The sequence below is a fragment of the Myodes glareolus genome, chromosome 13 (genome assembly GCF_982192425.1).
Source record: "Myodes glareolus chromosome 13, mMyoGla1.1, whole genome shotgun sequence".
Lineage (NCBI taxonomy): Eukaryota > Metazoa > Chordata > Mammalia > Rodentia > Cricetidae > Myodes > Myodes glareolus.
In genome coordinates, this window is record NC_142038.1 from 19,902,995 (window position 1) to 19,975,083 (window position 72,089).

General features: G+C 39.4%; 1 protein-coding gene, 1 long non-coding RNA gene and 1 pseudogene across 4 annotated transcripts; 1 reads left to right on the forward strand and 2 right to left on the reverse strand.

Annotated features, from left to right (window-relative positions):
* Positions 1-16,343: 16,343 nt before the first annotated feature.
* On the reverse strand, positions 16,344-24,763 carry LOC148119968 (NEDD4-binding protein 1 pseudogene; annotated as a pseudogene). Its single transcript, XR_015734764.1, has 2 exons — positions 24,720-24,763; positions 16,344-17,823 (listed from the first exon to the last, which is right to left on the reverse strand). The product of XR_015734764.1 is annotated as an NEDD4-binding protein 1 pseudogene (transcript).
* Positions 24,764-37,095: 12,332 nt separating this feature from the next.
* LOC148119969 (uncharacterized) lies at positions 37,096-39,827 on the reverse strand. Its single transcript, XR_015734681.1, has 2 exons — positions 39,696-39,827; positions 37,096-39,165 (listed from the first exon to the last, which is right to left on the reverse strand). It is a non-coding gene; the product is annotated as an uncharacterized LOC148119969 (long non-coding RNA).
* Mc2r (melanocortin 2 receptor) lies at positions 38,954-54,272 on the forward strand. Of its 2 annotated transcripts, none has more exons than XM_087895931.1 (3): positions 38,954-39,104; positions 46,231-46,348; positions 50,440-54,272. In XM_087895931.1, the coding sequence occupies exon 3, from the start codon at positions 50,533-50,535 to the stop codon at positions 51,424-51,426; it is 894 nt and encodes a 297-aa protein (XP_087752057.1). In that variant the 5' UTR covers positions 38,954-39,104; positions 46,231-46,348; positions 50,440-50,532; the 3' UTR covers positions 51,427-54,272. The 2 variants fall into 2 exon arrangements, with proteins under 2 accessions (XP_087752057.1, XP_087752058.1); XM_087895932.1 differs by lacking the exon at positions 38,954-39,104 and adding an exon at positions 39,884-40,090.
* Positions 54,273-72,089: the final 17,817 nt, after the last annotated feature.

Here is a 72,089-nt window from a genome sequence, read left to right on the forward strand (position 1 = left end):
TATATTCACACTTTATACTGAAAGATTATTCCACAAAGCACACACAAACACACACAGCGACACACAATGCTTCAATGTGACATCCTGCATAATGTTCTCTTTCCTGAGGACTGAGTACAGTACTCAGATTCATTATTCCTTGTCTTTTAGTATCATTCACCTAACTCATAGCAACTTCTGCACTGTAACTGACTTGCAGGGTTTTCTCTCTGCACACTATCCTATCAACATATTCATTTACCAAAAAAAATTCTTTTGACAAGTATACTGCCCTCTGCTCAATATCAGGATTTCATATATGATCAAAGGAAATTCTCTGTGTGTTGTTCAGTTTTTTCTGTGTAGAATATCTTTGCATTCTAGTTCAGAGTCTGAAGATAGCAGGAGGTCAGTAGCAAAATGCAAACTACAAAAGCTTTCGATTATGTATGAATAAGCATCCCTGAGGCCACTCCAGTTAGAAAAACATGAAGGCTAACTGCAAATCTTCACTCTCCCTCCTTTCCTCCAAATCCAATCCCCAGTCCCATCTTCAACTCCATAACAAACCACCGGCTGTGGCCTTCTCTTCCTCTGTCCCATGTTTCCCTCTAACCTTCCTCCACACTCACCCTGTTACCCTGGCCCCCAAACCTAGCAGGTAGATGTTGGTAGGAGCCAGTCAAGTGCCAGAGAAGCAGGTAGGCCAGAAGAGCTGAAAGAAGAGCCCCACATCTTCACTCTCCCTCCTCACCTCCATATTCAATCCTAGTCTCCTCACAAGTTCAGTATCAACCAATTACTGTGGCCTCTCCTCACACTTTACCGCATTCCCAGGGACCTATACAGATCCAGGTGACACACCCTACTTTCTATTGAATCTTGGAGTACAATTACCAGGAGGAGTCGCCCCAAGAGACCATCTCTCACACCACAGCTGATTTAAAGCATGAGGGTATTATTAATTCTGTCATGACAGGAGCTTTCAGCATTTGAAAAGCCAGAAAGACATCAAACAGCTGGTACAGGCTACTTTTAAAGGAAAAAGACACAGAAGCAAGGGGGGTGTCTGGGAGTTGTTCTTTAACTGTTAGGATTGGCTTATTTAAAAGTGCTATTACAAATAATTGGCTGGAGAGCAGTTACCAGATCAGATTAGTTAAGAGGAAACATCTGAGGGTCATTTTGGGATAAATGCATGCACCACCATGATTAACGGAATGTAGCACCTGACTGATATCTATGCCAACTCATGTGGCTACTGTTATCTTGGATATAATGTGACTACTGGGATTAAAATTGGTGTCAATGTGAATTCTGGTTTTAAAAGTGTGTTTCATTGTGGCTACTGGGATTAAAGGTTTGTGTTCAACTGGCTACTGGATTTAAACAAGTGTGTGACAATAATAACCTGGTTTGTAAGCCTGACCAATGGGACTGATTTACTCTCAGATTTTTAGACAGTTTTTATTTCTTAAAATACAATTGAAATGCCACTTCAGAAAGGGATACTTTCCTCAACAGATATCACTTAATAAAATTAAATTGTGATAAGGTAAGCAATAGGCATAGGCCCACAACACCTTGGGAAATGGATAAATAAATAAATAGATAAATAAATAAAAGTCCCCCAATAAAAAAATAAGAAATAAAAAAGAAAACAAGGTCATTACAGAATTTTACCAGATTTTCAAGGAATAGTTAGCAATAATACTCCTCAAATTTGTTTGTATGTCCATAAGACATAGCTCAGTTTGTTTTATGATGTCACAGTTATTTAATACCCAAACCACATAAACACCCCACATAAGAGAATTATAGATATTTTCCCTACGTATATTGATGCAAAAATTCTCAATAATATTTTCAACCTGAATCTACGAACACATCAAAGGACCATTCACTATTATCAAATAGTCTTCATCCTAGAGACTCTAGTGATGTGGGTGAATTGTCTGTATCCTGTCAATCATATTTTAATAAAACGCTGATTGTCCAGGCAGGCAGTATAGGCAGGAAAGCCAGACAGGAAGTAGGGGTGGAGCAAAGAGACTGGGAGTATTCTGGAAGCAGAAGCTCCCTCAGCGAATCCTGCGCAGACCACCAAAGAGGCAGCATGTAACTTGCCCAGCTGAGAGGTACGGAGCCATTATGGTTAACATAGATGAGAATAATGGGTTAATATAAGTTATAAGAGTTAACAAGAAGCCTGACCTAATGGGCCAATCAGTTTATAACCTTATGGAGTCCTGTGTGTGATTTTCTCTTTGGGGTTTGCCGGTTGTGGGGTACCGGGCGGGACGGAAACCCCAACAAGCCGGCCCCATCATGTTACACTCTAGGATGACTCAATATAAGAAAATCAGCAAATACAATTCACCATCTTAAAAAAACTGAAAGAACAAAACCCACATGATCATCTCTCTTGATGCAGAAAAGTCCTTTAAGAAAATTCAACAAACTTTCATAATTAAAGTCCTGGAGAGATTAGAGATAAAAGGGATATGCCTCAACAAAATAAAGGCAGTGTATGGAAAACCCATAGCTACAATCAAATTAAATGGAGATAGCATTTAATAAAAGCAATTCCACTAAAATCAGAAAAAACGCAAGGTTGTCCTCTACTTACTTTTTCAATATAGTAATTGAAGTCGTTGGGCCCTAAAGCCCCACCAAGGAGGAGGTCGCCCAAAGAGACACTCTCAGCACGGTTGGTGCAATAGCAAGAGGAATTTTTATTCTGCTGCTACATCAGAGGTCCCTCAGCATTTAGAGGAGAAGGACCCCTGCTTTGTCTATTACAGGCTCTTTTAATAGGAAACAAAAAACCAAAATCACTGAGGGGGTAGTACAGAATCAAAAGGGAGAGTCCAGAAATCATTTGTCAACTATTTTGACTAGTTCACTTAATGGTTAGCTAACTCTAATTGATCAATGTTATGGTGGTTACAAGAAGGAACACTTCCAGGTTATCTGCAGGTCATCTCACCCCAATTTCAGAGTCTGGGTCTATTGAAGAAAGACTACAAAGGGGATGGAAAGTACTCAAGGCTCCAGCGCGTGCATGGTTGGTTACGAGGGTCCTGGTTCCCAGGAACGGGGGTGCAGTAATGCTAAGGTCCCCCAAAATCTTCAAAGTGTTAGCTGGAGGAATAAGACAAACAAGGAAGATAAAGGGTAAACAAATTGTAAAGGAAGGCGTCCTAACATCTTATAACTGACATTGACCCACAATTCTCTTCTGTGTTAGTCACATGGCTTGTGAGGCATTCTCATCTTGCTTCCTCTGTGTCTAGGTGATGAGTGCAAACTGAGCCTTTCCTCTTGACTGGTTCTCCTGTTCAAATCACCCCAACTATACTTCCTGCCTGTATTGGCCAATCAGTGTTTTATTAAAGCAGTAGGAGTTACAAATCTTTACAGGATACAATATATTGTCCCAAAAGTGATCCCACCGTTTTTTCAAAGAAAAACTCAGAATACAGGTTTTTTTGTTTAGTTTTCTTCCTAAACATTATTCATAACAGTGTGTAACCAATCCTCTTAACAAACAAATTAAGCATCTAAATCCATTTGGGTTAATGTGGGTATAGAATTCTGGGCTACTATCTGCTGATTGGGGGGCCATGATAATCTTATGGATACCTAAAAATACTAGAATACTAGAATGATGCTTAAATTCTCACTGGAATGTTTGTGAGGCTTGCCCATCTAAGCCAGCAGTGTTGAGGCTGTTCTGGATGTTGAACTCAGACATCTGGGCCATTAACTCTTATCAGAAATTTCTCAGGGGGGTCTTCCTTGGCCAAAACAATTTTTCTTAATCAAGAATGAATCCACACCCTCTCTTTTCCTGTAGGAGCAATAGCAAAACCTTGATTTCAAAGTTGCATATCTTTTGACTGAAAGTTTGAAATCAAGGTGTTTTCAAAATATATTTGTTGGATGAATCCAGCAACATTTATAATCAGATGTCTTTTAGCAGCTGTTGCTTTTTTTTCAACGACCAAGCATTCAAAGACAACAAATTAACATATAGTGTCCAGATTCTCTGTGTGTTTATCATCTTTATGTGGCTTTATTTTAAACTCTATTTCTTTTATTTTTAATATTTTGCTTTTTGAGACAGATTTTTGTTTCTGTGTATTTTTGGATGTTCTAAACTTCAATCTGTGGACCAGGTTTTCTTTGAACTTACAGAGATCCAACTGTCTCTGCCTTCCAAGTGCTAGGATTAAAGGTGTATGTCACAACACCTTGAACTCACAGAGATCTGTCTGCTTCTGCCTTCCAAGTGTTGGAATTAAAGGTTTGTGCCACAACACCCAATTACTCTTTTTTTCTTATTTTTTAATTACCTTTATCCTTTTTCTTTTATCGCCTAAGCCTAGATATATTTTTAAATACACTCTAAATATTGAGAAGTTTTCTTCATGTGAATCTGTATTTACTGTATATCTCTCTTTTTCTGACCACATGAGTCTTTAATTTGCTAAGTGATAAGGCTAGATTAAAGTCTTGGCTTTGATTGCTGGATCCAGCACATTCCTTAGCTTTCTGAGATTCTAGCCTCATGGTAGAGGCATCAGCCTGAGACATGTTTATTGCCACAACACTATTGCATTTCAAGGAGAATTAACGACTGAAGCAAAAAACAAAAAAAAAGAATTGACAATTAATTGTTGAAGAGAAATGACAGGAAACACATGTGGATAGGATAAATCAAAACGTAATGATATTCTAGTCATATTGACTTCCAGCATTTCTCTTATAGGAATTAGTGCAGAGGGAAAATATTGTCTCAGAATGGATAGCTTTACCACATACACCAAGTAAAAACTTAAAAACTTATGTGGAAAACATCTTTCAATTAAATATAAAAGGTAAACTGAACAAACAGAAAGGGATGGCAAATACCCTGGTATATAGATTTCACAATGCTTTATTAACCTTGAAAGTTCTCAATGCTAATGAGAAAGGAACAACAGCAGCAGAGAGGCATTAGATAATGGAAAAAACTTGTGAATTAAATCAACTGGTGTATTTCAAAGATGTGTTGACCTCACAGTGGAAACCAGTGTATGTGCTATATTGAAGACCGGGTTTTGCTCTTTTTTATACAGGAGAAAAAAAATATGGATACCATCAAAACTGATAAAGATTCACTTTGAAAAGGAGAAACATCTTGAAAAAGAGATATGACAGTTCATCCACAATGGTGACAAAAATACAGGTAGTAAGGAAAGCATATAGGTTTGCGGCAGGGTTCTGTTCCTATCTTTACAGGAAAATATGCATCATCAAAAAGTAAAAAGACCCTGAATATTTGAAGGCTGACAGAAGGTAAAATATCTACTCACTAAGAATCATCTAAGAAACGGAATATGGATTATGAATCCAGGAGCTGGATACACATACATTTACACAGGCACACACATACATACACATTAATATAGTCAGCTGTTTTGGAGGTTGGACAATGGCTCTGTACTTCTCTAAATCCAAGCTGGTTGTTAAAAGGTACATTCAGAGTTTCTGTCTCATAACAGGAGCCATCTGGTATAGAACAGAAGGAAGATTCTAGGAAAATTTTACTTTCTGTGTTTCTGTTTTGTCTATATTGTATTCTATATTAAATCATGCGTACATGAATGATGTTTAAGTTTTCTACAATGAACAACAGATTCTCCTGCAGATCATTTTTCTACTCTATTCGTTGAAGTTTCCAGGAAAAGATGGAGCCTCACAGCAACAACTCCACCTGGTTGACATGACTATGTGATGCTGATCGTGCTACTAAAAGATGAGTTTTTTGTGTACCAGCTTCGAAAATGGTGCACCTTCTCATAACGTTCTGGCTAGAACTCCAAATAAGAACTTTGGGAGGAAAAAACCCTATTGATTACTTGGAAATTGTTTGCAACTATACTAGACAGTAACTTTGAAACTTAACTGTCACTTTACTTTTGTGGATTCCATTAAGAAAACATGACAGCAGGAAGCAATTCTAGAGTATGATGTCCCCTAACTTCCAAAAAAATTTGTCCTGTGGGTTGGGAACACTGGTCAAGGGTGGTTGATAGTTAATTATACTAGATAGAGGGTTTGGATCAAAACTCTATTCATTCTTAAAAAAGGGAAAAAAATAGTGGGTAAAAGAGTGAATAGTTGGGAGCCATCAGATTTGGATACTTCATATTGGTATAGTTTTTATATACAGGTACTAAATATTATAGTTCAATAGTTGTTGATGTTTGTTGTACATACAGTCAGATCAATTAGGTCCTTTAGATACATAGAGATTAGATACATAGAGATTGTATTCTGTCTAGATTGGTGATCTTCAACCACTTCAGGGATCTGTAGAACATGGCATTTAAATACCTTAGGGTTCTGTTGACATGAGACATAATTGCTCCTGACAACACCAAATTATTCCTGAGAGAATGTTGAGACAAAAGACACTCCAAGTTTTCTTCTTGGCACTGATGACATATTGGCAAGAAACTGCCCATACCTCAGCTACTAACAAAGTACATGGTATCTGGAAATGGATAAAAAGGACACAAGGAAAAAGACTGTTAAATCTTGCCAAGTCATATTCTGCCTCGGAAAATGGTCTGCCAGAACCCTAGGACTTAGCCGAAGTTGGCTGCTTCAACATTGCAAATGAGACTTTGGGCGATTGCTCAAGTAGCTAATTGTCTCCATCCTATATTGCTTGCTTTGGAAGCTGCTTGATTGGTCTTCCTGCCTGCTCAAGTAATATTATCTCCATTCTCAGGCCTTCTATGGGGTTGAAGATTATATAGTTATATGAACTGTCCTCTTATGATCTAACTAAGACACATCCTATACAAGATTTAGACTTCTTAGGATGTAATATTCAGTAAAACATTTAGTATATGTTCCTTGCTTAATATTGTTTATGCTGGTTGTAATTCTAATTATACTTGATATCTGTTCCTAGAGTGTATCGTTTTGTATTGGGCGTGGAACTCTCCTATTTAAACAAAAAATGGAGAGACTATGTGAATACATTCTGCTCCTTCAGTTAATAGCCTTTAAGACCGCAGCCCACTTAAACATGGACTCTTATACTGAAAAAGCAGCTGTAAAGTATGTGCTCCCTCTCTATCTTCAGGCTCTCGTTTCCGACTGCTAGAACTATTGGTGTTCCCCATTCATTCAGAGGACTGTGGTCTAGGACATTTATCTGTAAATTACCCCAAAATAAATGACTCTTTATTATTCATGATTATGAACTAGTGTGGGATTACTTTGTGACTGTGTCCACCAAAGGATACTGAACATATCCTTAAGTGTCTTTCAGCCATTTCAGATTCTTCTGCTGTGAATTCTTTGTTTAGTTCTCTACCACACTTTTTAATTGGGTTATTTGGAATTTTGATGTCAAATTTCTTGAGTTTTTTCTATATTTTAGTGATCAGTCCTCTGTCTGATGTAGGGTTAGTGGAGATATTTTCCCACTCAGTAGACTGCCTTTTTGACTCATCTAATGTGTCCTTTGCTTCACAGAAGCTTCTCAGGTTCAGGAGGTCCCATGTATTTATCGTAGCTGTCACTGTCTGTGCTCCTGGTGTTTATTTAGGAAGTGGTCTCCTGTACACATGCATGGAAGGTTACTCAGCACTTTCTCGTCTATCAGCTTCAATGTTGTTGGATTTAACTTTAATCCATTTGGACTTGAGTTTTGTGCATGGGCTAGATATGAATATATTTCCATTCTTCTACATGTTGACATCCTGTTATGTCACCACCCTTTGTTGATGATGCGTTCTTTAATCCTTTCAATATTTTTAGCTTCTTTGTCCAAAACCAGGTTTCAAAGGTATGTGGATTAATCAGGTCTTTGATTTGATAATATTGGCCAACTTATCTGCTTTTATGCCAATACAAAGCTTTTGTCATAACTGTAGCTCTATAATAGAGTTTATGTCAGGGATAGTGATGGCTCCAGAAGTTCCTTTATTGTACAGGATTGTTTTGGCTCTCCTGGGTTTTTGTATTTTTTCTCCTACCCTGCTCTACCCACACCATTTAATGATTCTTGTTCCATTTTCTGGTTTTAACACTTTATACCACTGTGTTCTATCTTCCTTGCCTTGAAACTTTCCTTCTTAAAGTCTTCCTGACTTCTATGGGGATTCCCAACAGAATACATAGATTCTAACTATCATCAACAAATTATAGACAGCGTGTGACATTGTCTTTTTAATTCTCCGGTAATTCACTCAGAATGATTATTCCTAGCTTTATTCCAATTTTCATCATTTCATTTATAATACATGAATAATATTCCATTGGTTATATGTACAACATTTTCACTTTTCAGACATGAGTTGATAACCATCTGGCTTTGGAATGGAGCAACACTAAACAAGGAGGAGAAGTCATCTCTACAATAGGCTGTTGAGTCCTTTGGGTGGACTCCCAAGGGTTGTACAGGGAGGTCATGTGGTGAATCTGGTCTAGCTTTTTGAGGAAGCTCCACAGAGATTTCTATAGTGATTGTACAACATCAAATTCCCACTAGCAACAGACATGCCTTCACATCCACCAAATCCTTCTCAGGATTCTTGATCCTATTTTTATCTTGCCCATTCTTTTAGGTTGAAATCTCAAAGTAATTTGCATCAAGTTGATGGCTAAGGACAGTTAAAAACTGAACATTAAAAACAAAAAAAAAGAATTTCTCAGTCATTTGTAGTTCTTCTTTATAGAACTCCCTTTTTAGTGCATGTGTTCAGCTACTTTCTCTATATAAACATCTATATACATATATGTGACTGGCATCTAAATAGACCAGAAAAGTGTACCAGATCCATGCCTTATCTTTAACTGAATTGTTTTTGGTTTTTATTGGTTTTTTTTCTTTAGTTCTTGTATAATCTAGATACTAACTCTCTGTCACATGAACACCTAGAAAATACTTTTCCCATTCTTTACACAGCCTCTTCACTCAAATTATGATGTCTTTTAATGTACAGAGATTTCTAATTTTTTGTGGTTCCATTCACAATTGCTGCTCAGAATGTCTGGGCTACTGAACTCCTGTCCACAAAGCTGTTTTCCTGTAAATACCCAGAGACCCACAACTATTACGGATTATTGTCAGTGTTCTTGATTACCATACAGAATGTGACAATAAGACCCTGTTGCAGAAAAATTGCATGCTTGACACACAGAACCAGGAGAGATGAAGCCGGTCCTCTAATGGAGCCTCAATTCCATTAAATTAATGACGTCCTGACTTCAATGGTGATGCCAAACAGAATACATATGTCAGAAGGTACCAACTAACATCCACAAATTAAAGAGTGAGTGACTGTCTTTCTAGGTCTCAGGTACCTCACTTGAAATGGTAGTTCCCAAATTTGACTCCAAATTTATATTTCATTTCCAACACATAAATAATATTCCTTTATGTAATGTACACATTTTCACAACCCATTCATCAATTGATGGCCATCTGGCTTTGGGAATAGAGCACCAATGAACAAGGAGGAGCAATTATCTCTACAACATGATATCGAGTGCTTAGGTGGGTTAATAAGGAAGATAACCATAGGTCATGTGGTGAAACTGTTCTAGGTTTTTGAGGAATCTCCACAGTGATTTTTATAGTGATTGCACTAATTCACACTGCCAGCAATGGCCACACAGTCACCACCTCCACATCCTTGTCAACATTCTCAATAAAACTTTTATCTTACCAATTGTGTTAAGTGAAGGCTAAGGACAATTAAAAACTTAACATTTAAAAAACATGTATTTCTCAGTCATTTGTACTTCTTCTTTTTAGAACTCCCTTTTACAGCATGTGTTCAGGAATTTTTTCTTAATCATGTTCCGTTAATCAATTTGCATAATTCTATTATCCTTTGTGAAACCTGTACTCTCTCTGTTTTGAAAATCTTAAAGAAAGGTGAACCACAATTAATAAACACTCCCGGTCAAAAATTGGGGTACAACCTAAGATCCAGATGGCAAAGCATCAAGCCAGCCACTGACTCTTACATTGACCTCAGTCTGAAATGGCGATCCTGCCTTCAGGAACCTCAGCATAATATTGTGTGTTAGAGCTGTTTCCTCCTGTATTAGATTCCTCTCTAGAGCTGGGATTAAAATCTTGCACCACTTCGATTAAAGGCATGTACCACCTGATTTTTATGCCAACTACTGTGGCTACTTTCATTGTCTTGGTCATTATGATTACTGGGATTAAAGGTGTCATTGTGGCTACTGGATTTAAATGTATATGTTACCATAACCTGGTCTGTAAGGCTGGCCAGTGGGACTGCTTTACTCTCAGATTTTTAGACAGTCTTTATTTCTTAAAATATAATTCAAATGCCATTAGGCAAAGGGATAATTTTCGGTAGATACTACATAATAAAATTAAATCATGATCAGGTAAGCAATTTGCATAGTCCTATTTCCCCTTGTGAAAAAGATGCAGTCATAAAAAGACTCCTACCCACCCACCAAAAAAAAAAAAAACAAAGAATACCCAGGTGGTGGTGGCACAGACCTTGAAACCAGCACTCAAGAGGCAGAGGCAGGCAGATCTCTATGAATTTGTGGCCAGCCTGGTCTTCAAGAGCTAGTTCCATGACAGGCTACAAAGCTACAGAGAAACTCTATCTCAAAAAAAAAAACCAAAAAAAGAAAAAAGAAAAAAAAGCAAAGAATGAAAGAAAGAAAACAGGAAGAAAAAAGAAACCCAGGGCAACACAGAATTCTACCTGAGTTTCATGGAAGAGTTAGCAAAAATACTCATCAAATTACTCCACAAAATAGAAACAGTTTGTTTTTATTTTCATAAAACATATCTCATTTTGTTTGATGAGGTCATAGTTACCCTAAAACACGAACCACATAAAGACCCCCCAAAGAAAAAGAATTAAAGATATGTTTCCCCTATGAATATAATTCAAAAATTCTCAACAAAATATTTTCTAACTGAATCTAAATACACATCAGAAAGACCATCCATTATTATCAAATACTCTTCATGCCAGTGACTTACAGATGGCTCAATATGAGAAAATCAATAAATACAATCCACTATATAAACAAACTAAAAGAAAAAAACACAGGATAGTCTCTCTCTAGATGCAGAAAAGACCTTTAACAAAATCCAACACATCTTCATGATAAAAGTCCTAGAGAGATTAGAGATAAAAGAGATATACCTCAACATAATAGAGGCAGTCTATTGTAAGCCCATAGTTAACATCAAATTCAATGAAGAGAGCATTAAATAAAAGCAATTCCAGTAAAGTTTTAAAAAAAGCAAGAATGTGCAGTCTCTATATATTTATTCTATATAGTAATTGAAGTGTTAACTGGAGAAATAAGTAAAGGAAGAAGTTCTAGTATTTTTATTTCAAGAAATAATATGATAGTATACATAAGTGTCCTGAAAAATTCCACTCGGAAATTTCTACAGCTGACAAATAGTTTCAGCAAACTGGCTGGACACAAATTTAACTCACAATAATTAGCAACTGTTGACTGATGTTTCTGTCCCACCAAGTCCCTCAGCTGTGTTCCAAAGAACAACACAGAAGACTCCATTACTTATAAACTGGCTGCCTTTTAGCTCAGGCTTCTTATTATCTCTTATAACTTACATTAACCCATAATCATTGTCTTTGTTACTTATGTGGCTTGGAACCTTTTATCAGTTAGACATTCTTATCTGTCTTCCTTGTGTCTGGGTGATGACTGCAGTCTGAGCCTTTCTTTTTCCCAGAGTTCTGCTCTCATCACCACACCTATCCTTCCTGCCTGTCTACTGGCCAATCAGACAGCATTAAACAATACAAGTGACAATTTTTTGCAGGGTTCAAGACCATTCTCCCACAGGAGATTCCCTTTATTTTTTCAACAAGAACTCAGAATCTAATCTCCTTTGTTGAGCTTTGTTCCTGAATAGTATATATAACAACTATTTTCTACCACACTAAACAGAAAAACATTCATAGTTCACTTTTTGGGAATGTTGATATAGTTTTCTAAGCTACTGCCTGCTGACTGGGAGCACTGGTTACCTTAGGAGACATAAAGAAAATTTAGAATTATGGCCAAATCCTGCCTAGAATATTCTTGGAGGCTTGATCATTACAATCAGTAGTCTTGAAGCTGTTCTGGATGTAGAACTCAGACTTCTGGCCATCCGCAGGTATCAGAGATTTTTTAAGGCATTTTCCTTAATCAAACACATTTTTTAACCACACATGAATTCACAGCCTCTCTTTTCCTGTAGAACCAAAAGTGAAAGTTGTTCTCCAAAGTAACATATCTTTCGACTTAGATTTTGAACTCAAGGCAATTTCAAAATATATATGTCAGATTATTCCAGCAACATTTATCATCAAATGTCTGTTAGCAGCTGTTGCTTCTTCTTTACCCATCAGGCAATTCAAAAACAAAACACAATTACATACACTACTCAGAATCTTTGTGTTGTTTCCATTTTTATGAGGCTCTATTTTAAACACAATTCCTTTTATTTCTATTTTTAAAATTGGTTTTCTGAGACAGGGTTTTTCTGTGTATCATTAGCTTTCCTAGAACTCACTCTGTAGATGCCAGTAAGAAGCTTTTTTCATTGCCTTAGCTCTACAATAAGCTTATGTCAGAAATGGTGATGCCTCTGCCAGGTCCTTTATTATACAGGATTGTTTCGGCTATACTAGGATTTTTGTATTCATCTCTTACATTGCCCTTTCCCCTACCCCACTTAATGCTTCTTGTTCACTTTTCCCTTTTAAAACTTTACACTACCGTGTTCTATATTCCTTCCTTAAACTTTCCATCTTAAACACTTTCTGATTTCTATGGGGATTTCAAACTGAATACATATGTCAGAAGATTCCAGATAACATCCACATATAATAGAAAGGATGTGACAATTGTCTTTCTAGGTCTCAGGTACCTCACGAGGAATAATTGTTCCCAATATTACACTCCAATTTTCATAATTTCATTTTTAACACATGAATAATATTGCTTTGTGTAATGTATACATTTTCACTATCCATTCATCAGTTGATGGCCATCTGGTATTGACACTTGAGCATCCATTATCAAGGAGAGGAAATTTTCTCTACAGTTTGATATCGAGTCCTTGAGTGGATGAGTAAGGAATATATCAGTAGGACATGTGGTGAATATGTTCTAGCTTTTGGAGGAATCTCCACATGATTTCCAAGGTGATTGCACTACTTCACGCTGCCACCAGCTATGGACAAGCATTTCCCACCCCCACATCCTTGTCAGCATTCTCCACTACAGTTTTATCTTACCAATTATGTTAGGTGAGGATGAAATCTCAAAGTAGTTTAATTAGCTAAGGAAAGTTGAAAACTGAACATTTAAAACACATGTATTTCTCAGTCATTTGTACCTCTTCTTGCTCTAACTCCTTTTTTACTGCATATGTTCGGATATCTTGTCTATATGTACGTCTATACCATGTATGTGACTGACACCTGAAGAGACCAGAAAGTGTACCAGATCCATGCCTCAATTTTAATTGAATTGTTTGTGGTTTTTCTTGTTTAATTTCTTTCGTTCTTCGTATATTCTACATATTTACCCATTGTCAGATGCACACCTAGTACACCTTACAGAATGAGACATTAAGATCCTGTTGCTGACAAAACTGCATACATGACTCACTAAACCTGTAGAGATGAAGCTGCTCTCAACTGAAGCCTCATCTCCACTGTATAGCTTCCATGGTGCGGGAAGAAGCCACGAAACTACTGCAGGAGAAAAGTCATCACCACTTTGACCCAGCTGTGGATCCTGTGCACACAGTCATTACCAGCTGGCAACACAGGTGCACAGGTGCAGTAAGGACAAGTGACACGGGAATGAACAACTACCTGCTGGCTCGACTTAAGGTCCACTGTTGAAGTTGGACCCCACACCTGGTGTGTTACAGCTCTGACAGGAAAGGCTTTCCCACGTGAAGTATTGTAGCTCTGGGAGTGAAGTTTCCCCAAGGCAAGTGTTAATGTTCTGAAAAAAAAAGGTATCCTGACAGGTGGGAGACAAGCAAAGTCAGCTCACAACAAATCTCACACAAGAGATTCATTTGTAGGGAAAAACACCAGGATGGTGGGTACCTTTGCTCAGCCAGAAGCAGCAGAAAACTGAGTAGAAGACAGGGATTATGTATGATTTCTTGCAGGTGAAGAATTCCGGGGTGGGGATTGATTAGCAGGTTTTCAATTTCTGAGCTTAGCCACCTGCACCTGGAGTCGCTGGGTCCGTCTTTTAGGGTGTTCTGTGGACAAAGCCTGGCATTTGGGGGTCTTTAGGAGTGTGGTCTGGCCCCTCATGTGGACCTCGAGGTGCTTGCACCTGGCATCAGCAGCAGGGGCAAGACACATCACAGACTCTAGGGAAGAACCTACTACAGTTATTCTGTTACATAGGCATACTATTAAACCAATTTCTAATGACATAACATTACACGCGTATATAAGCTCACCTCTCAACCCTCACCAGAGAAGTTTTCAGGAGATGGCAATGAACACGGAGATCTCCAGCTCCTCAGAAGACAGAGAAGAAAAAGAACTCTCATCTCGAAATCGGTCAACGATATCACAACCTGCACTTCCAAGGCTCAGAGATCATCAAGGAAGAGGACAGAGAGATTGTAAGAGCTGGTGAACGTGGATTCCAACAAGGAAACCGAGTTTTTCAGAAACAGGAAGTGGTTCAGATTATTTCACAGCCCTTGTGATTCATGAGAACTACACACGCTCAAACTGGAAAAAAGTCCCAGCACTAAGGAAATTTCATGAAGTCGCATCTTCAGTTAAAGAGCTTAGAGCAATCGACAGCTGTGGGGAGAGGAAGAGTCAGTTTTAAGGATGTGGTCCCTGCTGGGTCAATCATCTGACCGGTCAATCACATATCTGATAGTATCTGGGCAGTAGAGGTTGGACTTGATGGGTCAAATAAGACAGCAAGGAGCATGCAATAGGGAAGTGTTGTTAAATCCATGAGGATTCGTGAGGAAAGGTGAATATAATCAAAAATAAGTGTGTGAGATTCTGACAGGCATGGTTTTCAATAAAAAAAAAGGCTGGAAAAATATGGCACTACCTAGAATTATATCAATGTCCAATATCTGAGTTTAATTTTATAGCTGTTTATAGATGCTAAAAGTCTTAATTTATACCATTGTCATATATTTAGACATATTCTTCATTATATTTTAGTGTATTCTCATTAGTTTACTATCAGATATTAAAGTAAACAAAAGCAAAGTCTTAGCATTTTAAAATTTTGGTTTCTTTACTCAGATGTGATTTAGTGGTTAGAGCACTGGCTACTCTAAGAAATGATCAGATTTGGGTTTCCAACATCACATGGTGGCTCACAATGATCTGTCCAGAACCAGGGAATCCAATGCCTTCTTCTGACCTTCACAGTACCAGGCACATGTGCAGTACAGATGCACACATGAAGCAAAATTTCATACACATAATTTTTTTAAAAAAATTAATTTGCTTATGTCATGTCTCTTTCCAGTATAGCATGTGTTCATTAAGTAATCTCTATAGTCATTTCCCACCTTCTAGTTTTGGCTGCTACATTCTGCACAATAGCAATGATAACCTGTGAAACCTGGGCTTTTGAATGGAAGATGGAACAGAACTCTCTATGACATATATTGTTTCTAGGGAGAGCAAAAAGTTGAGTCGTGAGACACTGAGGTTTATATTTTTTATTTAATTTTATTTCCAAAGGCAAAACTTAATTCACTTATCAATATTTCTTCAGCTCTAAGGAAATGGTTTTAAAAACAGAAAGTTGAAAGTACACTCAAGAGTAACTGCTGATACACAGTTCTGAAAAGGCAGAAAATGTGCTTTCCTTTTACAGAAAAGGTTAAATCTATATTACCAGCACATTTTATACAGAGAAATAAAGATGGCTTTAAAACTCCAAATTTGTGTAAACATAAAACACATCCATCCCTTCCTTTGCTTAGAAAATCCAGAGCAATCCCATTCACTCTGGAAGGCTTCTTCCCACTATGATTGTCCAGAGGTGGGAGCTCGCTCTGGTCTACTTCAGCCGTGGGATCTCAGCCCAGCCTTCGGTCCAACACCACATCAGAAAGCACTTTCAGGTCTTTCAGGAATGGCCGAGCTGCCAGGATCTCAATCTTCTGTTTTTGCTCAGAATCAGGGAAGATCTGCAGCAGGACCTCCCTAAGCTTGCTGGTCTCTGCAGAAGATCACTGTGCTGGCATGAGATAGTTATGCTGTATACCAGAAACGGTGGTCAGAGTTGTGAAGTGGAGCTGCTGAGGAAGCCAAGGGCCTGAAGTGTTTACCTGCTTCCAATATGGAGGCTGGTAGCTGGTGATGACTATTTGGGTGTTGTGGCTCCAGGCGAACATGTCCACATTTGGCAGGGCACTGAGTAGAGGCTCCAGGTCTCCAGGAATTCTTCTAGCCAAGGCCCGTTTCTTCCCAGAGGGTCATCGGGAACCATAAATATGTCCCCCACGAACGTGTACTGAAGCAATCTTTGGGCAATAATTTCTCTCCAGGACACTGACTCAGTCATAAACTCTCTGAAGTTATCATTGCTTACAATGACACCGCCAGTCTTGTGCGCTAAGTGTAGTAGGAACCTGTTAACACAAGCAACAATTTGTTCTCCAAAGACCGTCCTGGAAGGAGTTAGAGATAATATTCCAACCTCCTGGAGCTGGGTCAAGAAGTGCTGTTCTGTGATATTAGGATCATCCATTGTTCTTGACTGCGGCACAAACACAGTGATGTTTCTGTGACCAAGCTTCCAAAAATATTCAACAGCAATTGCTATTCCACGGCAACTGAAGAACTTGTGCAGCCCGTGGGTAAATGCGACATTACATCCATCTATAACAATATGCTTCAAATCTCTTCTGCCGGGTTTATTTTTTAACTCCAGCTTGTATGGTATTTTCAGCATTTCCCTAAATCTCTGAACCCCTGTAACTACAGAATCGGGATGATCAGAGGCTCCTGTCAATCCTGCATGTGTATCTGAAGGTAAGAGCTGGGGCAGTGGCAGCGGTGGAGAATTCTGGGAACAATGTGGCTTAGGCTGAGGGAAGCTGTAGAAGCCAGAAGGTTTCTCACAGGGAGCCTTCATGTTATTGGGAATCAAGGGTTCAGCTTCCTGTTGAAAACCTATTTTGGGAAAAGCTGGGCCTCTCTGGTGGCCTGTAGCTCCCCTCAAAATAAGGTTGACTTCTTCAGAACTGGAAGAGGAAAGAGACTGTGAGAGGCCATTGCTCTCAAGGTCCACATTACCACTGTCCTTCTCGTTTGAGCCCCACATTTCATGTTTCTGTCCTGCTGGCCCTCTTAAAGACTTTACTCTGCCGTTTGAGATATATGGTTGAGAGTCTGTAAATGGTAACTGGGAAAATTTTTCTTCCACACGTTGCTCCGTGTGACTCTGTGTGTTCTTGGGAGTGGAATCTCCTGTGAGCTTATTTGTGCTGCCCCCAGCATCTGCACTTCTGCTCTGAGCAGCATCTGGACACACAGAGCAAGGGGCACAAGCTCTGTGTCCTTGGAGCCTTTGGTTCTCTTCCTCAATTTCCTCCAAGCACAATAATGACTGTGTAGAAGGCCCATTCTTCCCAATGACTTCCCCAACATACTCGTTGAAATACACCATGTTACTTAAGAATTTTACAACAATGGTTTACTTCACTTCTTCTGTGCAGACTCTGATATTTGGTAAATGTTCTGCACCAACTTCACTTCCTCTATCAAGATGATTTGCCTGCACAAGTGAAAAAGAAAAGGAAGGGTGTCACATTTAACCAGTTCAGCTCATAATAGACCCTTGTCAGTCAATAATCGATTGGCCAGAACTAGTTTACAATGGTACTATTGACATGATTGTAGGAGAGAACTGGCAGCATTGATTATACTCAGTTGGTTATGGTTAGTACAAAAGAACGTGATGTTTGCACAGGATGAGTTGGGTCAGTCTGGGAGGTAATGAAGGTCTGTTGAAAGGTTGATAAGATCAAATACATCGTTTATATGTATAAAATGACCACAGAAAGAATGAAAAAGAGAAAAGGGAGAACTTAGAAATGGAGTCCGGTAGGTGATGAGCACACTGTTTCTGCAACAGACAGGAAATGCGGGTCCTTTAGAAAAAAAAAAAAAAGCAGAGTGAAAAGCAAAGGCTGGCAAGTCTGGGTAAGTGCGTCAAGAGGGCACAGCTTCCCAGGCTCCTATCATTGATTTACACCCACACCATCTGCCTCCATAGACTGTCTTGTCAGTCTGTGCCATAGGCTACTATTCCCATCATCCTTCTCTGCTCACTTCCCATTCTTTCTAGACCCCAAATGTAGGTCTTTACCATTTCTCTCCTTCTGGTCATGATTAATTTTTAAAATTATATTTGTTTCATAAAATACTATACACCTTCATAATTTAAGATATATAGGAAACCATCCTCACAGAAGGCAGAAGGAAGAGTAGATACTTTGACATCTGACTTCCACAAATATACGTACTTTGAATATAGTACCATCTTAGTATGCCTCCATCCTGCTCTGAAAAAATGCTGACCTAAACCAATTTATGGAAGAAAAGGCTTCCTTATGTCAGTTTACAGATTAAAGTCTACCATCAATGGAAGCCATAGCAGAAACTCAACACAGGAATCTGGAGAAGAAACTGAAAACAAAGGGTGTGGAGCAATGCTGTAGAGCTTGCAACTGGCTGTTACACCTTGACCTCAGTCTGAAATGGCTATCCTGCCTCCAGGAAGCTCAGCATGAGACTGTGTGGGGATAACTGTTTCCTTCCGATTTATATTCCTCTCTAGGGCTGGGATGAAAGAAATGTACTGCCCTATTTTATGGAAATTAGTGTGGCTACTGGTGTTGAAGTTGTGTGTCATAATGTTACTGGGATTAAAGGTGTGTGTTACCATAATCTGGTCTGGAAGTCTAACCAGTGGGACCATTTTACTCTCAGAAGAGATAGGGAAGGATACTACGTAGTCAAAAGAAAAAATTCACCAAGATGACATTTCAACTCTTAACATCTATACCTCAAATCCAAGGAAAGCCATATTCGTAAGAGTAACACTACGGAACTTAAGACCACACACTGATCTTGGGTAACATCAATACCCCTCTCCCACCACGAATAATCATACACACATAAATGTGTAGTACGATAGAGAGAGAGAGAGAGAGAGAGAGAGAGAGAGAGAGAGAGAGAGAGATAGAATCGACAACAGAAACAAGAAAAAGCTTACAAACTCATGGAACTCTAACAGCTCTCTACTGAATGAAAAAGGTGTCAAGACAGAATAAAATTAAAAAAAGAAGACTTTCTAAAATTGAAGGTAAATGAATAATCAAACAGTGGGACACATTATAAGTGGTTTTAAGAGTTTACAAGTTCATAGCACTAAGTGCCTTCAAAGAACTTGAGAGATCTCACACTAACAATTTGACTTAATAACTGAAAGTTCTAGAACAAAAAGAAGAAATCACATTCAAAAGGATTAGATGGTGAGAACTGCTCAAATTCAAGGCTGAAATCAACAAACCAGAAACAAATAATACAGCTTTGAAATGAAGATTTGGTTCTTTGAGATGATTAAGAAGGTAGGCAAACTCTTATTTAAATTAACTCATGAGAGAGAGAGAGAGAGAGAGAGAGAGAGAGAGAGAGAGAGAGAGAGAGAGAGAGAATATCCACATTAACACAATCAGAAATTAAAAGAAGCATATAACAGCACAGAGGAAATCCAGAGGGCAAAATTGAGAGGTCATACTTTAATAACCTGTACTATCTCAGTTTTGAAAATCTAAAGGAAAGGTAAAGCACAACTAATAAAAACTCTGTGTCAAAAAGTGGAGTTCAACCAAAAGATTCAGAAAGCAGAGCAGACAGTCAGCAACTGGCTCTTACCTCAACCTCAGTCTGAAATGATGATCCTGCCTCCAGGACCCTCAGTATGAGACTGTATGTTGAAAGCTGTTTCCTCCTGTCTTATATTCCTCTCTAGGGCTAGTAATAAAGGCATGTACTACAGTGATTAAAGGGGCATACACCCGACTTCTATGCAAACTAGTGTATCTTCAGGGATCAAAGGTGTGTATCATTGGTTTTCTGGGATTAAAGGTCTGTGTTTCCATAATCTGGTCTGGAAAGATGACCAGTGGGATTGTTTTACTCTCATAAAAGATAGGGATAAATACTACATAATCATCGAAAGAAAATTGTACCACTATGACATTTCATTTCTTAACATCTATGCCTCAAACACAAGGGAGCCCATATTTGTAAGAGTATCACTACCGAGTTTCAATTACATAGTGACCATCAAATGCTGATAGTTGTAAACATCGATACTCCTCTCTCACCAATAAATGATAATCCAGATATAAATGAATAGATAGATAAATGGATAGATAGACATAAACATAGATAGATAGATAGATAGATAGATAGATAGATAGATAGATAGATAGATAGATAGATAATATCAACAACAGAAACAAGAGAAAGCTTACAAACTCATGGAAATTGAACAGCTCTCTAGTGTATGAAAAAATGAGTGAAGACAGAAATAAAAAAATAAAATTAAAGATTTTCTGAAATTGAAGGTAAATGAATAACCAAACAGTGGGACACATTCAAAGTGGTTCTAAGATTTTACAGGTTCATAGCACTAAGTGCCTACATAAAACACCTGGAGAGATCTCATACTAACAACTTCCCGAAAAACTGGTATTTCTAGAACAAAAAGAGATCACATTCAAAAGGAGTAATTGTCAAGAAATATCAAATCCAAACTGGAATCAACAAAATAGAATCAAATAGAATACAGTAAATGTAACAAAGATTTGGTTCGTTGAGATAATCAACAAGGTAGGCAAACCCTTATCTAAAATAACTCATGAGAGAGATATCCACATTGACGCATTCAGAAATGAAAAGGGGTATATAACAGACACTAAGGAAATCCAGAGGACAAAGTCAAGAGAGGGCATACCTTAAAATCCTGTTCTCTCAATTTTGATAATCTAAAAGAAAGGTGAAGCATAATTAGTAAAAACACCAGGTCAAATATTGGGGTTCAATCAAAGATCCAAAATGCAAAGCATCCAGCCAGCAACTGACTGGTAACTCAACCTCAGTCTGAAACGGTGATCCTGCCTTTAGGAACCTTAGCATAGGACTGTGTGTTAGAGCTGTTTCCTCCTGTCTTATATACCTCTCTAGGACTGGGATTAAAGGCGCGCACCATTTCGATTAAAGGCATGTACCACCTGATTTCTATGCCAAATACTGTGGCTACTGTCATTGTGACCACTGGGATTAAAGGTGGATGTCATTGTGGCATCTGATTTAAATGTGTGTGTTTACCAAAACCTGATCTGTAAGGCTGGCCAGTGAGACTATTTTACTCTGATTCTTAAAATACAATTGAAATGCCACTAGGCAAAGTGATATTTTTTGATAGATACAACTTAATAAAGTTAAATCGTGATTAGGTGAGCAATTTACATAGTCCTTTTAACCCTTGTAAAACAGATGCAGTCATTAAATGTCTCCCAACCAAAAAAAAAAAAAAAAAAGCACAAAATTCTACCTGAATTTCATGAAGAGTTAGCAACAATACTCATCGAATTACTTCACAAAATAGAAACAGTTTGTTTTTATTTTCAGAAATATAGCTCATTTTGAAGAGGTCACAATTACCCTAAAAACAAACCACATAAAGACCCCCCCAAGAAAGAATTATAGATATGTTTCCTCTATGACCTGGATGCAAAAATTCTCAACAAAATATTTTCTAACTGAATCTAAAAACACATCAAAAAGACCACACATTATTATCAAATACTCTTCATGCCAGGAACTCGGGGATGGCTCAATACAAGAAAATCAGGAAATACAATTCACTATATAAACAAACTGAAAGGAAAAAAAAAACATGATTGTCTCTCTAGACGCAGAAAAGGCCTTTAACAAAATCCAACACGCCTTCATGATAAAATTCCTGGAGAGATTAGAGATAAAAGAGAGATACCTCGACATAATAGAGGCAGTCTACTGCAAGCCCATAGCTAAAAATCAAATTAAACGAAGGTTCATAGCACTAAGTGCATACATAGAACACCTGGAGAGATCTCATACTAACAACTTACTGAAAAACTGGTATTTCTAGAACAAAAAGAGATCACATTCAAAAGGAGTAATTGTCAAGAAATATCAAATCCAAACTGGAATCAACAAAATAGAATCAAATAGAATACAGTAAATGAAACAAAGATTTAGTTCGTTGAGATAATCAACAAGGTAGGCAAACCCTTATCTAAAATAACTCATGAGAGAGATATCCACATTAACACAATCAGAAATTAAAAGGGGTATATAACAGACACTAAGGAAATCCAGCGGACAAAGTCAAGAGGTCATACTTTAAAAACCTATACTCACTTAATTTTGATAATCTGAAAGAAATTTGAAGCACAATTAATAAAAAACACCAGGTCAAATATTGGGGTTCAACCAAAGATCCAAAAGGCAAAGCATCCAACCAGCAACTGACTCTTCTTATCTCGACCACAATCTGAAACGGTGATCCTGCCTTTAGGAACTTTAGCATAAAACTGTGTGTTACTCCGTCTGTATCGCCGTCCTTCGCCAGATGACGGATCTATGGTGATAAGCAAAATATACATCAGTATGGTTACCGGACTGAGCCCCCCAAGGTCCAAATGAGGAGCAGAAGGAGGAAGAACATGAAAACGAAAACCAGGACTGCGAGGGATGCTATCACCCACTGATACAAGGGAACAGATCTAATGAGAGTTTACCAAGGCCAGTTGGACTGGGACTGAACAAGGATGTGATCTAACCAGATTCTCGGAATTTGGCCGGATTCTCTGAATGTGGCTGGCCCGAAGTCTTTCTGAAAAGCCATTGACTATGATACTGGGACTTGTTTCCTCTGTATATACTGGATTTTGGGGATCCAGTCTGTTTGGATAGTCACCTGCCTGGACCTGGAGGGAGGGGGAGGAGCTTGGACTTCCCACAGGGCAGGAAACCCTGACTGCCCTAAGGGACAAAGAGGGAGGAGGAGAGGGAGTGGGGGGAGTGGGAGGGTGTTGGGAAGAGGGGCGGAAATGGAAACTTTTATAATTTAATAAAATTTACTCAAAAAAAAAAAAAGAAGACTGTGTGTTAGAGCTGTTTCCTCCTGTCTTATATACCTCTCTAGGGCTGGGATTAAAGGCGCGCACCATTTCAATTAAAGGCATGTACCACCTGATTTCTATGCCAACTAGTCATTGTTAATGTCATTATGACTACTAGGATAAAGGTGGGTGCCATTGTGGCACCTCATTTAAATGTGTGTTTACCATAACCTGGTCTGTAAGGCTGGCCAGTGGAACTGTTTTACTCTCAGATTTTTAGGGAGCCTTTATTTTTTAAAATACAACTGAAATACTACTAGGCAAAGGGATATTTTTTATAGATACAACTTAATAAAGTTAAATTATGATCAGGTAAGCAATTTATATAGTCCTATTAACCCTTGTGAAACAGATGCAGTCATTAAATGTCTCCCAACCAAAAGAGAGAGAGAGAGAGAGAAGAAAAAAAATAAAGAAGAAAAATGAAAACCAGGGCAGCACAGAATTTTACCTGAGTTTCATGGAAGAGTTAACAATGATACTCAAATTACTCCACAAAATAGAAACAGTTTGTTTTTATTTTCAGAAATATAGCTCATTTTGTTTGAAGAGGTCACAGTTACCTTAAAACCAAACCGCATAAAGACCGCCAAAGAAAGAGAATTATAGATATGTTTCCCCTATGACCTGGATGCAAAAATTCTCAACAAGATATTTTCTAACTGAATCTAAAAACACATCAAAAAGACCACACATTATTATCAAATACTACTCATGCCAGGGACTCAGGGATGGCTCAGTATGAGAAAATCAGTAAATACAATTCACTATATAAACAAACTGAAAGGAAAAAAAAAAAAACATGATTGTCCTAGACGCAGAAAAGGCCTTTAACAAAATCTAACACACCTTCATGATAAAAGTCCTGGAGAGATTAGAGATAAAAGAGAGATTCCTCAACATAATAAAGGCAGTCTACTGCAAGCCCATCACTAAAATCAAATTAAATGAAGGTTCATAGCACTAAGTGCATACATAGAACACCTGGAGAGATCTCATACTAACAACTGACTAAAAAACTGGTATTTTCTAGAACAAAAAGAGATCTCATTCAAAAGAAGAAATTGTCAAGAAATATCAAATCCAATCTGGAATCAACAAAATAGAAACAAAGAGAACAATACAGTAAATGAAACAAAGATTTGGTTCGTTGAGATAATCAACAAGGTAGGCAAACCCTTATCTAAATTAGCTCATGAGAGAGATATCCACATTAACACAATCAGAAATTAAAAGGGGTATATAACAGACACTAAGGAAATCCAGAGGACTAAGTCAAGAGGGCATACTTTAAAAACCTATACTCACTTAATTTTGATAATCTAAAAGAAAGGTGAAGCACAATTGATAAAAAACACCAGGTCAAATATTGGGGTTCAACCAAAGATCCAAAAGGCAAAGCATCCAGCCAGCTACTGACTCTTCTTACCTCGACCACAATCTGAAACGGTGATCCTGCCTTTAGGAACCTTAGCATAGGACTGTGTGTTAGAGCTGTTTCCTCCTGTCTTATATACCTCTCTAGGACTGGGATTAAAGGCGCGCACCATTTCAATTAAAGGCATGTACCACCTGATTTCTATGCCAACTAGTCATTGTTAATGTCATTATGACTACTAGGATAAAGGTGGGTGTCGTTGTGGCACCTCATTTAAATGTGTGTTTACCATAACCTGGTCTGTAAGGCTGGCCAGTGGAACTGTTTTACTCTCAGATTTTTAGGGAGCCTTTATTTTGTAAAATACAGTTGAAATGCTACTAGGCAAAGGGATATTTTTTATAGATACAACTTAATAAAGTTAAATCGTGATCAGGTAAGCAATTTACATAGTTCTATTAACCCTTGTGAAACAGATGCAGTCATTAAATGTCGGCCAACTAGAGAGAGAGAGAGAGAGAGAGAGAGAGAGAGAGAGAGAGAGAGAAAGAGAGAGAGAGAAAGAGAGAGAGAGAGAAGAAAAGAAAGAAAGAAAGAAAGAAAGGAAGGAAGGAAGGAAGGAAGGAAGGAAGGAAGGAAGGAAGGAAGGAAGGAAGGAAGAAAAGAAGGAAGGAAGAAAAAAGAAAACCAGGGCAGCACAGAAATCTACCTGAGTTTCATGGAAGAGTTAACAATAATACTCATCAAATTACTCCACAAAATAGAAACAGTTTGTTTTTATTTTCAGAAATATAGCTCATTTTGTTTGAAGAGGTCACAGTTACCCTAAAACTAAACCACATAAAGACCTCCCCCCAAAAAAGAGAATTATAGATATGTTTCTCCTATGAACATTGATGCAAAAATTCTCAACAAAATATTTTCTAACTGAATCTAAAAACACATCAAAAAGACCATCCATTATTATCAAGTACTCTTCATGCCAGGGACTCAGGGATGGATCAATATAAGAAAATCAGTAAATATAATTAACCATCTAAAGAAACTGAAAGAAAAAATCATATGTTTGTTTCTCTAGGTGCAAAAAGGGCCTTTAACAAAATCCAACACACCTTCATGATAAAAGTCCTGGAGAGATTAGATTTTAAAAAACGATATACCTCAACATAATAGAGGCAGTCTACTGCAAGACCATAGCTAAAATCAAATTAAATGGAGAGAGCCTTTACTAAAAGCAATTCCGCTAAAGTCAGAAAAATGGCAAGGTTGTCCAGTTTCTTCATATTTATTCTATATAGTAATTGAAATGTTAACTGAAGCAATAAGCCAAACAAGAAAGATCAAGAATACAGAAATTAAAAAGAAGTCCTAGTATCTTTATTTCAAGAAATGATATGATAGTATATGTAAGTGTCCTGAAAAATTCCACTAGGAAATTTCTAGAGCTGACAAATACTTTCAGCAACGTGGCTGGACACAAAATTAACTCACAACAATCACCAACTGTTGACTGAGGTTTCTGTCCCACCAAGTTACTCAGCTGTGTTCCATAAAAACACACAGAGGATTACATTAATTATAAACTGGTTGCCCCTTTTTCTCAGGCTTCTTATTAACTCTTATAATTTACATTAACACATAATTCTTTTCTATGTTACCCACGTGGCTTGGATCCTTTAATCAGTTAGGCATTCTCATCTTTCTTTCTCATGTCTGGGTGATGACTGCAGACTGAGCCTTTCTTCTTCTCAGAGTTCTCCTGTTATCATCACCCTATCTATCCTTCCTGCCTGGTTCCCTGACTATCCTTCCCGCCTGTTTACTGGTGATTCAGCATTTTATAAAAACAATACAAGTGACAAGTTTTTGCAGGGTTCAAGACCATTGTCCCACAGGAGTTCCCCTTTATTTTTCAAAACAAGAACTCAGAATCTTATCTCCTTTGTTGAGCTTTCTTCCTGACTAGTACATATAACAACTTGTTACTCCCACTCTAAACATAGAAAAACATCCTTAATTCAGTTTTTGGGAATGTTGATATAGTTTTCTAAGCTACTTCCTGCTGATTGGAGGCACTGGTTATCTTATGGGAACCCAAAGAAAATTTAGAATTTGGCCAAATCCTGACTAGAATATTCTTGGAGGCTTGATCATCTCAATCAATAGTCTTGAAGCTGTTCTGGATGTAGAACTCAGACTTCTGGGCCATCCACAGCTATCAGAGATTTCTCAGGGAATCTTCCCTAATCAAACACATTTTTTAACCAAAGATAAATCCACAGCCTCTCATTCCTGTTGAAACAAAAGCAAAAGTTGTTTTACAAAGTAAAATATCTTTCGACTTAAATTTTGAACTCAAAGCTTTTTCAAAATATATATGTCGGGATTAATCCAACAACATTTATAATCAAATGTCTTTTAGCAGCTTTTGCTTTTTCTTATGACATCAAGCAATTCAAAGACAACACAATTACTTACAGTATCCAGATTCTCTGTGTAGTTTCCACTTTTATGGAGCTCTATTTTAAATATTTTTTCTTTTATTTCTATATTTAATATTGGTTTTTTGAGACAGGGTTTTTTTGTGTGTATCTTTGGCTGTCCTGGAACTCACTCTGTAAATCAGGCTGACCTTGAACTCACAGAGATCTGCCTGCCTCTGCATCCCAAGTGCTGGGATTAAAGGTTTGTCTCACCATACCAAACTACTCTCTCTTTCTCTCTTTTTAAAGACTCTATCCTTTTTCTTTTCTTTCTATATTGTGTATATATTTTAAAACACACTGTAAAATATTCAGAAGCTTGTTTCTCTGAATCTATCCTTACTGTATAGCTCTCATTTTCTGGTCACAGGAGTCTTTAATTTACTAAGCAATATGACTAGGAAGAAAAGCCCTGAATTTGATAGTATAACAACCCCATTCTTAGATTTCTGAGAGTTCAGCCTCCTGAAGGAGGTACTTTCAGGTGCCCTGTTTATTGCCACAATTCTGTGGAGTTCCAAGGTCCCTGCTACCACCAAAGACCATGCTGTCAGCTATTCATCAACACCATTTAAGTAATTTGTAGTAGAGGCTCTTAAAAGGGCAACAAGGTCTTTGCAGCTAAATCTGTTGCAGGAAGCCTCTCTTCAATGAGATGTGCTTACCTCTAGCAAATAGAGCTCACCTGTGATAATGTTGCCACCAAGAAGCCAAGTATGGATAAAATGTTTGTGTGTGTGTGTGTGTGTGTGTGTATTCAAACATACAAATATATATACATATGTCCATATATATATATATATATATGAATTTTAAGTAAATGTCCAATAATTATCATCTCTCTTCACCAAATGAAGCTTTCAGAACCAATAATATATTATATTACACTGAATGAGTTGTTGGCCAAAGGGGTCAAATGGGAACCCATACACAACACAGGATTGTGTTGTTAAGATTGTTTGTTGTTTTCCACAATGTGATAGGAAGCATTCTCTGCTTATAATCATCATCATCATCATCATCATCATCATCATCATCATCATCATCATGCTAAATAAAGAATATAGTTGAACAAATGTCCTTGTAGTATAACTGAGCATCTTTTGGGTATATGCCCAAGATTGGTTTTGTTGAGTCCATAGTGGGTTGATTTACAATTTGCTGAGAGACCACCATACTGATTTCCAAAGTGCTTGTACAAACTTGCATTCGCACCAGCAATGGAAGAATGGTCCCCTTACTCCACATCCTCTCCAACATAAGCTATCATTGGTGTTTTTGATCTTAGCCTTTCTGACTTGCCAGAAGCAAAGACCTGTATTTTGAGATCTGCATTCTGTTTACAGCCATCTTAAGCTCACAAGTTAAGAAAAATATTTACATCTTTCCCTCTGCAGAGTCTAGGAAATCAACCTGGCATTTTATCTCCTAGCAGAGACCTGCAGGCACCAGGCTCAGGAACTCAGCATTTTCCTTTGTTAGTCAGCAATCACAGAAGCTCAGTGTTTGCCTATCAGCTAGGGAGGTCTCTGGACCTGAATTCCAGTAGATGTGAGTTTCCTGACACCCTTTTCTTCCCCCCTTTGCCCGTTTGCTATATAAGAGCTTCTGATGAAATAATAAACTAGACGGCTGGATCAGAATTCCTGTCTTTCCGTCATGTCTCATGTCTCTTGCCCCTCCATTCCTCTCCTCTAGGTTTATCAGGATCCCATTTCGCATCCCGCTGGCCAGGATACTGACTGTAGTAAGATGGTATCACGGAATAATTTTGAATTGTATTTCCATAATGACTAAGGATAATGAACATTTCCTTAAGTGTCTTTCAGCCATTTGGGATTCTTCTGTTGTGAATTCTCTGTTTAGTTCTGGACCATACTATTTAACGGGTTTATTTGGAATTTTGACGTCTAATTTCTTGAGTTATTTCTTGATGGAGGAGGGTTATCTGTCTATTGTGTTATTTTCATTGGTCAATAAAGAGACTGTCTTGGCCCCTTGATAGGACAGAAAATTAGGTAGGTGGAGTAAACAGAACAGAATGCTGGGAAGAGGGCTATGAGGCAGAAGTCATGGAGCCAGCCACCAGGTCAGACATGCTGAATCTTTTCCGGTAAGCCACCACCTCGTGGTGCTACACAGATTATTAGAAATGGGTTAATATCAAGATATGAGAGTTAGTCAGTAACTAACTCTCTAGAGATAATGGGCCAGGAAGTGCTTAAATGAATACAATTTGTGTGTTGTTATTTCTGGGACTAAGCTAGCCATGCGGGAGCCGGGTGAGGCAAAAAGCAGGCCTGCCCACATCTCCTCTCTACAATTTCTATGTTTTGGAAATCAGTCCTCTGTGTGATGTGGGATTGTTGGAGATGCTTTCCTACTCAGTAGGTTGCATTATTGTCTTATTGTCTGTGTCCATTGCTTTGCAAAAGCTTCTCAGTTTCAGGAAATCGCATTTATTTTTCATTGATGTCAGTGTCTGTGTTACTGGTGTTATATTTAGAAAGGGGTCTCCCGAACCCATGCATTGGTGGTTAATTATCATTTTCTTTTCTTTCAGGTTTAGTATGGTAAGATTTATATTGAGTTATTTAATCCATCTGGACTTGAGTTTTGGATCTATTTGCATTATTCTACATGTCAACATTCAGTTATGTCATCACCATTTGTTGAAGATGCTTTTTTTTCCATTGTATATTTTTAGCTTCTTTGTCAAAAACCAGGTGTTCATTGGTCTGTGGATTAATATATGGATCTTCGATTCGATAATATTGGTTAACCTCTCTGTTCTTATGCCAATAACAAGCATTTTTCATTACCATAGCTCTACTATAGAGCTTATATCAGAAATAGTGATGCCTCCAGCAGTTCCTTTATTGCACAGGATTGTTTTGATTATCCTGGGTATTTTTGTATTTTGTCTCCTACATTGCCCTTTACCCCCAGCCCATTAAATGCTTCTTGTTCCATTTTCCCTTTTTAACCTTATACACCACCGTGTTCTACCTTCCTTCCTTAAACTTTCCTTCTTAATGACCTTCTGACTTCTATGGGGATTCCAAACAGAATATACGTCAGAAGATTCCAGCTAACATCCTCAAATGATAGGAAGGGTGTGACGATTGTCTTTCTAGGTCTCAGGTACCTCACGAGGAATGACTGTTCCCAATTTTAACTCAAATTTTCATAATTTCATTTTTAACACATGAATAATGTTGCTTTGTGTAATGTACACATTTTCACTGTCCATTCATAAGTTGATGGCCATCTGGCACTGAGAATAGAGCGCCAATGAACAAGGTGGAACAATTACCTCTACAGCAGGGTATGGAGTCCTTGGGTGAATTACTAAGGAATAAACTGGTAGGTTATGTGGCGAATTTGTTCTAGTTTTTTGAGGAATCTACACAGTGATTTCCATAGTGATTGCACTACTTCACGCTCCCACCAGCAATGGCCACGCAGTCACCACCCCCACATCCTTGTCAACATTCTCCATCATATTTTTACCTTACCAAATTTGTTAGGTGAAGATGAAATCTCCAAGTAGTTTGATTTGCATTGCCTTGATGGCTAAGGATAGTTTAAAACTGAACATTTGAAACAGATGAATTTCTCAATCATTTGTACTTCTTTTCTTTAGATCTCCTTTTTTTACTGCATGTGTCCAGGTATTTTGTCTATATGTACATCTATGTACCATGTATGTTACTGACATCTGAAAAGGCCAGGAAGTATACCAGATCCATGCCTCAATTTTAATTGAATTATTTGTGGCTTTTGTTGTTTAGTCTCTTTAGTTCTTTGAATATTCTAGATACTAACTCTCTCTCAGATTCAAACCTAGTACACCCTATAGAATGTGAAAATAAGAACCTGTTGCTGAAGAAATTGTGGCTTGAATCACAGAACCTGGGGAGATGAAGCAGGCCCTCATCTAGAGCCTCAACTATTGACATGATTGTAGGAGAGAATTGGCAACATTGATTATACTCAGTAAGTTATAGAAAGCACAAAAGAACGTAGTGTTTGCACAGGATGTGATGGGCAGTCTTGGAAGTGATGGAGGTCTGATGATAAGTTGATAAGATCAAATACATTGTTTATATGTATAAAATGACCACAGAAGGAATGAAAAAGAGAAAAGGGAGAACTTAGAAATGTAGTACAGTAGGTGATGAACACACTGATCTGCAACAGACAGGAAATGCAGTGTCCTTTAGAAAAAATAAAAAGCAGAGTGAAAAGCAAAGGCTGGCAAGGCCGGGTAAGTGCATCAAGATGGCACAGCTTCCCAGACTCCTATCAGTGATTCACACCCACACCATCTGCCTCCATGGCCTGTTTTGTCAGTCTCTGCCATAGGCTAATAAATATTCCCGTCATCCCTGTGTGTTTACTCCCCACTCTTTCTAGATCCCAAATATAGGCTTTTACCGTTTCCCTCCTAGTCATGATTACTATTTAAAATTATATTTGTTTCATGAAATACTACACACCCTTCATAATTTAAGAAATACAGGAAGCCATCCTCACACAAGGCGGATGGAAGAGTAGGTACTTTGACATCTGAATTCCACAAATATACATAATTTGAATATAGTACCGTCTTATTATGCCTCCGTGCTACTCTGATAAAATGCTGACCTAAAGCAACTTATGCAAGAAAAAGATTCCTTATGTCAGTTTACATATGAAAGTCAAGGGAAGTCAAAGCAGAAACTCAACACAGGAATTTGAGAAGAAACTGAAAACAGAGAGAGTGGAGCAATGCTGAAGACCCAGAAGGCAAGGCAGCCAGCTCGCCACTGGCTCTTACCTCAGCCTCAGTCTGAAATGGTGATCCTGACTCTAGGAACCTCAGCATGAGACTGTGTGAGGAGAACTGTTTCCTCCCAATTTATATCCCTCTCTAGGGCTGGGATGAAAGGAGTATACCACTCTATTTTACGGAAATTACTGTGGCTACTGGATTAAAGTTGTGTGTCATAGTGTTACTGGGATAAAAGGTGTGTGTTACCATAATCTGGTCTGGAAGTCTAACCAGTGGGACCATTTTACTCTCAGAAGAGATAGGGAAGGATACTACATAGTCATAAAAAAATCACCAAGATGACATTTCAAACCTTAACATCTATACCTCAAACACAAGTGAAGCCTCCAGACACAATCCCCCAGTCTCACCTCCAATTCTACAATAGAATAGCAGCTACAGCCCTTCTTACCCCCTGCCCCCATCACCTGTGGATCCCACAGATCTTCCACTCCTAAGCTCCCTCCCCCAATTTGTCGCTTCATCCCAGTCCCCAACTCCACCAAGTACTCCCTACAAACACACTAGCTTAGCAGGCCAAGGAAACAGGAGACAGAAGTCAGGAAATAGAACACCCACTCTAACAAAGTCCAGATATCAGCACCTACAATGAAGCTCAGCCCAGATGCGTAGATCCCAATGTAAAAGGAAAAAAAAAAAAAAAAAAAAACAGTACCTAACAGTCACTGCCATTCTCTCCGCCACAAACCTACCACAGCAGACCCTGATTACTCAACACACCTGAAGCACGAGGAAAGAACCTGAAAAACACCTGTATTAAGATGATAGAGTTCTCTATAGAGAAAATCAATAAATCTATTAAAGAGATCCAGAAAAGTGCAAACACTGGGATGAAATTCATAAATCTTGAAGCACAAAAAATAAAAGCACAGGGTCAGAAATTGGGGTTCAACCTGAAGATCCAAAAAGCAAGGCAGCCAACCAGCCACTGGCTTTTACCTCAACCTCATTCTGAAATGACGATCCTTCCTCCAGGAACCTCAGCATAGGACTGTGTGATGAGAGCTGTTTCCTCCCAATTTATATTCCTCTTTATGGCTGGGATTAAAGATGTGTAAAACCCAATTTCTATGGAAATTAGTGAGGCTACTGGATTAAAGGTGTGTTACCATAATCTGATCTGGAAGGCTCACCAGAGGGACCATTTTACTTTCAGAAAAGATAGGGATGGATACTACATAGTCATCAAAAGAAAAATTCACCAAGATGACATTTCAATGTGTAATGACTACAGACTGAGTCTTTCTTCCTCCCAGAGTTCTCCTGTTCTCGTTACCCCACCTATACTTCCTGTCTGTCTACTCATCAATTAGCATTTTATTAAAACAATACAAGTGACAAATCTTTACAGCATACAAGACTATTGACCCACAGAAGTTCCCCCCTTTTTTTTTCAAAATGAAAACTCAGAATTTAATCTCCTTTGTTTAGCTTTCTTCCTGACCATTATCCATAACAACTTGTAACCAATGCTCTAAACAAAGAAATACATTTAAAATCCATTTTTGGGGAATTGGGTGTAGTTTTCTGGGATACTTCCTGTTGATTGGGGGTGCTGATAATCTTATGGGGTCCAAAAGAAAATTTAGAATTCTGGTAAGATCCTGACTGGAATATTCTGTGAGTCTCGATCACCTCAGCCTGCATTCTTGAAGCTATTCTAGATGTAGAAGTCAGACATCTGTGCCATTTGCTCCTATCAGAGATTTCTCAGGGGGTCTTCCTTAAAACATGATTTTTCTTAACTCTGAATGAATCCATAGCTTCTCATTTCCTGTGGAAACAAAAGCAAAACCTCTTCTCCAAAGTAAAATATCTTTTGACTTTAATTTAGAACTCAAGGCATTTTCAAAATATATATGTTAGATTAATTCAGTAACATTTATTTATAATCAAATGTCTTTTAGCAACTCTTGCTTCTTCTTCAAGCAATTCAAATACAACACCATAACATCCAGTATCCAATCATTGTGTAGTTTCCATCTTTTTGAGATTTTATTTAAAAATATTTCTTTTATTTTTATTTTTAATTTTGGTTTTTGAGATAGGGTTTATCTGTGTATTTTTGGCTGCCTTGGAACTCCCTCTATAACCAAGCTGTCTTTGAACTCACAGAGATCTGTCTGCCTCTGCCTCTCAAGTGCTGGGATTAAAGGTGTGTGCCACCACACCCAACTACTCTCTCTCTCTCTCTCTCTCTCTCTCTCTCTCTCTCTCTCTCTCTCTCTTTCTCTCTCTTTTAAGGACTTTATCCTTTTAATTTCTCTCCCAAGCTTACATATATTTTTAAACACACTGAAAACCATTTAGTATAACTCTCATTTACTGGAATGTGAGTCTTTAATTTCCTAAGTGATATAGCTATGATTAAAGCCGTGGCTTTGATGGCTGCTTCCACTCCATTCTTTAGCTTTCTGAGAATCCATTCTCATGGTGGAAGTACTTGCAGGAGCCATGTTCATTGTCACACCTCTGAAGTTTCAAGGTCCCTGCCACCACCAAGAAGCATTCTGTCGGCTATTTATCAACACCATCTAAGTACTTTGTTATAAAGCCTCTTAAAAGGACTGCAAAGTTTTTACTGCTAAATCTAAATCAGGAAGCCTCTCTTCAATGAGACATGCTTGCCTCTAGCAAAAAGAGCCCACCTGAGAAAATGCTGCTCCAAGAACCAAAGTAGGGACTAAAATGTATATATAGATATACATACATATATATTCATATATATATATAGGCATTCTAAATGAAATTGTCAAATAATCATCATCTCTCATCACCAAATGACGCTTTCAGAACCAGTAATATGTTACGCTGAATTGAGTTGTTGGCCAAATAGGTCCCATGGGAACCCCCGTACACTACAGGATGTTACCTAGATTATATGCTGCTCTCCACAAATTGATAGCAAGGCCTCTTTGCTAAAGACAGCATGCACACAACTCATTGAACATAAGTGAACTTGTGCCTACATTGAGCCTTCACCCCGATGTTCTAGTGACTTTGATACAGGAAGGTACCAAAAGAGAAATGTAAATACCAACTCAGCCACAAAACCTTTACTCTACAAACTTTATTGCCTGCAAACTATTCTAAGGTAATGGTGGTATGAAACTTGTGGGTGTAACTAGCCAATGTCTGATTTGATTTAATGTCCACTCCACAAAATGCAACCCATTCCTGACACTGCTTGGGTGACCAAGAACCTGAGACTAGATAGTACAAAAACCTAGGGTAAAACCAGATATTGCTGTTCTACTAAAAGTAAATAGCAATACAATGACTCCTAATGACATTCTGATATATTGATAGGTCAGTGTCTTACTCAGCCATCATCAGAGAAACTTCCTCCTGCAGCAGATGGAGACAAATACAGAGACCCAAAAGTTGACAATGTGCAGAGATTGAAACTCTTTATAACATTCAATCCAAAATGGGATGCCTCTATCAAGTCCCTACCCTTTGGGCTCACAGAACTCTGCAGCAGGGGAGACAAAAAGAGTATAGAAGCCAGAGGGGATGGAGGACACCAAGAAATCAAGGCCTTCTACACACAGCAGGGCTGACGTACATATGACTGCTCAGAGACTGAAGTGGCACTCATAGGAGATATATTTGTGAGGGGAAAAATCTATTTTTCAAAGAAGTAAAAAATAAAATGAAAATAAATAAATGAATAAAAACCGAACAATATTTTAAAAATTAAAAATAGCTTTACTAGAAAAGGTGAAGTCCTCACTGCCGAGAAGAAAAGGTGACTCTTCGGGGTGAAGAATCATTTGATTGCTATCTATTGTAATCAGTTTATCATGTATGTGCATATCAAAACATTGTCTTGATAGAATGAGAGAGATAATACTTCAGCCAACATTATGTGCTGCTAGACAACCACTACTCCCGCTCCAGCACCAGGAAAGGGTTAGATCTTTTGGAGAAATTGGCCAAAGAGATAATCAATCTTTTTCTACCTTCTACAACTTGAAAGTAAGGTTGTCTTACTGGAGACACCACATATACAATGGCAAAGAACATGGAGAAATCTAGCTGGTAGTCAACTGGAAACTACTTTACCCCTACTGGCTAGTGTTTATAATGCTGTAATATGCTCTATGTGCTTCTTGGAGGGCAAAAGGAATCATCCGTACCCAGTTATGAACCCTTTGAGCCACAATATCAGCCTGTACACGGTAAATGCCCACTTATGGCCCAAATGTTAAAAGAGTAACCTACCACTTTTTAACTGGATTTTTTAAGGCCCGCTCCATGAAATGGAATGCATACCTGAAATTATAATTGAGGCTAAGAACCTGAGACTAGCTAGATCATGGTCCCTAGGGAGAATCCTACTACTATTAATCTGATAAATGAACATAGCAATAAAACAACTTGTAACAGCATGTTGCTATATCTGCAAATTAGCGAATTCCTCAAATTTCCTCTGAGAAGCTTCTTGTAGTAGATGGCAATTCACAGAGATCCACAATCCAACAACATGCAGAGAGTGAGAGACTTTGTAGTACTCAGCCCCAAATGAGATTCCTTTATCACACCCTCCCTGCAAGGCTTGTGGATCCATGCAGAAGAGGGGGCAGGGAGATTATAAGAACCAGAGCAGCGACAGACTTTAAGGAGACAGTGTCTTTCCATACAGAGCAGGACAAACATAGGAACCTATAGACTGTGACAGTGTACACAAGATTTTCTTTTCTACGCAGGCAGCTATGAAGCTATCAGGGAGTAACTGCCCATCTGAACAAAACTTGTCACCTTTTATTGATCAATGACTACCTCTGTCTGGGGCGCTGAATAGGACTTCATGAGACAGAGCTCATTGTACACCTTCTGTTTACTTTGATCTTGTCCCTAATATCTATTAATGGCTTTTTCCCCTCAAAGATAAAGCACTGAGTTATACGTTAGAACAAACACATGGCACAGATTTGTATTTTCTAGGATTTTTCAAAGCACAAACCGAGACATGGTTTCCTTGCTTTCAGAAAGAGAAAGGACGTGGGTTTGCAGGGAGCGGGGGGAAAAGGGATAGAAACAAAAGTGACAAAAATACGCAGAACGAAATTCTCAAAGAATAAATAAACACATAAGAAGAAGGTCGAAAATTTTAACACTCATAATTTTTATTTTATATATTTGCCTTTATTTTTAATTATGTATCTGTATGGATGTATATACACATGAGTACCTGTGAAGGCCACAAGAAGAAATCAGACCCTGGAGCAAAATTATAATTGATTGTGAACTGCCTGATTTTGGTGCTGGGACCCTAGTCTCTAACTCTGTGAGAGGAGTACACACTCATGACCACTAAGCCACATCTCCAGCCCTATTTTAAAAACAAAACTTCAGTCTGAAAGGGTTATATCTGGTTTTACTTTCCCACTTGCCCTTCTCTCCTTCAGCACACCCCATGAAGACTCTACCTCTCACCTCCACTCCCTCTCCATTTTCTTATCCCTGTAGTGTATCCTCCACAAGCAGCCCAAGAAGCATTTTGAATCACCCCCTTTCTAAAGGCCAGTAGTTTCTTCTCATCCTTAGAACAAAATCAGAAATGCTTATCATGGTCTCTGAAATATCATAATATTTGGTAAAGTTTACCTCACACGTGTTGCAAAAGATTTGAAAAATCTGACGCTGGGGATCAAATTCAGGAGATTTTAAAATGTGGTGCTGGGGATAAAATTCAGAACCTTGAATATATTGGGCAACCATCACTGAATCGTACCCCCAGCCTCCGTGTTATGAAGACAAAATGACCACATATGTAAAACCTAAGAGCAATGACCATAGCTAGAACATAGAAAACACTACATAAATTATCGTTGGATCAACAGCACATTTCAGCATAAACATATGTTAGTTACATTCCAAACCCCAGGATTCTGTCCACTGTTAAAATAGCACGCCCCCCCCCCCCATCTCCTACCTCTCCCTTTGTCACACTGGTCCCTGTTCTAGTCTTTCTCTGTTTTCTACTCCTCTTTTCCTTTCCCATGAGGAAGCTATTAACTTTGAATAGGGTGGTGGGAAAATCAGCTTGCAGTAATGCCGTGATGTCCTTTCTGCCTTTCTCTTGTTCAGTCCCATCTTGAGAGTGAGCAGGAATTAATTATAAGTATAATTTATAAGTAAAATAGTGATGCCATTGTAGCCCTGGTCATAGAGCTCAGCTCTCAGGCTATAAATCCAGCCCCAACCAAATCGTGACCCAGTCCACACTTAAAATCAGAATGGACTTAGGCATCTGCCTCCTGGTAGAGTACAGACCTAGAATTTGTGGGGCCCAGGGTTCAATCTCTAACACACACATGGACACATGCTTCTCGGTAATGTGGCATTTATCAAAAGCAATCCTTTCCCGAAGACCTTGGCAAACAGAAAATAACATTGCAGTCCCCCAAACTGAACAATTTTGGTTTGAATGATGAACCATTAGTAGTGATTTTCAGAACAGATTTAGTCAGAGAAGAACTAGCAATGCAGAAAAATTTGGGTTTCTTTTTTATCTTGGCCCAAGCCCCATCAGGTGCCCTTGAGCACACAAGTTCCTTTGGTCCCTTGTTTGTCTTAGAAATATGAATGATAGGGTTATTTTCTTATTCTCAATGAGGTTAAGGAGTCAAATGTTGATAAGATGGAACTCTTAGGAGGTTCATTTGTAACTTTAAAATAATTGTTCCTCCAGAACAATTCCCTGAAAATTCCAACTTATTAATTCCTTCCTTGAATAATTAAATGCAATTCTAAAATGACATTTAAAATGAAAAAGATTACAATTCCACAATCTGCCATAGACATCTTCAGAAACACTCAAAAGAATCTCCTCTCTTTAGAGCCAGGAATGCTGCCTTCATGAGATTCTTTCCTTCGGCCTCTCCAGCTCTGTGTTACCAGAAGTACGCAGTTCATTTCAAGTGACATTTACTCAAGGTTATGACAACAAGTAGCTGTCTCCCAGTGAAGCATATGTTCCGGCCTTTTCTGGTTCAAGAATCATTTGCTTGCTTGTCTTCAAAGCTCAAGCGTCATTTGCTTCCTCTTCTTCAAAGCTCATTCCTTCTCGGTCATCGTGGCCAGAAAGATCCTACTTCAGAGCTGAAGGTAAGAACATCTTGTACAAATTTCTTATCTCCTTTCATGCTTTGAACCATGACTAGAACAGCTAAGAACATACATAAGAAAATGTTACATCACAAAGCCTCTTAACTATGGTATTACATCCTTCTTAAGTATCTTATTTTTAATTAGAATATAAAAATAAAGTCTATTACTGCCTCATCTACCTGAAACTTCCTCCCTACTAATGAATTCATTGATTTTTCTCTTGGTCTTTAAATGATTACCAAACTCCACCCAAGAGTTACAACATGGTTTCACTAGTGGAGCAAGAGATGAGAATAAAATCATTCCCTTTCACCTCTTCCTGAATGATACTTTCTATGTTTAAAAACAGGAGAGTTTTGTTGCCAAAAGACCAGGGAGTTGGCACATGATGGCTCCCTGCCGCTCAGAGCAACACTACCACTGCCACACACCTCCTGTGTGACTCAGTGACAATGCACACCTCCTCTGCTTTTCAGTCGTTCTCTAGCTTGGGGCAGCTCCTTGAGACACAGCATATTTAAGAGTTAAGCATATTCATTGCCAGATGTTCCCCAAAGTGAGAATCACTCGGAACATGCATACACTCACCACTTTGCTTGCCTGGCTGTCATGCAATATACAAAGTCCAAAAGGGATGAAAACAGGAAGGGATACATGGAGCTACTGAGAGCAAGGCCTTGAGCAAGACTAAAGAAGGGACCTCCTTCCCTGCAATCCCAGGAGGAGTGAAGGGTTTCTGCCCACTCATTCTCGTGTTGAGCAACACTGTTACACTGTTTACTAAATTCCTATGCACTGCCTAATTGCAAGTCGTAAGTCCTTGAGTGGGGTCCCAGAGCCCCCAGAACAAGAACATATTGCTGAAATGAAACCTCACATCAGCTCCGACAAAGAAACAAGACTGTGAGGTTGCACAGAGCCTCCAGCCTTTGAAGGGGGATCGCCCTCAGGCCAGGGGCAGGACAAGGGAGGGCAGAAACTGGGTGAGTAGCTTCAAAAGACAATTGCCTCTCAGTGACTTCTGCATCTCTCCTATCAGAGAAAGAGATTTGCTTCTCATATCCTTATAGCAACTTAAGACAGCTTTTTCATTCCTTCTTTTTCTTTTTTAGGAGCCCATGGAGACACCTCATTATTATCTCTAGGCTTGTTTTATACCGAAATATTTAATTTAGCTAATTTCTAAGCAGAGTTACTTAGCATTCTTTTCTCTGCTCCAAGATTTTTGCTTTGTGCTGTCTGGGCTTAAGATTAGCAGAGTAGACCTTATCGACAAGAACACTTGATGGGGCTGGCAATTTATGGAAGTCTGAGATCTGCTTGAAAGAAGCTGAAGGGCTCTGTGCACAAGGTACAGAGAGGCACAGAAGCAAGACTCCCTGGGAGCCAGAGAGACCTAAGGTCTGGGCAGGATGGGGGTGGGGAAGAATGGTGACCAGTGGCAGTGGCATCTTTTGTCCTGGTAATGAGGAGCCAGTTTGTTGGGATTTAGAAGATTCATTTTAAAATAAGTGTTCAGCACAAAGTACGAGCAAAACATGAATAACATAGAATCCAACATGGTGGGGCAAAAGAACATCTGAAAGTAATTAAGACTTAACCTGTACTTCAAAAATGGAGAGCCCTTAGATAAAAGTCTATGGAGCCAAGCCTCTAAGGCCAGCAGGGAGGAGTTGAAGTGCCTGACACCAGTCAGGTAAGTGAGATCAGCAGTGGGTGGGGAGAGTTTGGCTGGCTAAGGTTAAGGTCAGACAAGGCAGAAAGGGTTACTGTAGTGGTTCTTCTCCCAGGAGAAGCTTCCTAAACTCCTAAAGTACTTGGGCTCTTTGTCCATTCCGCAGTAGAAACAAGTAGAAAGTAGAAAGGCTGGCCAGGCACTCTCATTCCTCACTCTGGTCATTTCCCTGGTCTTGTTGCTCGGTAAGCTGCTGGGCTCTGCCCACTGTGGTCCAAAGCTCAGACTTCATTCCACTGACTGTGCAGAAAGAGGCTCCCTCTAAAGTCAGTGGTGGGGATTTCTCCACAGAGGTCAGGGGGTGTGCACTGGAGTCAGAGTGTACAGTCACCCCTTGTGGATATAAGGAGCTTTTCTGCAAAACCAGGGAGAGTAAACATGAACTGGTCACAGGAATCCTGGACCTAACAAGGCCTGTGAGCATGGCATCCTTCTGCTACCTTTAACAGGCTTCATTAATACCAGCTACAAGTCTATCTTGGCAGGGTGGCACATGCATATGAGCCTAGCACTTGGGAGATTGTTGACCAAGGTTTCTGTCCCACCTGCTCCCACAGCTGATCAGCCCCAAAGAAACACACAGAGCTCTACATTGATTATAAACTAATTGGCCTAGTAGCTCAGGCTTTTTTTTTATTAACTCTTATAACTTATGCTAGCCCATAATTCTTGTCTGTGTTAGCCACATGGCTTGGTACCTTTTATTAGCAAGGCCTTCTCATCTTGCTTCCTCTGCATCTGGGTGATGACTACAGACTGAATCTTTCTCTTCTCAGAATTCTCCTGTTCTGGTCGCCCCACCTCTACTTCCTGCCTGGTTGCCCCAGCTATACTTCCTGCCTGGCTACTGGCCAATCAGCATTTTATTAAAATACAAGTACAGGGTACAGACCATTATCCCACAGAACTTCCCCTATTGTTTTTTTTTCAAAACAAGAACTTTGAATAGAATCTCTTTTGTTCAGTTTTCTCCTGACCATTATCCATAACAACTTGTAATCATCATTCTAAACAAAGACAAACATCCATAATCCATCTTTTTGGGAATGTGGGTATAGTTTTCCAGGATATTTCCTTCTGATTGGGGCTGCTGATAATCTTAAAAATGGGGACCTAAAGAAAATTTTGGATTATGGTTAAGTCCTGAATGGAATTTTTTGTGAGGCTTGATCATCCCAGCCAACAGTCTTTAAACTGTTCTGGATGGAGAACTCAGAGGAAACTCCAGCAGAATTTCTCTGAAATGTTGGGTCATCTGGACCATCTGCTCCTATTGGAGAATCTTTGGGGGGGGGGGGCGGTCTTCCTTGATCAAACATGATTTTTCTTAACCCAAAATGAATCCACCACTTCTCATTTCTTATGGAAACAAAAGCAAAATCTCTTCTCCAAAGTAACATACTTTTTGACTTAAATTTTGAAGTCAAGACATTTTCAAAATATGTATGTTGGATTAATCTAGCAACATTTATATTTAAATATGTTTTAGCAGCTGTTGCTCCTTCCTCAGCATTCAAACAATTCAAAGAGAATGTAATAACATACAGGATTCAGATTCTCTGTGTGTTTTCCATCTTTATGTGGCTTTATTTTAAATTCTATTTCTTTTATTTTTACGTTTAACTTTTGGCTTTTTGAGATTAGGTTTCTCTGTGTATCTTTGGCTGTTCTGGAATTCACTCTGTTGACCAGGTTGTCCTTGAATTCACAGAGATCTGCCTGCCTCTGCCTTCCAAGTGTTGGGATCAAAGTTGTGTGCCATCACACCCAACTACTCTCTTTCTTTCTTTTTTATTTTAAGGACTTTATCTTTATTCTTTTCTCTCCCAAGCCTACATATATTTTTTAAACACACTAAACCGTTTAGAGGCTTCTTTTCTCTGAATCTATCTTTACTGTATACTTTTCTTTTTCTGACAACATGAGTCTTTAATTTACTGTTTTGGCTAGGATTAAAGCCATGACTTTAATGGCTAGATCCACTCCATTCCTTAGCTTTCTGAAAGCCTAACCTCATGACAGAGGTACTAGTCGGTGCCATGTTTATTGCCACAATACTATGGAGTTTCAAGGTCCCTGCCACCACCAAGAAGCCTGTTATTGGCTATTCATCAATACTATTTAAGTGATTGGTGGTGGGGCCTCTTAATAGAACTGCAAGGTTTTTGCTTCTAAAGCTGAGTCAGAAAGCCTCTCGTAAGTGAGATGCACTTGCCTCTAGCTCCCCTCTCTTCCTCCTCCCCTTCTACATTTTCTCATGAGCCCCGTATTCCCAATTTACTCAGGAGATCTTGTATTTTTCTCCTTCCTATGTATATCCATGTATGTCTCTCTTAGGGTGTTCTTTGTTGTCTAGGTCCTCTGGGATTGTGGACTGTAGTTGGTTTTTCTTTGCTTTATGTCTAGAAGTCATTTATGAGTGGGTACATTTGATATTTGTCTTTCTGGGTCTGGGTTACCTCACTCAATGTGGCTTTTTCTAGATTTATCCATTGGCCCACAGATTTCAAGATGTCATTAATTTTTACTACTATGTAGTATTCCATTGTGTAAATGTACCACATTTTCTTTCTCCATTCTTTGGTTGAGTGGCATCTAGGTTGTTTCCAGGTTCTGGCTATGACAAACAATGCTGCTATGAACATAGTTGAACACATATCCTTGTGATGATTGAGCATTCCTTGGGTATATACTCAACAGTGGTATTGCTGGACCTTGAGGTAGATTGTTTTCTAATTTTCTGAGAAATCACTATACTGATTTTCAAAGTGGCTATACAAGTTTGCATTATCACCAACAATGGAGGAGTGTTCCCCTTACCCCACATCCTCTCTAGCACAAAAAAATTTAAACTTTTTAAAAATGATATATAATGCCTAGTGTTTACTGATTAGAACAATATGGTGATCTGTTTGGAATATTTCAGAGATGCTGCCCTAGGATGGCCTTGAACTTTACATCCTCTTAGCTCCACCTCCAGCTGCTAGCATTACAGGTGTGCATCCCCAAGTCCAGTCTAAGTGGGGTGAGGAAGGGAAATCACCACTTTGAGCATACTAGGCAAACACTTCATTAACTAGGCTACATTCTGACCTCGGACCCCAGTAGTTTTAAAACTGAAATTTTATTTTGGAAGCGAGAAGGACTCATGAAGAATAATAGCCTTTCAAAGAGGATCATTGTGTTCATTTTGCTAATTTGCAAGCTGCAAAGTTAATTTTCAGGTTGCTCCTAAAGTTAGTTTCTTCATAATGCTATTTTTGCATACATAGCAGTTATGCATGTTTATGGGGAAACAATGTGATGATTTGATAAATGCAATACATTGTAAGTGGTGCTCAAACTTGAATAATTGGCATGTATATCAACTTAAATATTTATGATTTCTCTGGGGTGAGAACATTCAAAATTGGTTGCAAGATTGCATTAGTGGGAAAACTGTCAAGTAGGTGGGAAAGGAGGGCCCAACAATCAGAGGTGACAAGCCCCAGATCCTGTAACAAAATCTTCAAACACCTGAACAGAGTGTACCAAGATATAGAATCCTGCTGATTTCCTAGATGTTCCAATGGAGGAAGATCCCCCACTGTTTCTAAATACACAGGTGCCCCAGCTCTCCAAATGCCTCCAGGCACCCTAATGCCCATCATCTCCAAATGCTCCTAAAGCCCCTTCCCTGCAGGTCTACAGATGCCTCCAGGACCCCAAGTGAACCCAGGTTTCCAGGTTTACCCATGTCCCTCAGATCCACCTTGTCTCCCAGGTCTGGCTCTCCAAGTCCCTCCAGGGCCTCAACTTCCCCTCAAGGCTTCAAGCAATGAGCAGAGTGAACACACCAAGTTCACCAAGGAATTTTGAGATTTTGCAAGTTTCCCACATATAAGCAACATATGGATCTGGGGGGGGGGGGAAACTGGCTTGAAGGAGTACCAGATCCAGGTGTGGTTTAAAAACCAGAGGGCTAGCTACTCTCAGTAGCATCCCCCAAGAGCATATAGAAATGCCAGGAAAGTGAACCAGAACAAGTGAACAAGAGCTCATGTCCCTGTCAATGCCCCTGCCACTGGTGGGTCTGGGTCCCCAGGTCTACTAGATGTTAGGTCTCTCCCTCCATGCAGCTCCTCTAGTATTTCCCCAGACCTTCTTCACTTTTGATGGAGTCTAGGGAAGTTCTGGGTGTGGTGCTTCTGCAACCACTAGTCCATTTCCATAAAGAATAGCTACAACACCAGTTCAATCTGTTGCATTTGAAGACACAACAGTCTCAGTTCCAGCAATAAGATCTAGTCCCAACCAAAGCTCTATTCCCACACCCATCCCCTTATATATCCAGCAGCAGCTCACACTCCCACCAAAGCTGGAGCTTACATCCACAGTATTGACTGTAGTATGAGGGGCTGGCTTGTTGGGGTATCTGTCCTTCCCAGTACCCCACAGCAGGCAGGCCCCAAAGAAAATCACGCACAAGACTCCATAAGATTATAAACTGATTGGCCCATTAGGTCAGGCTTCTTATTAACTCTTATAACTTATATTACCCCATTATTCTCATCTATGTTAGCCATAATGGCTCCATACCTTTCTCAGCTGGGCACGTTACATGCTGCCTCTTCGGTGTTCTGTGTAGGAGTGGCTGAGGAACTTCTCTGCTTCCCAGAATTCTCCTGTTCTCATTGCATCACCTCTACTTCCTGTCTGGTTTTCCCGCCTATACTGCCTGCCTGGCCAATCAGCGTTTTATTAAATATGATTGACAGAATACAGACAATTCTCCCACATCAATTGACAATAATAACACTGATATATAGTCACCTTACCATACAATGAAACACCAGAGCATGGCCCTCTGTCTAACTATAATGTATCACAGGTCCCCTTAACCAAGCTGTCTTCATTCACGTTCCTAAGCCACTGTTCTTCTACCAACTTTGCTGAGATCAACATTTTCAGATCCTACATAAGAGTGACATCAAATATATTTATAAAATTTTAAATTTCTACATCTGCTTATATATGTACTTTCTGAAACTTCTATAGTAGTGGGTTTCCACGCAGCTTTTTCAAATGTCTCCAGTGTACTTAACCTCCCCCGGTACCTTCCTCTATTCTGCCCTCCCTTTCCGCACTCACCTAGCCTTTCTTGCTCCATCATTCCCCTCTATCCCATTATACAAAAAGGTTCTATCTCCCCTCTCTTGAAATCCCCTCCTTACTAATCTCCTGACTTCTATATTATTCTGAATAGAATACACATTAGTTGAAGATTCAAAGTTAAAATCCCCAAATGAGAGAAAATGTGCAATGTTCGTGTTTCTAGATTACCTTAAGTGATTGTTTCCCGCTTCATTCATTCACTCATAACAGTCAGAATTCTGTTTTTCTTGACAGCTAAATTCTATTTCATTTTGCAAATGCTCTACATATTTTAAAATCCATTCACCAGCTGATGGGCTGTCTTCATTTCTTGGCTGTTGTGAAGAGAGCAGCAACAAACCTGGAGGAACAGGTACGTCTGTGATGGGATTTAGTTTTATCAGAGAATAGGCCTCAGTGGTATTGCTGAGTTGTGTGGTGGGGACAGTTCTGGCTTGACTTTTATGGTGACTGTACCAGTTTTCACTGCTACGAGTGAAGAATACGTGTTCCCCTTTTCCCATATTCATATCAGCACCCTTCATCATCACTTGGGGTTTGTTTACTAGATCTTAGACATTCTAACTGGTGTAGTATAAATTCTCAATGTATTTTTGCATTTCCATGATTACTAAGGATATTGAACATCAAAAAGGTTTTTCTCAGTCATTTCTTTTTTATCTTTTGACAACTCTCTGTTTGGCACCATGCCCCATTTTTAAGCTGGGTTGTTTGGTTTTTTTAATGTTTAGGATATTTTAGGTCTTTGTATATTCTACATACTAATATATACAAACACATATTGTAGAAGGAGCAGCAGGCCGCATTCCCGCCACCCCACTCCTGGCTAGTTTACGCCCGAAATAATTACACGGAAACTACACTCATTTAAACACTGTCTGGCCCATTATTTGTAGCATCTTATTGCCCAACTCTCTCATATTGATTCAACCCATTTCTAATAATCTGTATCTCACCACAAGGTCATGGCTTGTCGGGAAATATTCAGCATGTCTGACCTGGCAGCTTCATGGCAGGCAACTCTCTGCCTCAGCCTGACTCTGCTTCTTTCTCCAGCATTCTGTTCTGTCTACTCTGCCTATATAAGCTGCTGTCCTACCAAAAGCCAAGGCAGTTTCTTTATTAACCAATGAAAATAACACATAGACAGATGACCTTCCTCCATCAACATATATAAAGAAATTAAATGGAGTTACCCCATAAAGGGTCACTGGATATCACATGCTAACAAATAAAAAGTTCAGTGTCAGGAATAGATTACCTCTTTCTGAAATTGTTGGGCAATAAGGTACCCCCAATGTTAAAAGTTATTGCCATTGCTATTGGCTTGCCTCAAAATTTGAGAGTAAGAGTTTAATGCTGAAGGCACTGTCTACGTGAGTCATCAGAACATGGAGAAATCAAGTTGGTGCTCACCTGGAAGTTTCATGCTTACTAGACAGATTCATGGTGCTATAAGGTGCTTTCTACACTACTAGAGGAGAAAACTAATCATAAATTTACCAAGATGTGAAATTATCAAGGTACAATAATGACCAGTCAGCATGGGAAGACATGCCTACTAGTGCAATAGTGGCATGAATGTCATAGCACTAACCAACCACTTTCTGATTAGATTTAAAACCTGCTCCGCTGTACACTGAAACCCATATTGGCACCATTATGCAAGCCAAAAACCAATGGCTAAAAAAGGCCCTAGAGGAGAACCTATTGCTGTTATTTTGCTAAGCAGGCATAATATCAAACCATCTCCTGATGTACCCATAGATTAATGCATCTCTCAACTCTCAAAGGAAAAGCTTCTGTTTTCAATAGATGGAGATGAAAACCAGAGACTTATAACTGATCAAAGTACAGAGAATGAGAAATAAATGAATATTCATCTCTACATGGGACATCTGTTTCATACCCCTCCTTTCAAGGCTCAGGGATCACTGTGGAAGAGGAAGTAGAAGGATTAAAAAAGCCAGTGGCAGTAGATGACTACCGGGGAACAGTGTTTTTCAGACACAACAGGGCAGTCGCACATTTGAACTCATAGTAACTATGATAACACGCATATGACATGCACAAGCTCATGCCAGACAAAAGCCTAACATGGAGAAGGAAGTTGCATGTGACATCCCACCCCTTCTTGAGGAGCTATTGACAACTGATAACTGCTGGGGGAAGGAGAAAGAGAGTCAGTTTTCTTTAAGGGTGTGTTCCCAGTAGGTCAGCCCATGATTCAGTAGAAGGCCATAAATTCAAGCATACCTAAGGAGCACAAATTGTGCTTACTGGTTTGTTTTGTTTTGCTTTGGTTTTAATTAAGAGGCAGACCCGAGGTTGTATGGGTCTGGAAGAGGAGATGGATCTGGGAGGGGTTGGGGGATAGAAGTGAATGTGATCAAAATGCATGGAACAAAACTCAAAGTCCTAATTTTAAAATGACAAAAAAGAAAGAAAAATGTTGAAAATTTCCACTTCATTGGTAATTTCAAAACTTTTCCGTAGCCTGTTTTTCGAACTTTGCTGGCAAAGGCAGAGTGGTTGCGGGGGACATTATAGGAAGAGTCTTCAGTAGCATATCTGATAATGGTGCCTTCAAGGTAATCAGCTGCTAGATATAATTAGTAATGACTCTATAAAATACATAAATCATAAAGCTTCAAGTCATGAACTTGCCATGCTTCGTTGTAGCAAAAGCCACAATGGTAGAAAAACCACACCCATGCCTGATACACCAGCCTTGCCATCCCTACAGGTCAGCTTGTTTACCCCACTCACCACAGTGGACAGCAGTACACAATTTCATTTAGGCTCCTTGGCCAATACAGACACGTCGACTCCACACAGGACACAGAAATAAATCGAATTAGAAGTCAAGTCAGGTGGAAGTTTGCTCAACTTCCGTCACAGTTGTCGGTGGCTTCATGTCTCATAAGAATCAACTAAAAGCAAAAATGAAGAAGTTAGTTGAGGATCTGAGATGCTGAGAGAGACCCTACTTCACTCAAAGGTAATTCCAGAAAGCCTCACCCCAACCCTAACAGGCACACACTCTTTTCTTCAGCTTTGCCTGGCATATCTGCCAGCCTACACAAGTCACTTCAGTTCTGTTCCTAGGAGACCACACTGGCTCTGTGTCTTAGTTATGGTTTCTATTACTGTGAAGAGACACTATGGCCACAGCCACTCTTATAAAAGAAGACATTTAATTGGGCTGACTTACAGTTCAGAGGTCCAGTTCTCTATTATCATGGCAGTGAGCATGGCAACATGCAGGCAGACATGGAACTAGCTTCATTTTGATCAGAAGGCAAAAGGAAATGAACTGAGACTCTGGGTGGTATCTTGAGCATCTACGAGAACTTAAAGGCTGCCTCCACAGTGACACACTTCCTCCAACAAGACCACACCTACTCCAACAAGGCCACACATCCTAATAGTGCCTCTCCCTGTAAGCTGATGGGGGTCAATTACGTTCAAACTACCAGACTCTGTAAGATGTGAGAACACAACTGTCAACAGTCAGAATCTGAACGCCTAATAAAAAGACACACTCAGCTACATAGGACAAGAAAATCCAGTTGGTCTCCAAAAGAGCACTAAATGTGAAGCCTCCAGGCAACAGAGGAATTTCTACATACTTTGGATGACCTTTCCTCAGAAGGATTCAAGAGAGCCTAAAAGGCACGTAATCTACTTTGAGGGGACACTTTGAGGCATTATGAAAATTATTGGACATCACCAGAGATGATGTCCAATCACCCCAAGAGCTCCGTGATTGCCTTCTGTGTGTTTGGCTTTAGGTCTTGCTGTTGCTTTGAGACAATTCTCTTTCTGCTGCTCAAGCTGGAGTGGAAATCCTGAGTTCAAGAGATCTTCCCACTCTGGCTTCCTGAGTAGTTGGGACTACGACAGGTGCACAGCCCTAAGCCCAGGTCCTAACAGCTTTGGAAATTGAAGTAATAATGTTCACGCTACGCGAACCACTTATTAACACCTTTATGGTCAGGCTGTGACCCAGAAAGATAAAGGGATGAAAAAGAAAGGATCTACAGGTCACATCAGTTCACAGACCCCATCCTGACCTTCAAGGTGGAGAAGATTCTGTGTTTTCCTCCTTCTCCATACACTTCTCCTTCCTTTCACTCTTCTCTCGCCCAAGGGCCTACTGGCATTCACTCTCATCTGTTCTACACAGCTACATCATTCATGAGGGTAAAATGGAATGGAGAGAGAGCAAGGGATGACTTTCCATTATCTCAGAGCTCAAAATTCCACTGCAAACATTACTCGTAAGTCGGCTACTATGAGGGTGTAGTAAAATGTTTTGTTTAAATTACCACGGTATGACAGTTTATGGAAGGAATATAGTTTTCTTAAAGCTAATGTGGCTTGTTTTTATTCTGTAGTCTTTCTGCAATATGTGTTTTCATGTGTTCTCTTTAACTTCAGATCTTCCCTCACAAAGAAATATTCTGAAGAACCCATCAAGATTTCTGTCTGGTCAAGTTCAAGCACCATCTGTCTTAACCCCAAGCAGGAAAAATGAAACGTATTATCAGCCCATATGAACACACCAATGACACGGCAAGAAACAATTCAGATTGCCCTGATGTAGTTTTGCCAGAAGAGATATTTTTCACAATCTCCATCATTGGAGTTCTGGAGAACCTGATTGTCCTCCTGGCTGTGATCAAGAATAAGAATCTCCAGTCCCCCATGTACTTTTTTATCTGCAGTTTGGCCATTTCTGACATGTTGGGCAGTCTGTACAAGATATTGGAAAACATCCTGATCATGTTCAGAAACCGGGGTTATCTCAAGCCTCGTGGCAATTTTGAAAGTACAGCCGATGACATCATTGACTGCTTGTTCATCCTCTCTTTGCTGGGCTCTATCTTCAGCCTGTCTGTGATTGCTGCTGACCGCTACATCACCATCTTCCATGCCCTGCAATACCACAGCATTGTGACCATGCGCCGCACCGTCATCACCCTAGCAGTAATCTGGATATTCTGCACGGGGAGCGGCATCGCCATGGTGATCTTCTCCCACCACATCCCCACCGTGATCACCTTCACATCACTCTTCCCTTTGATGCTAGTTTTCATCCTGTGTCTCTACATTCATATGTTCTTACTTGCCCGCTCCCATGCTAGGAAGATCTCTACTCTACCTACAGCCAACATGAAAGGTGCCATCACACTGACTATCCTTCTTGGGGTCTTCATCTTCTGTTGGGCCCCCTTTGTCCTCCACGTCCTCTTAATGACCTTCTGCCCGAATAACCCTTACTGTGTTTGCTACATGTCTCTCTTCCAGATCAATGGCATGTTGATCATGTGTAATGCAGTCATTGACCCCTTTATATATGCCTTTCGGAGTCCAGAGCTCAGGGATGCATTCAAGAAGATGCTCTCCTGCAACAGGTATCAGTAGAACTTTTGACCCCTGATTTAAATATTGTAAAGAGGTCAAATGGCATGACAATCTGACAAGTGCTGATGCTTCTGGCCAGCATCTTTCTTTAATAGATGGTGATAGTCCCACTAGTTAGTGTTTACCATACATAGCTGGCTTTCTAATTGACAGTCTTCCTGCAGCTGCAAACTTTATATTGTATCTAGAGAGATGAAATTATGGGCTGAAAAGAACAATATACAAAGTAACATAGCAATACAAATGTGAGGACTTTGGGTTAAGCAAATATTTGTTCTATTGTGGGTACCTGACAAAATTGTCCTAGGAGGCCTTTCCAAGTTGGAGGCCATGGCAACCAATTCTCTAAGTTAAAGTACTTTTTAACCATCTAACTAACTAACTGTTTTGGTTAGGTTTCTATTTCTGTGGCAAATACGAACATTTAATCAACTTTTAAAAAGGAAAAATTTATTTTGTCTCATAAATTGAGAGGTTTTGGTTCTTGGTACCTGGCTGTTGGTTGGGCCTATGGCGAAGCAGCTCATCATGATGGAAACATGTATTAAAACAACTCATGGCAGCCAGAAACCCATGGCAAAGAAGAAAAGATGGGTGTCCGATAGTCTTCTTTGACGGTAAAATCTCAATGAACTAACATTTACCATCAGACCCCACCTCTTAAAGGCTGCTTCTGGTATCAGCTAACTAAAGACCAAGTCTTTAACACATGAGGATCACTTACCTAAACCATAATAGAGAGTGCCTCAGTTTAGAAACTATAGAGTTCTTGTAAGACAAATATGGTCATTAATTACCACCACTAAATAGCCCATCTCTCATGTAGTCAGCTTTTGAATTTCCAAGAATAAATGACTCTTCACTATAAGTCTTCTTTGCTCACTCAGGATTCCACTTACTCTTTAAATCTCTCCCTACTTCCATTTCCTCAAACGTTAAAAGCAAAAATCTCTCAAAATGGAAAATTCACATATTAACCCATTTGAGTCCTATTCAGGAATATATAATATGTACTGTATTAGGGGAAGGAAGGAAGGAGAGATATAAGGGATGAGAGAGAGAGAGAGAGAGAATCAGAATCAGAATCATGTTTTTGACTATGGGATAACCAAGACCGAAACATTTCAAGCATCATGCTATTACTAGAGACCCAATCAAAGGATATGATATGATGAAAAAAATCTCTTTTTCTTTTAAACAAGTTCAAAATGTAGGCACATAAAATCACTGAACATTGTATTATTATGCATTAAGTAATATATATCCAATATTGAAACATGGCATTCTAAATAGTAGTAAAAGAAGCAAACTTTCAAGTTCAGCCATTAATAACACAGTTAAAGAAGAGGCTCAGAGTGTAGCAGGTTGCAGTGACAAGTCCTTGCCAAACTAGAGAGAACTATCAGTGATAAAAGGATCCAAGGCTACTCTAGTCTCCCTGGATTCTCAGTATCTTCTGCAAGAGACAGCTTCTTGCCTTCTGTCTCCAAATCCTGTTGTATAAGAGCTTCTGGGGAAAACAAAGAAAAGACATAGGGTAGAAAAAGTATGATTTATAAGGTTAAGGATGTGCCAGAACAGAAGAAAGTCATATTCAAGAGGGGGAAAGTGCTTATACGCTGAGCTGGGAAAATGTGGGGCATGGCCATCCAGAGACATGGCCTTCCTCAAAGACTGACATGCTCAACACAGCTAAGTATAACTCATGTCTGATTTCCACAGCAGCTGACCAAATTTATATTGCGTCTGCCTTACACGGCTTTCGAGTAGTGAGAATTTCTGTTATCCATTGATCCTTTATTTCACTGTATGAATTCATACTTTGTACTTTGGTTATTGTCTGCTACCTGGGTTTGCCCGAATTGCTAAGCATTCTATGAACATTCCTGTGTGTGAACATGCAAAATAGTTTCTCCAGAATATGTTCATTGAATAGACATGCTTCAACTTAACAAGAGAATTGAAAACTGTCTTTCCGAAATGGTTATGCCAACCACACTCTCACTACTAGAGTGCAAAAGTTCCAGTGGGCCTGTATCTTCACCAATTCATTATGCCCTCAAAGTCTTGGTAATTTGACAGATGTCTGATGCCCATCTTTGACTGCTCATGAAATTGAGTAGACTTGATATTGCTTGTGTTTCATGAACTCTTGCTCATGCATTTTACTGGTCTGTCTTGGAGATTCCCAGGTGAAGGGATTTGCTAGTAGAGCCCTTACTCTCCGTCTTTTCCTGGCTGGAGTCTTCTATACAGTGGTGACAGGAAGCAGAGACTGAGAGATTCTTCGTGTTTTTCCTAAATTTAAGTAATAATACAATTCAAGTTTTTCCAATATGGTTCTTATTTTTTTTTTGAAAGTTATGTTCTACTAAACTGAAGACATTCTTTTCCTACATTGTTTCCTAACAATGCTTTTATCATAAATGAACATCGACCTTTTAATGCATCTTCAGCAACAGCAGATCATTTGCTAAATTATTAGGGGAGTAAATAACACTAATAGATTTTTAAAAATTGACCAAACTTATACAAACTACAAATAGTGCAATATTATAGAAATTGTAAATAAAGCTAAAATATGTCATTCTACAAGAATTATTCTGAATCATACTTTTATACATTCAAAGATTTTATACTAATATGCTTTAGTAAATTTTTGAATGGACAATAGTGGATTGTATAAACAAAAAACAATAATTATGAAAAAAGGTCATGAATTTGACAGTGAGTGGAAAGAAAATGGAAGGAGCTGTAGGGAGTAAGGGAGGGATAGAAATGATGCAATACAGTACTTATGTATGAAATTCTCAGAAAAAAATAAAAATTTATATAAAAAACGAAAATTGAAAATTCAAGATCTACTCTTTCCATAAATATATTTTTATTATAAGAAAAAAGAAGAGATGCTATTTGTTCTGTTTATATGACTACTTCCTAACCTATAATTAGAGAAAGGGTTTTCACCTCTTTGGCAATGATCCATATCAGTGGGAGACTTTTCATCTGAAGGTGCCAACCTCTGCTTATCTGACTCTGCCCATTAAAGGATTGGCAAACAACTATCTTGCCAACATATGAGGGAAAAAACATTTTTTTCTTTTATTAGTGTAAGTACCTGTTTGCATAATAGCTAAAACTTTGGATAGTTTGTTGGGCACGCCTCCCAAAGCTTATACTATCTACGTACCTTGCTTGAATGTAACTCTTCAAATTTCTGTATCAGTTTGGCTGGGAGGTACTGTGCCCAACAGCCACAAGAGGCACAGACAAGAGTCTCAGTAGGGAAAGCACCTGCACAGGTCTCCTTCGGTCACCAAGATCTCTGACATCAGACTGCCAGCAAGGGTTAAATGACACAGTGGTGACATCAAAGCTAAAGAGCTCAGGTTCTGGAGCAAGCATAGATGGAGCCAGAGCAGAGTGGCAGCTAACACGCACAGGAACAGGGGCACAGGTCGCTTGAGGTAAGAGGCAAATGCTTGACAGGAAGGCAAGAAGCCAATGGGTCAGTCAGAGCTGTCTCTAAATTTTAGCATCTAAAAAAGTTCTTATCTGCGGCCTCAGGCTGGAACCCTTAAGGCACAGTGTAAGATTTGAAACTGTCAAAGGAGACAGAAGGAAGTTGAACTTGTATTTGAGATTGGATGTTCAGGTAGCAGGAGGCTATTGGCATTCTCCTCTCCCTGGCACCCTGAAAGTTCATTTTTCCTCACACGCTCTAATAGCCTGTGACTTTAACCATTTTCTGCAAAATTCTGCAAAAAAAAAAAAGGAGAAGTGAGTATAGGAGATTTTTTTTAAAGATCAGAAACACCTTCCAGAATAGTATTCAATCTTCTGTTTGCGTTATTAAGAAATTTAACTAATCTAGCTATTTTAACTTATAAACTTTATTATAAATAACTTGCAAATAGAAAACACACTCAACAAAATTTGTAAGACCCAAAGTCTCTACATCTCAGAGAACTTCTATACAGTTAGAATAGCTACTTGAAACAGAAACTTTATAGCTTCACATTGGAGTCTACACTTTCCACTTTTGCATATATATATGAAACTTAAACCTTTATCTGACATATATATATATATATATATTGAAAATCCATATCAGAGTTATAACTATGAATACAGTAAGCTTTACATGCTCTGTCTGGAAATGGTCTGTGAGATATGAAAAAGAATAATTTAGTTATTTAAGAGAGTTTTATTTTGGTTGAAGCTGTACCACATCTTGAAGTAATGAGTTCTAAGCGCTCATATATATAGCCTGTCACGAGTCTTCATTTTTATCTGTCCCTAATTTATCCTTCCTTTTTTTCTAGAGGATTTAGCATGTGGGATTTTTTTTTAAAGGAGATAAAGACTTAAGTAGTAGCCCTTCTCAAATGTTGCTTCCCTATAAAAACCTGCATCTTTGATGATAACTAAACCCAAGAGACTTGGGACAACATGAAAAAAATTATCCCCATGGCTAAGATGACTAAATAATTTGAGGGTGTCGAGACAAGAACAAGAACTTCATCTTGTAGACATTAACAAAATTGGGAAAACACTGTGATAAGAGTTTATACTGTGATTGAATAGTTAGTGTAGAGCAGAGATTCTCAACCTGTGGGTGATGATCTCAATACTGTTCAAAGCAGTAGCAAAATTGCAGTTACAAAGTAGCAACAAAATAACTTTATGATTGGGGGTCACCACAACACGAGGAATTGTATTAAAGGATAGCAAGCATTTGGAAGGTTGAGAACCACTGGTGAAGAAGAAATGGCCAAAACTAAAAGAAGTGGCCATACTTTCACCAAGTCTTACCTGTCCATTTGGGGCCTGACTCCCCAGTAACTTGTGACATCACCTGCAAACATCTAAAGTCTAATTCCTAATGACCCACGGAGTTTTATCCTGATGGCCAGTCTCAAGGAAGACAAATGGTGCTGTGCATTCTGCCAATTAATAAGCTAGTGAGTGCGATGCTCGCTTATCTGTCTTGATACAACCGCACACAGCAGACACATAAGACCAAGTAACTTCCCTTAGCTGTTATAAAAGCTCTCCCAATCTATTCAGGGAAGGAATACTATCTCAGAATTTACCCACCCTCCCCACAGAGTCCCTCCTCCAGAATATTCTCTTTATGAAAACACATTTATAGCTATTCTTGTCTACTAAGCACTTTTACCACCAGACATTTGGATAGTCAGCCTTGTTCCCATGGTGACACTTTGATGGTCCATGTGATTCTCCTTGTTTCCATTGGCTCTACCCACTCTTCCTTCTGATGCTATGGTGGGTGCCTGATTAGTTTGGGAAGAGTTGAAGGTCTCTGCAGCTGCTCTCCAAAGAGAGCTGAAGGCCTTCTGAGTTGTGATGTCAGCCATCAGCAGGCACACTAAAGAGAGCCTTTCAGTCTTCTGTGGAGCCCTTGTTTTCTGTTTCCAACTGAATGGCCCTGGCCCAGGCTGTCTTTGGTAGACACCCCAACATCAGTGTTAAAAGGAGAACAGTCCATAATAGCCCATCAGGATCCACTTTACCTTCTTTCTTGGAGGACCCTAACTTTTAATAGGTGACATGGTGGCCATGGCAACTTATTCAGGATAGAATTGACATATATTCTGTGAGGTTCTTATCCCCTCTCCTGTTCACATCTGTCCCTTTTTGTGGCATGTACCACTGCTCTCTAGAGTAGGAAAGAATAGCCTGTGGCTGATGGTGTTTGAACTCACCACCTCCTCTCAGCCCAAGAAACCTACAGGTAACGAGACTTTCGCTTTCATTGGAGCAATGAATTCTCCATTTCCCTCATGATGGATTCTTGGCCAGTTTTAGTTTGCAAACTTTTCTATTTTAGGTGTGTCTAGCCTGACCAAGCAAATGGGGTTGGCCCTGCCTGGTTTTCACCTCCATGAGTTGGGAGAGTAATTCTTTTCAGGGATGATCACAACAGACCTCAGGTGAATCAATGCAGAGGGTCCAGGTCTCATACATGACAGTCAGAGAAGGTCCTTTACCCACAAAGGATGCCCCCTGGATGAACATTGCTCTTCCAGTAGGAAACACAAAATGGGTCCCATGTCCCTATTCCCTCTAAGTAAACTGTGAGGTGTCCTTTCAATAAAATGGTCTAAATTTATCCATAGACTCTCAAAAAGAAAAAATAAATTTTTATAATAAAATTTGGCCCTTGTGGCCACTCTCTTGTCATCAATACTTGCACCGTGTGGTACACTGAGCTTTCAACGCATCCACTAATTGGGTAACTTTTATAGTCATGTAGGAAGAGACTGAGATGTCTTCTGGGCAAGCCTTCACTGCCTTGTCACAGACCTGAAACTCTGAGGAAGATGCCCTGTGTGCTGTCTGCATCCTCTTACACTACCTCATCTCCCCACACTCAGCCACAAATGGCATCACGGATGACTTGTACATACCCAAGCACATCCTCAGCCATCAGCCTCTCTGTCACCAGTCATCCCTCACCTGGCAACTCTGCATCATCTTCCCTTTCTCTCTCTCCCTCCTTTCTACCTGCAGATCTCTCTCCAGCTCTCCCCTTTCACTGAACAAACTTCCCCTCACTTGCTCTGGGACTTCATATAGGGAACTTGGGAAACAAAAGTCTCTCTCCCTCAGAGAATACCCTTCTCTTTCTCAGGGTAGTTATGTGGTCTTCATCTGGGTATTCCTCCCCTTCCCTGTGTCTGACCTGTCCCCGATACAATTCAAGCCACAGTCATTTTTCCAGAGCCTATCTTTGTTAATGACTTCGAATGGCTTTTGACCTCCTAACCTGATAAGACATCCATATCATCCTAACTGCCTGCAAGCACATGAGAAAGAGTCCCATTTTAGTGTGTACCTGGGTTGACGATGCTCATGCTTGTAACTCATTTACAGCCAGATTAGGCAGCCCTGATGCACAGAAAATAGAGCCCTGCTGATGGAAGAAGGACTCACTGAGACTGTATGACTGCCTGTCTTTAGAATGAGTGAAGAAGTCCTTAACGAATACATTAACTGTAGCAAGCTATGAACGATAACATGGGGAGCTTCTGATAATTCTGATATCTTTCCATGTAGGCTACCTAAAATCTGAAGAAGTATTTTAATCTCAGCACCGAGAGTTGGGAATGCCAAGTCGTTCTGGCTGTGCAACTTATTAGTCAAGTCTTTATAGATAGTGGACAAAAGCTTGAAAACTCAACCAGGAACCTGACTCCTTTCCCCATCTAATTAGACACAGATTTCAGATCTTTAATAAGCAGGTGGAGATCTCAGTGGCTAGAAAGGATGAACTGGGAAGGGGTGAAAGAGGATAAATTAAAAATTCAGTGTATGATCACAGCAATTGCCTGTTCTCTGCTCAACGCAAAAACTCTGAGAACCTTCTCCAGCAGCCACCTCACCGCTTCTGCAGGAATTTACCCAACTCCTGTTCAGAGGACTCTCCCTATTATCACTGTGGTTCTCAAGGGCATTTTAACTGAGAATAGCACAGTCAATATCGATGCCCTTCCCTAGGAGCTGTGTCCAGTCTGTGAAGTTGAAAGTCACTGGAAGTGTCAAAATCCCTCTCTCCCTCTTGATGGAAGCAGATCTCAACCCAAGGACCTCATCCTTAGGTCAAACCTAAAGAAGGATCAAAGCCTCTAACATTTGTTCCTGATCTCTGAGGAGTCATCAGGGAAAGAAAGTCTTCTACCTCCCTGTTGAAGACTGTGTTAGTCAGTGGTTTGTTTTTTTTTAAATATTTATTTATTTATTTGTTTCTTATGTATACAGTATTCTGTCTGCAGGCCAGAAGAGGGCACCAGGCCTCATTATAGATGGTTGTGAGCCACCATGTGGTTGCTGGGAATTGAACTCAGAACCTCTGGAAGAGCAGTCAGTGCTCTTAACCACTGAGCCATCTCTCCAGCCCAGTGGTTTGTTTTTGTTTGTTTGGTTGGTTGGTTTTTGGTTGTTTCTGTTTGTTTGTTTGTTTGTTCGTTGTCAAGGTGACACAAGCTAGAATCATCTGAAAAGAGGAAAGCTTGATAGATAAAATGCCTCCATAAGATTGGTCTGTATGCAAAGCTGTGGGGATTTTTTTTATTATTATTAATGGTGGATATGAGATTGTCCAGCCTGTTTGGGATGAGACTACCTCTGGGATGGTGGCCTGGGGTATATAAATAAGTAGGCTTGGAAATCCACGGAGAACAAATCAGTAAGCAGCACCCTTTCATGGCCTCTGCTTCGATTCTCAGTTCCAGGTTTCTGGCCTACCATTAATTCCTGTGATGAATTATTACCTAGAACTATAGGATGAAGCAAATCCTTTCCTCTCAAAATTGCTTTTAGTTGTGGTCTTTTATCACTGCTATAGAAACCCTAACTAAGCCAAGGACTGATGGGCCGCTTGGGCTTCCAAAGTTTCATCTGTATGGGTAAGTAACAAAGAACTCTACATATGACAAAGAACAGATTATGTACTTTATTGACACAAAGGTTACTTTTTCTGTACTGAAACATTGTCCAGCCTGGCCTCCAGTTTCTAGTCTACCACACTCTGGTACTGATAGCAGTCTCCATCACACCTTTTAATCAGTATCAATAGAACTCCTAATTTGCTGGATTTCTCACCTCTTCCAAAGATCTCATCTGTAATCATCAACACAAATTTGCTTCCTCACATCTCCCCACTCTTGCTAACATACGCCTCTGAAATCAGATTCCCATTTGTAATAAGGTCCCATTCCACAAGAAAAAGTACATACCTGTGTTTACCTTTTAATCATGCAGCTAAGTAGTTGACACTTGAGGTGATATCCATGTTGAAATGTAATTGGTCAGTCATTTTTTTAAAAGAGGAAATTGGAACATGAAAGAAGTAGCTAGATGCCAAGACTATTTCAAGAAGGGATTAAGGATCAGAGATTTTGTATTGGACTTAAGAATGTGTATAGATAAGACAAAAACAATCTCTCTCACACACACACATAATCACATAATCATCTCTAACTCCAAGATAACATTGAGGTCTCAAAGGCATGTGCTGTCAATATATCTGGCAAGACTCTAAATAAAAACTCTCCATTTAATCAAGCAAACTGCCTTTCTTGTCCCAACTTGTCTCCTGGATGAAATTATAGCTTTTCTCCAAAAGCCCTTCAAGTTAGCTCTTTCTATTATGATCAACAGTGCATTTCAGTAGACCACCCCCCTCAAAAAAGTAAAATCTATACTAGGGAAATAAAAGTCTTGATGCCCCCACAACATCAAATCTTTTATCCCTTTTTGAAAGAGACATGGTTTCTAGCTATTTTGTTCACATCTCAATTTCCTTTTTATTTAAACTCTTTAGAATCCCAAGCGTAAGTGTTATATTTGCATTATGTCTACTCCTCACTGGTCCCCATCAACTCCTCTTGTACACTCCATCTCAAATTCATGAGATCATTGCTTGAATTGGTATTGTTACATTTATATATAACCTACTTGGATCTGTTTAGTGTAGCTATTATGAGCATGTGTTCAGAGATGACCTCTTTTTAATAAATAACTGAGCAGGGGTACCCTACAAAATCAACACAGACTTGCCCCAAATGTCATTCAGTTTGTCTACAATTTGACAACTTGAAAATAGCAAATATCTAAAGACCTATTCAACAATGGTGGAATCAGATACCCATATGAAGAAGTACCACCAATGACATAACTATAAATTCAAGGGTCTATCACTAAAACACAACATGAATAACCAAGACAATAATGTTCCCTGAGAAAAGCTACTTAGTTGAGTCATGAGATAATGAATTCATATATCAGATATTAATATGCTCTAATAACTCATAGTGAATATGTATGAATTCAAGATCATGAATAAAATTAGAAAGCAATTCAAGATATGAAAAGAGAATGTAATAGAGATGTGTTTCTGAAGAAAAACAAAAATGGAACAAAATTTGAAATAAATTCAGTTAAGAAAAAAACTCAATGAAAAGCTACACCAAAAAAAAAAATGGGTCAAGGGCAAAAAGGATATCAAGATTTATCCGAGGAAATAGAATTGGATCATTCCAAAAAGAAAGTGCTAAATCTAAGAAAATCAGAAATAGAATATACAGAAACTAGAATACTATTTTAAGAAAGTTTATTAATCATAGGTACAGAAAAGAGGAGACAGAACCCAGGTCTAAGAAACAAGAAATATTTCTAACAAAATCAAAGAAGAAACTCTCTCAAATCTAAGGAAAGATATGCCAACCAATGTGCAAGATGCATACAGAACACAAAATACAAAGGAACAGAAAAGAAATTCCCACATTATATAGTAATAAAAACACTAAACGTACAGAAAAATTAAAAGATATTGAAAGCAGCAAAAGAGAAAGACCAAATCTCACAGAAAGGCAGGCCTGCCAGAAAAACAACTGAGCCCACCAACTCAAAAGATAGGAGAGGGTCACATCATAACAACAAAATAACAGAAATTAATAAACATTGTTCATTGATAACTCTCAACATAAATGGCCTCAATTCCCCAATCAGAAGACACAAACAGATTGAAATAGAAAACAGGATTCATCCTTCTTCTGCATTTAAGAAGCACATCTTACCATCAAAAAGACAAACATGGTATCTTTTCTCTTATATCTTGATGTTAGTGTTTAAGCCTCTTTGATAGGCTACTATCTACACAACCTCACAACTTAAGTATAGAGTAAGTGTCTATGGGGAAGAAACTCCAAAGGTAGAGGAAACAGGATAAATTGTTATGTAGATGCAGAGGGGTGGGGAGACTAGAAAGGATAAATAGAGAGATGCTGTGGGACAATTGTCTTGTACTCTGTAAAAGTTTGTCAGTTGTACTGGTTTAATAAAATGCTGATTGTCCAGTAGCCAGGTAGGAAGTATAGGTGGGACAGCCAGGCAGGAAGTATAGGCAGGTCAACCAGAAGAGGAAAATTCTGGGAAGAGGAAAGGTTCAGTTTGCTATTGTCACCCAGAAACAGAGGAATCAAGATAAGAATGCCTCACTGATGAAAGGTACCAAGCCACATGGCTAATACAGACAAAATGTATGGGTTAATGTGAGTTTTCAGAGTTAATAATAAGCCTGAGCTAATAGGGCAGGCCGTTTATAATTAATATAAGACTCAGTGTTTCTTTGGGATTGAATGGCTGTAGGACCAGGTGGGACAGAAACCTCTGGTGCCCACGTAGACAACTAAATCCATTTAAAACCAGAGAGAGTTTGGAAAGTAATTCTAGACACAAAAGAACAGAGTTAAACATGGCTTCTTGGTAGCAACATTTTCTCAGGTGGGCTCTGTTTGCTAGAAGCAAGTACATCTCATTTAGGAGAGACTTCCTGACTCAGCTTTAGCTGCAAAAATCTTGCAGCCCTTTTAAGAGGTCCCACCAGCAAACACTTAAATGGTGTTGATAAGTAGCCAATAACATGCTTCGTGGTGGTGGCAGGGACCTTGAAACACCATAGAGTTGTGGCAATAAACATGGATCTAGCCAGTACCTCTGCCATGAGGCTAGATTCTCAGAAAGCTAAGGAATGGGGTGGATCCAGATGTCTGAGTTCTACATCCAGAACAGCCTTAAGACTGCTGCCTGAGATGATCAAGCCTCACAGAATATTTCAGGACTTGGCTAAAATTTTAACTTTTCTTTTGGTCCTCATAAAATTACCAGCACCCCCAATCAGCAGGAAGTAGCTTGCATTCCCCCCAAAAAAATGGATTATGACTCTTTTTCTTTGTCCAGAGTGCTGGTTACAAGTTGTTCTTGATAATGGTCAGGAAGAAAGCTAAACAAAGAAGATTAGATTCAGAGTTCTTGTTTTGAAAAAAATGGCGGGGAGGTGCTGTGGGACAATGGTCTTGTACTCTTTAAAGGTTTGTCAGTTGTACTGATTTAATTAAATGCGGATTGTCCAGTAGCCAGACAGGAAGTATAGGCAGGGCAAACAGAACAGGAGAATTCTGGGAAGAGGTAAGGTTCACTTTGCTGTCATCACCCAGACACAGAGGAAGTAATATGAGAATGTCTCCCTGATGAAAGGTACCAAGCCATGTAGCTAATACAGATATGTAATTTTTCAGAGTTAATGAAAAGCCTGTGCTAATAGGCCAACCAGTTTATAATTAATGTAAACCTCTTTGTGTTTCTTAGGGACTGAATGGCTATAGGACCAGGTGGGACAGAAACTTCTGTCCGCAAAGAGAGGGGACGGAAGTGGGGGAAAAGAATATATGGAGAGGGACAGCTAATACTAAGGGACATTTGAGGGGTTATGTGTAAACCTACTACAGTACAAGCTTCTTAAAATATATATGTTTATGAAATAAATCTAAATAAACTCACCAAATAACAGGAAAGACAAAGTCCCAACTAGACCTCTCTTGACACCAAGTGAAACCTCCAGTTCTTGGAATGGGTTGCATCTAATTAAGATGTTTGTCAAAGGGGCTCCATGCCAAATAACTCAGGTTGTTTCCAATGGTATTGGTTTATCTCCACTTAGTGATGGCAAGGGCCTTTTGCTGAAGACCACACATATTTTAATTGAACATGGAGAATTGACCTGGTATCTTCATCAGTACCTTCCAGACACAACAAAGTATTCACTCCTATTGACTAGTGTCCATGGTTACTGGAAGGTACTCTGTATGGTACTAGAGGAGAAGAACAACCAGATAAACCCTTGATATCTGACCTCCCTGAATGATGTGCTGATGCAATAGTAGCATAGACATTGTGGGAAAACGAACCTCTCTCAGATTGTATTTAAGGGCCACACCAAGAGATGGAATCCATGCCTGATACTGCTTGAGTGGCCAAGAACTTCAGACTACATAGGCCATGGACATGAGGGAAAACCAAATACTCATGTTTTACTAAAGGAACATAGCAATAAAATGATTCCTAACAACACTCTGCTATGCCCATAGATCAGCTCCTACGTAGCCAGCATCAGAGAGGCTTCCTCTTGCAAGAGATGTGAACTAATACAGGGACCCACAGCTAGAAAACATGCAAAGAATAAGAGATCATGGAACACTAAATCTTAAATGGAATGCTTTCGCCAAACGCCCTCCTCGGGGCTCAGGAGGTAGAAAGTTTCTAAGAACCAGGGGGACAAAAGACACCAAGTAAGCAGTGCCTTCCAGACACAACAGGAATGTTGCACATATGAACTCAAAAAGACTGTGCCAGCATGCACAGGGTCTGTACTACAAGTCTGTAACAAATGGGGTCCTAGAGCTAAGAGGGGACGTGAGCACAAGTCTCCATCCCTAACCCAGAAGCTATCTCCAAATGACAACCACTTGCTTGTGAAAGATTAGTTTTCACCAACAGGTCTCACTGGGCATATTAATCGCACTTAGGGTAGGCCACATGGCCAGCAGTGAATGGCCAACACAAAATGAACTCAATAGTATTTTTGGATCTTTATCTCTCACCCAACACAAAACTCAATCCAAATGGATAAAGGAACTCAATACAAGATCCAATATCCTAAATCTGATAGAGGAGAAAGTAGGGAATATTCTTGAACTTATATGCCCTAGAAAAGACTTTCTGAACAGAACCCAGACATCATTAAGAACAATTGACAAGTGGGACCACATGAAACTAAACAGCTTCTGTAGAGCAAAGGACACCATTTCTCCAGTGAAGAGACAACCTACAGAGTGAGAAAAAAATCATCATCATCTGTAAATACAACAGAGGATTATTGTCTAGCGCATGTAAAGAACTCAAAACACTAAATATCAAGAAAACAAACAACCTAATTAAAATATGATAATGCCTAAACAGGGAGCAATAAAAAGATCAAATGCAGATACCTGAGAAACAACTCCTAAAATCATCAACGAAATAAAAATTAAAACTTTTATCTTATCTTAGTCAGAATGTCTAAGATTAAAAACAGGAGAAAGCAAATGCCAGCATGGATGTGAGGAAATGGGAACACTTATTGCTTGTGGGAATGAAAACTGGTGTACCAACTCTGGGAATCAGTGTGGAGTCTCCTCACAAAGGTGAAACTAGATCTACCACACAATCCAGCCATACCACTCCTGGACATGTTCCCTACAGACTCTCTATACCACAACAGAGATGTCTGAAAATGTGATATGCTTACACAGTGGAATATTATGCAGATGTCAACAAGAAAAAATATGACATTTGTAAGTGAATTGATGGAACTGGAAAGAATACTTCTGAGTGAAGGAAAGAACTCTGCGGCAGGAAGACAAATGCTCCATGTCTTCTCTCATTTGTAGACCTGATGCTTCAGATATGTGTGTTTCATTTAGAAAACCCCCAGAAGACAGAGAATTAGTAAGGGGCCATGGGAAAGTGAAGTTTTCAAGAGAGGGAAGATAGGATGCAATAGAACAAAGGACTTAAAGGGAATTATGGGATAGCGGAGGTTAGATGGAGTGAGGCATGGGAGGACAGGGTAGAGAAGAGAACATGGAGAAGGGATAATTACCACTGAAGACCTTTAGAAAAGACCTATTGAAACCTATGCCTACAGATTAATCCATCTTCCAACCTTGTCAGTGAAGGATCGGGTTTGGCTTTCTTTGTTTTCTTGCAGCAAATGGTGATTAACATATTGAGCCACAGCTGGTCAAATCCATAGAAGAGACTGGAATGTTCAGCTTCAAATCAAACATCTGTATCAAACTTGTCCTCTCCCTGATAAGGCTCAGAGGTCATTGCATAAGTATGTGTGGAAAGACTGTAAGAGGCAGAGAGTGGTAGATGACTCCAAGCAAATGCCATTTCCAAATACAACGGGACAGTAGAACACACAAACTCACAATGGTTGTGATCGCATGTACAGTTTCTGGACAAGCCCAAGTCAAACAAAATCCCAGCATGGAGAGGAGAGGCAGGTGGAAAGTCTCACTCATAACCGAAGAGTTATTGGTGCTCAGTTGGAACCTCCAGCACACCCCGGCATGATCCAGAAAGCCCATTCCTGTCTCTCTCCTAATTCTGCCCAGTCGGTGAGTCTCCAAGCAAAGGAAGATGCGAAATATCCCAGTTTCACATACTTGGCAGCAACTGCAGCTTCCTCCCCTAAAGTTGCCAAGCCACCCAAGTCCCTGTCTAAAGGGCTTAGCTTTTGACCACACTTGGGCACAAACACAGCTGGTGGTAGACATATCATCACTTCTGGCCTACAAGCTACAAAGTCTCCCTGCTTTCGTTTCTAGGTGTGGCTTCTCTGATCTCAATCTCTGGGACTGGAGAATCTGACTAGGAATTGCTTTGCTCAAAGAAACTTGTTGCTATACTTTATCAGTTTGGCTTGATCTGGCTTACTGCATCCATGGAGAAACCTATAAGGGGGGTAGAAAACCTATTAATTAGCAATCGATAATGTTTGGGAAAGGGAGAGGGAGAGGCAGTTATTTAAGGGTGTGACCCCTGATAGGTCAGCATTTCTCCAGCTGATGACCCAAGGACACAGGAGCAGCACAAAATGGACTTGATGGTTTTTAATAAAGAAAAGAAAACACAGAGTTGGCTGGGTATGAAAGAGGTCATGGATCTAGATGGAGTTAGTAAGGGAAGATGACTATAATCAAAATAAATTGTATAAAATTCTCAAAGAGTTAATAAAAAAGTAAGATAAATAAAGTTCAAAAACGGACAAAAAGGCACAGATGTGTCCACTCTGCCTCAGGCAACAACCCCTACTACACACAATGCTAACTAAAACAGTGGTGTGTTTCCCGTCCACCAAGCTGGTGATAATACAGATGCAATGGTGAGAGACTGGATTTTAATGAAATATCATTAAATCGAGTTCAAAGGCAGTTTTGACTTAAAAATAAATAATTTTAATAACAATACAGCCAGGGTTTACTTACTGAAGAAACACTGATTTTTTACTGCATATTAGAAAAGATGGTATCGTCAATCAAAAAATAAGTCACTCATATCCAACAGTACAGAAGTAAACAGGTATGTACTACTTCCCAATACTCATACATATTAGTTGGGATAGCCTAACATAGAAGAACCATCTCTAAACATATAGTGACATAGCAAAATAAAATGTTTTGCTTCTGGGAGGCAGAAGAATGAAAAAAGCCCCTCCTCAAAGCATTCCTCCTGTCTCTCCAGTCTCTCTTGCTCCCCAAATTTAGGCCCCTACCCCGGTTCCCCAGCATTTATCACCTGAAAGTCCATCCCAGGCTTTAATATCTATGCTCGGAGATAAATTGCATTTGGGATTTGTGGCTGCATATAAACACAAAGGGAGCTAGAAAATACAGTGATAGGATTTCTTACAGTTTGGACGTATGCAAGTCTAGTGTGTGTTGTCCCAGTCTTTATAAATTCATGCGTGTATCAGCCCTGTTGTATCTGGAAGATGCAGTTTCACTGGAGTCTTCTATCAGCCCTGGCCCTTACAGTCTTTTGGCCTCCTCTTCTTCATAGATCCCTGAGCTTTGAGCGGAGGGGTTTGATAAAGACATTATATTTATGACTGTGTGCTCCAAGCTGCTTCCCTTTCCTAGATATCGTGAAGAGAACAGCAATGAACCTGCACACGTATCTTTGTAGTATAAAGTTTATACTGAGTGTGGATATGTGGCTTGGGCACGCATATACTTGCAGGTATAACTAATGGTAGAGTTTTTTCTTTCCTTTTCTTTTTTGGTTTTGCGCTTTTTTTGTTTGTTTGGTTTGGTTTGGTTTAGTTTGGTTTGGATTAGTTAGGTTTCGTTTGGTTTTATCTTTTGTTGTTGTTTTGGTTATTTTGGTTTTGATCTTTTTAGACAGGGTTTCTCTGAGTAGTCCTGACTGTCCAGGAATTCACTTTGCAGACCAGGCTGGCCTTGAACTCAGATATCCTCCTGCTTCTGCCTCCTGAGTACTGGGATTAAAGGCATGCAACCACCACCATCCAGCTGAGTTTTGCACTGCTTTTTTTTTTCAAAAAATTTTTATCTAGATTCTTGACTAGGGATAGAGCTCAGTTGATAAAGTACTTACTTTGCAAGCACAAAAATCTGAGTTCATTCCCATAACTCACATAAAAAATAAAAAGCTGGGTATGATGGTTCTCTTTTGTAATCCAGTCACTAGAGAGGTGAAAACAAGCTGATTCCTGAGCTCACTACTGAGCTAATTTAGCCTACTTAAGTTTTTGGTCAATGAGAGCCTCTGTCTCAAAAAAGGAAAAAAAAAAAGGTCGACAATGCCTGAGGAATAACACCTGACATTGCCCTCTGATTTCATACACATGCACACACATTCATACACATACACACACATACACACCCATGCACACACATTCATACACATGCACACACATCCACACACATTCATACACATGCACACACATTCATACACGTGCACATACATGTATACATTAAACTGTGAGATTCCTTTTCCTTCTACAGGACTTCATCTTAGCTAGGTGCAGTGATGTACATTGGTGGTCTAGGAAGGCTGAAGTAAGAGAACTACATTAAACCTAGGACTTTAAAGTCACCCTGGCATCTTACCAAATGTATGTCTCAAGATAAAAAGTAAAAATTCTGCCTCCTTGTTCCCAGGCCCAAGGAGAGGTCCCCAGATTGTTCCCTGGGCAGCAGAGGAGAGGGTGCCTGAACTGGCCTTGGCCCATAACCATACTGATGAATATTTTGCATGTCACCGCAGAACCTTCATCCAACGATGGAAGGAGATAGAGACAGAGACCCACATTGGAGCACCGGACTGAGCCCCCAAGGTCCAAATGAAGAGCAGAAGGAAGGAGAACATGAAAAAGGAAGTCAGGACCGCGAAGGGTGTGTTCACCCACTGATACAAAGGGACCTATCGAATGAGAGCTCACCAAGGCCAGCTGGACTGGGACTGAACGAGCATGTAATCAAACTGGATTCTCTGAATGTGGCTGACATGGGGGCTGACTGAGAAGCCATTGACAATGGCACTGGGTCTTGTTTCATCTGCATGGACTGGCTTTTTGGGATCCTGTTCTGTTTGGATGCTCACCTTCCTGGATCTGAGGGAGGGGGGAGGAACTTGGATTTGCTACAGGGCAGGAAACCCAGACTGCTCTTGGGAAAGGTGAGGGAGGAGGAGAGGGAGTGGGGGGAGTGGGGAGCAGGAGAGTATTGGGAGGAGTGGAGGAAGTGGAAATTCTTTAAATAAATAAATAAATAAGAAAAAAAATTCTGCCTCCTTTTTGCATTTCATTCCCATCTAAGAACAAACTAGTAAGTAAACAAAAGTATAGAATACATGGGCTGGGGAGATGGCTCAGTTGGTAAAACATTTGCTGTGTGAATATGAAGACCTGTGTTTGGATCCTCAGTAGCCATGTAAAATACAAGGCATGGGCATAGAAACCTGTAACCTCAGTGTTAGGGGACTATATATAAAGAAGAATGTTGGAACTTACTGACAAACCAGTCTGGCCAGAAAATGGCAAGCTCCAATTTCAGTAAAAGACCCTATCTCAAGGGAACACAGTGTTGATGGTGAAGACACTTTATGTCCTCTGGCCTCCAATAAATAGACAAGAATATACACACATGCACAAACTAATACTCTATGCCCAGCACAGGTCTACAACACATGAAAACATATGATACATAGATAGATAGATAGATAGATAGATAGATAGATAGATAGATAGATAGATACATACATACATACATACATACATACATACATACATACATACATACACACAGACATAGATGATAGAGATAGTAGAAGATAGAAAGATAGATAGATAGATAGATAGATAGACAGACAGAGAGAAGATAGATACATAGATATATAAACACATCAATACATAGAGATAGTGAAATAAATTTGGGCCATATTCCCAAAAAGACTTTATACTACAAAGATACGTGTGCATATTCATTGCTGTTCTCTTCACAATATCTAGGAAAGGGAAGCAGCTTGGAGCACACAGTCATAAATATGATGTCTTTATCAAACCCCTCTGCTCAAAGCTCAGGGATCTATGAAGAAGAGTAGGCCAAAAGACTGTAAGGACCAGGGCTGATAGAAGACTCCAGTGAAACTGCATCTTCCAGATACAACAGGGCTGATACAGGCATGAATTTATGAAGATTGGGACAACACACACTAGACTTGCATACGTCCAAACCATAAGAAATCCCAACACTGAGAAAAGCAACTAGACACAAAGTCCTATCCCTAACCAAGAAACTGATACCTTTTGGGAAAAGAAAAACAAGTATTTACCAATGAAATTTTTCTGTTTGCATCAACCATTCTCCAGGACATGCTCCACGCCCAGAAGAAACTGGAGACCACAGAACAGACTCAATGGGTTTTATTTGAGTTTTGCGGGGAGTGGGGGGGGGGTGTTCTCAGCTCTTTGGGTTTTTTTTTTGGTTTGTTTGTTTTGTCTTACTAGGTTTTTGTTTGGATTGGGGGGCATAGGGAGAAAGGAAAAAATAGCATAAAGTTAGTGAAGTTAGGTTGGTAGGGAGATGAGAAAGACCTAGGAGGGTCTAGGAGAGGGTAAAAAACATAATCAATATACAATGTATGAAAAAATTAAATAATATAAATAAATACATGAATAAAGAATAACCCATAAATAAAAGATAACCCACATAGAAACAAAAATTAATGCTATGAATTCCAATTGCTCTTCTATGGAGAAACTCCAGTATAGTTTTCCACATTCCTCCTTCATGATGTCTTCAAGAATCTCCAAACAGATGTGGGATTACTAACCAATATTTTCCTCCTGAATCTTCATGGCTTCCTTCCTCTTATCCCTAACACTGCAATACTCCTCGCCTGTGTTTTTCAACCTTGGTCATCTATCTCCTTACCGCCCTCATCTACTACTTCATTATCTTCTTCTCACTTCCTTCTCCAAATCAAGGGTACCTGGATGGCCCAAGACCAGTGGGTGTTTCGTTGTCACTCTTCATCTCTGTCTCCTCTCAGCATTCTGTGGATCCTTCAACTCAGCTCCCTGGAACTCACAAGAATTTTTTGAGTGTGTGAAAACATAAGTTTTAAATAGCAGCATATTTATACCAGAATGACTGTGACAGATATTTTTGCATAATGAAAATATCTTTAAGAATAGGAAAGGCAGTGTGAGAGATAATTTTGATAACCTGTACTGGTCTTCACACCTTTATAACTTGCAGGTACATGCCTTAATAACTTGCATTTGTATCTTACTTGTTGGGGATCCATCCCCAACATAAATTATCTCTCTGGACCGGCATGGAGGCAGGAGAATAATTGAGACACAGTTCACACAGCAATATCAGAAGGGAGTCTCAGGGTACATTCAGATCCTGAAGATCACCCATGTGTATTCTCAAAACAGCTTTTATCCCCAAAGGTAAACTTGGGGTGAAGTTAATTAGCATTCTGTTTCTGGGGTAGCAGGATTAAAGTTATGTCCAAGGCTCTGTCACTAGCTTGGATTAACACCTCTTCCCAGGTGATCTCTGTAATTACAAAGAAGGGAGCAGAACAACATTAGCATATCCTGACCCAGGAGACAGCCAATCTGTAAGTGCTTTGTAACCATCTCAGGTGTGACTGGCTTGAGAGTCTGGTTGCCATACAATTCAGAAATATGTGGCCGTACAATATTGCCCCAC

Excerpts from the sequence above, each read along its gene's own strand:
- Mc2r (XM_087895931.1), top strand. The coding sequence starts at position 50,533 with ATGAAACGTATTATCAGCCCATATGAACACACCAATGACACGGCAAGA.